This window comes from Rhinolophus sinicus, chromosome 18, assembly GCF_057876585.1.
Source record: "Rhinolophus sinicus isolate RSI-liver-muscle chromosome 18, RSI-T2T, whole genome shotgun sequence".
NCBI lineage: Eukaryota > Metazoa > Chordata > Mammalia > Chiroptera > Rhinolophidae > Rhinolophus > Rhinolophus sinicus.
The window spans coordinates 92,937,585-93,009,673 of record NC_142518.1 but is presented as its reverse complement, the minus strand read 5'-3'; the positions used below and the strand labels follow the sequence as shown (position 1 = coordinate 93,009,673).

The window sequence follows — 72,089 nt, the reverse complement described above, 5'->3', positions numbered from 1 at the left end:
ATATTTACTTTGCAGATGATGAATCTAAGGAAAAAATGTTAAATAACTTGTCCATGGTTACTAGCAGGGTGATTCAAAATAAATTAAGCTGACCTGTGGCCACAGACCAGATTTTATTTTGGCATGAAGCTTTCTGCTCCAACCACAAGTATAACCAATTATTTGACCCTCTCCAAATCATATTCTGAGACACAAATTAGTAGAGATCAGATGTTAAGTTGGGAAACCAGGTAAGAGACCAGATTAAAGTCAGAGGAACACAACCCCAACCAATCTCCAGTTCTATAAACATATATCAAAATGTTTCTCCTCATGATGACTAAAAAAAAGCATTTTTAGATGCTAAGAAAAGCATGACATTAATATGTAAAACTATAATTTATATGAAAATGTTCTCCTAATGATTGCTACATTTTGAAATATCAATCCATTTATAACTCACTATATTATAGTCCAGGTGTCTAGAGTGCCTTCTAAATTGATAACAATATAAGATTAGCACCTTATTCTTTAAAATATCCACATACTTCATGCAAAAGCATGAACATTACCATGATAATAATTGGCTTAATTAAGGAAAAGGAGGGAAAGGAAACATATTTATTGACCACCTGTATTATATTGTACTAGGTGCCTCCACATACATGATCTCATTATGATAATACATATCTTACATGTTTGTTCTGAGTATTAAATGAACCCATATATGTGAAGTTGTCCTGGAGAGGTAGAGAAATGGACCTAGTGCTATAATTCACAAAGCATGTTCCAGGTCTTGTGCTGTGTATTATTTCTTTTAATCTTCACAACAGCCCTACACACTTGGCCTTGCTATCCAGATGTTATCCATAAAGATACTATTCTCCCAGCACCATTTATTGACAAGGCTGTCTTTTCTCCATTGTATGTTTTCTGCTTCTTTGTCAAAAATTATCTGTCCATATTTATGTGGTTTTATTTCTGGGTTCTCAATTCTATTCCATTGGTCTATGTGTCTGTTTTTCTTCCAGTACCATACTGTTTTGATTATTGTTGTCCTGTAGTACAAGCTGAAGTCAGGGTGTGTGATACCTCCACAAATGTTCTTTTTTCATAGGATTGCTTTGGCTATTCAAGATCTTCTGTTGTTCCATACAAATCTGATGATTTTTTTTGTTTTATTTATTTAAAAAAATGCCATTGGGATTTTGATGGGGATTGCATTAAATCTGTATATTGCTTTGGGTAATACGGCCATTTTAACTATGTTGATTCTTCCAATCCATGAACACAGAATGTCTTTCCACATGCAAAAGAATGAAATTAGATTGCTGTCTGTCACCATGTACCAAAAGTAAATAAAAAATGGACCAAGGACCTAAACATAAGAACTGAAACAATAAACTGCATAGAAGAAAACATAGGTACTAAACTTATGGACCTTGGGTTCAAAGAGCATTTTATGAATTTAACTTCAAAGGCAAGGGAAGTAAAAGCTGAGATAAACGAATGGGACTATATGAAACTTAAAAGCTTCTGCACAGCAAAAGAAACCATTGACAAAATAAAGAGGCCACCAACCGAATGGGAGAAGATTTTTGCAAACAATGCCTCTGATAAGTGGATAAGATCCAAAATATATATGGAACTCATACAACTCAACAACAAAAAAAACAAGCAATCTAATTTAAAAATGGGCAGAGTACCTGAATAGACATTTCTCTAAAGAAGACATAGATTCGATAAAATTAAATTTAAAAAAAAAAGAAGACATAGAAATGGCCAATAGACATATGAAAATATGCTCAACATCACTAATCATGAGAGAAATGCAAATAAAAACCACAATGAGATATCGCCTCACACCAGTTAGAATGGCTATCATCAACAAGACAAGTAATAACAAGTGTTGGAGAGGCTGTGGAGAAAAAGGAACCCTCATACACTGTTGGTGGGAATGCATATTGGTGCAGCTGCTAGGGAAGGCAGTGTGGAGATTCCTCAAAAAATTTAAAATAGAATTACCATTTGACTCAGCAATCCCTCTCTTGGATATCTACCCAAAAAATCTGAAAACGTTTATCCATAAAGATATATGTGCTCCAGTGTTTATTGCAGCTTTGTTTATGGTGGCCAAGACATGGAAACAACCAAAGTGTCCTTCCATAGGTGATTGGATGAAGAAGTTGTGGTATATATACACAATGGAAGAGTATTCTGCCATAAGAACAGATGAAATAGTACCTTTTGCGACAATATGCATGGATTTTGAGACTATAATGCTAAGCGAAATAAGCCAGACAGAAAAAGTTGAGAACCATATGATTTCACTGATATGTGGTATATAAAACTGAAAACAACAAAAGGACAAGAAAAACAAATGAAGAAACAGAACTTATAAACACAGACAATGGTTTAGTGGTTACTAGAGTGTAAACGGAGGGGGGGTGGTAGATGAGGATAAAGGGGATCCAATATATGTTGATGGAAAGAGAACTGACTCCGGGAAGTGAACACACAATGTGATATATAGATGATGTATTACAGAATTGTACTTCTGAAATCTATGTAACCATGCTAACTATTGTCATCTCAATAAACTTTAGTAAAAAAAAGATACTAAGTCTCACACAAATTTTTCACTATTAGGGTCACACAGCTAATAGTGTGTGGTTAAGAATGCAGATCTGAGTTGACTGAATCTGACTTCCATGATATTGGCAATTAATGAATAGGAAAAACCTTTTTAACAGCATTTCATCATAGGGAAGGCAGAAAAGAAAGACACCAATATCCATTCATTTATTTATTCAACAATTACGTCTTCTTTTTTTTAATTTTTATTAAATTTATTGGGGTGACAATTGTTAGTAATATTACATAGATTTCAGGTGTACAATTCTGTATTACATCATCTATAAAGAACAATTATGTCTTCAACACATACTCTGTGCCAGGCCCAGAGCTAAATTGGTTCCATAAATTATTTCAGTAAATCTTTACAACACACCTACGGAGAAAGGTACCAGGATTATCCTAATTTTACAGATGAGGAAATTGGGATTCAAGGAAGTTAAACTGACTTGCTCACCATCATAGTACATGGCAGAATCCGGATCCAAAATTAACTTGCTGTCTTCAAAGCTGGTACTCTTTCCAGAATATTGTGCTGCTTCTAGAAGGTGAATTATGCCCTCCCTCCCCGACCATAAGCAAAGCAAAGTAGTAGTCTTGGAGGCCATTAGGAAGCACATATTGCTAGTCCCTAGTATTAGGGCTCTATTATATGGATTGATCTCTGCAGCCTAGGAGAGACAGAGATAGACAAAGAGAAAAAGACAGAAAGAGAAGTGCTCAATCATTCTGGTCACTGGAGGTGGAACAGACCACAGGAAATCGTTGAGCCCAGTTGTCTTCTTTGTGCAACAGCATTTCTGAACTGCCTGCTTATTCTCATGCTACAGATATATTGATGATGTCCTAAACCCAGGATTGTTCTGTCCATTGCACACCATGGGTACCAGACCAAAGTGTGATGTGCTCTATGCAAAACTATCTCCACCACTAGAGGTAGAATTTAACGGCACCTTCTGCTAAATAAAGAGCAACCCAGGAAAAGCTGCTATAGAATGAATGAACTTGATGGATCTCATAAGACTATTTTCAAGTCATGAAGTTACCTCCATGATAAGTCTTCTGTCATCCACCTCAGCAACATCCCATTCAACCCTACTAATATGTGAGCAAATGCCCATACTGCTGGGTAGACAGGCCCCAGCCTACCTTCTTTCTTCCCTAGGGTCAGTGGTCATTCTCATGTCTGGTTGCAACTACTTCCACATCCTCCACTCTTGAAACAGTTTTCAATAATCTACCAGCCAATGATATGATTTTTAAATTAAATCCAGAGCAAACAAACACAACTTTTATTTTAAAATGGAGCACTTGGCTCTTCCCCAAAAGGCCATCTTCCTATACATGCATCAGTGGAACAAAACTGGAAGTCGGAGATTCCAGGGAATCCTTGCCTAGGGAATGGCCCAGGATGAAAGTCTGATATCAATGAGGCTTAGATGGAGGGTTCAAGCTCTGCAGAATAAGTTACAATCCTACATAGGGAAATCTGTACTGCACCTGAAACCTCTGGGCAGCCACCTCCCAAATACAGACCCTGCATCACAATAAGGAACTGGGTCAGAGAGTAGAAGACCTCTAATCAAACTCTTCAAACTGTACATGTTAATGAGCAGGTCCACAGAAAAAATACTGCAGACTTCACACTCAAGAAACTATGTAATATAACAGGATACATATGGCCTTTAGAGCTGGAAACCTGGGTTATTTCGGGAAGTTCCTTAATCCCTCTGAGTTTCTAGTTGTTTATCTTCTTAAACAGTGGTGAGCTGGGTGGAGAGGGGCTGAAGCATGAGCCAGGGCATCACATTTATTGAATGCATACTTTATGCCAGACATTGTACTCAGTACTCCATATATACAATCACTTCATCTGCCTAAAATTTCTTATTATTGAGGTAATAATGTAGAACAGAAGAGGGTGCCTGGCTTATAGTATACTTAATAAATGTCAGGTTCCTTCCTTTTCACATCTATAGGGAAATGACAAGGATTCCAGTTCTCAAAGAAGACATCTAATCAGCGTTCAGACTAGTGCTTTCAAAGTTTGCAATTTACAGTTTGAAGAGGCTTTGAAGTAATCAGTTTTAGAAGTAATCATAAAATGTCAGAGTAAAATAGAACTTAGAGATTATTGACTCCTCAATGGATAAGAACATTGGGATACTTACTTATAATTGGTTCTGCAGCAAGGACTACACCAGACCAACGTGTCCTCCCTCCCAAATGTGTGTACTCCTATGATATTTAAGGGGCTGGCTTAGAAAAAGCTACTCCTAAACCTGCATTAGAAGATGTGAAGAAGGACAGCATTCAGACTCAGGGTGGCTGCAGATCACAAAAGCTCTTTGAGGTTTTAGGAAATGGCTTTGGGGCATGGAAAGAAGGGAGAGAGATATGAGAAGTGAAGCTAGAGTCCACAGGTTTCACCATAGACAATTTGGAATCAAAGGCAGAAACAAAAGCAAAACCATGACCTCTGGAGAGTCCCATTGTGGTGATTAGGAAACTAAATGCACAGATTTCCGCTTTCCTTGTGGCGTCTTAAAGTCCACTGCCCTCTCTCATGGGCTGCTTTGCAATTCCCACCAAAAAGTACTCTGAGCCATTGTATCCCAAAGACCCCTGCCAAAATGAATGAGTTGGCAAGGAATAATTGTGTTCCTAGAGTTGGCACTATGTATAGCAAGTATTCCAGAAATATATGGTGAATGAATGAATCAAAGCCTGCTTGGGGAGATCCGTCTACCCTCACACTGGAACACAGCAGTAGAGCTGGGCTTATTAAGCAGCCCATAGGCATTTTTTTAGTTCTGTTTCTCACCTTCTGGTCTTGAGCTAGAGAATGGGTCTTCTCTGGAGACTTTAAAGGCTTTCTGCAAACGTAAAAGAGTCTAGTCCTTGTGCCTCAACTTAAAATTTTCCAAAAAGAATGGTAAGCAGAACTCCAGGAAGGCAAAGATGAAAGAACTGAGATCAAAACTACAATTCCTCAATAATCTAAGGAAATGAGAGATGGGGAACAAAGTCCCCTGCTCTATTGATACCTCTCACCTGCCGCTCACTCGAGGGATGTGGAATGGTCCCAATCATCCTTCATCAGAACCCTATTCCTTACAGAGAAATGGTCTAAGTAGGAGTGGGAACATTCAAAAGGCCACATGGGTTGTGGGGGTGGAAATGGGGAGGAGGCATTGATCAAGGGAATAGTGTTAAAGTATTAAAGCAAATGTCAGTCTAGTTCGTAGCATTCTCAAAATTAACAAGCAACCCTTTTTGCTCATGAGCTTACCATGTAAAAAAAGAGTTCATAGATTCCCAAAGCTTTAAAAGAATTCCAGAACCCTTATATGTACATATACACATACATAAACTCAAATGTTCACAGGACACATACACAGATTCAAGCATACAAAATGTAAGAAAAACAACCCAGGCCAACACATACGATTACACAGCTACAAATCCATAAACATGCACATACAAAAACATGCACATCACACACACACACACACACACACACACACACACACACACACACACACATTCAGGCACAGACTAGTCTCGCAGTTCCTGGGCTAATTGAACAAACTGAATGACTCCAAAATGCTAGCTTGCTACTACTCCCAACCTTTTCTCTACCTGCCCCAGCACTTAAGGTTTTCCCTAACTTGCTCAATTTTTTTAAAGTTGTAACAACTCCCAATGCAATTTGTTACCTATCCTTTGCAGCTAGTGTTTGAAGACTTCTAGAGTGCTTACTTAAAGGACACCCTTCTCTGGAATAGGGTAAAACTCAAAGCTGGAAATAGGAAAATATCTCCACACATCAGATCTTTCTCCTTCATTATATTATTAAACAGCAAATTATCCTGCCTACACCACACTTCATTGTCCACAGGATATCTTCACCAAATTCAAGTTTTTATGAATCATGTTTTACTTTTAAATAGATATTTTCCAAATATTTGCCCAATTCCTGCCCTTAGTTTTTGTGTGTTTTTTTTTAATTGTCAATTACAGTTGACATTCAATATTGTATTAGTTTCCGGTATACAGCATAGTGGTTAGGCATTTATATAACTTATGCAGTGACCCACCCCCCCTTCCCCAGTTAGTCTAGTACCCACCTGGTTATACATAGTTATTGCAATAATATTGACTATATTCCCTATGCTGTACTTTACATTCCCATGACTATCATGTAACTGCCATATTGTACTTTTTAATCCCTTCACCTTTTTCACCCAGCCCCTAACCCTTCTCCCATCTGGCAAACATCAGTTTGTTCTCTGTATCTATGAATCTGTTTTTGTTTTGTTTGTTCATTTATTTTGTTCTTTAGATTCTACATATAAGTGAGATCATATGGTTTTTGTCTTTCTTTGTCTGACTTATCTCACTTAACATAATACCCTCTAGGTCCTCCATGTTGTCCCAAATGGTAAGATTTCATTCTTTTTTATGGTTGCATAATATTCCATTGGGTCAATACTGCCTCAATAGGGGCAGGACTCCAGTCACCTATTGATGGACACTTAGGTTGCTTCCATTACATTCCAACTGTCTGTTGATGGACATTTAGGGTTGCCTCAATAGTGAGGATATGGAAGCAACCTAAGTGTCCATCAATAGATGATTGCAGGCCTGCTCCTGTTTAGGCAACTTCACATCCACCTTCTCTGAAATAGCACTAGATTTGAGACAGATATTAAGGGAAGAACAGAAATCTGAGATCCTAAATCATATGTCTGTGATTACTGTCTTAAGTCCTGTTGTGGACAGGAATTGAGTTGGTACTAACTTAACTTATTATGACTTCATCAAGAGTAGAGGGCAAACAACTTGTTTGCTTCACTCTCTTGATCACTATAATTACAAACCCCATGTCTCTTTTAGGAACTCTTTACAGCTTACAACATGATGTCGTTCCTTTGTTCCATTGTTCCAGTTATTATTTTGTTGATCCTTGAAACAGCTCTCTGAAGTTCTTCAAGCAAATTTAATGACTGTCTCCATTTTACTGATGAAGAAACTGAAGCCCACAAAGCTAAGTATTGTCAGAGCTAGGTCTTGAACATATGCTTTTTATGACTCTGTTTCCAATGCTTTTAAAATGATAGCACTGCATTCCTTGCTGCCTACCCCATGCCATTCCCACCAATGCACACACAGAGTAAGGCCCGATTCCTGTTTCACCCTTTCTAGGCAACAACACAGGCTTTTGCCTTCCCTTGCTCCCAGTAAACTTAACCTATTTTATAAATCTTAACCCTGGACCATCTTCTCTAATTTTGCCCAGGTGGACAATATTACCTCATTTACTCTTTAGGAGGAGTTAAGTAACTTGTCAAAGGTTACACAGCCAATAAATCATGGAACTAAGATTGCAATCCAGAGCCATTGGGCTTCAATTCCTATGCCCTTTCTACTACATTACACTTCCTTTCAGAGCTAATTTGTTAACTAAATCTGTTAATGGGCTAATACCATACAAACACTAACCAAAAGAGAGTTATAATAGATGTGTTTGTTTTATTATTTCAGTCAGTGTGATACAAGAATAGTTTAATACATTTTTTAAACTAAATTATATTGTCAGGACATTGGACACCTACTGTATACCTGGATAGGCCCTGTGATACACTTAGGGAATAATATAACAGATTAACAAAGTACTAAATGATACATGTTTGAATGTCCTCTTCGAAATTGGAGGCAATAATAGATTAAAAATAAGTTATAAGTGAGATCAATGAGGAAGAAATTAAAGTTGGCTGGAATTATCAAAAGAAAATAAAAGTTGAGCTTGGCTAGGAAGAATTTGGAAATTTAAAGAGAAGAAAAGAGGGCTTTCCATACAAGAGGGACAGCATAAGCAAAGACATAAGGCAGATTTGAATATTCCATGTATGGGAACAATGAAAAGACCAGTTTGACTTCGACTCTGGGTGATGAACACACAATGGGATTTATAGATGATGTAATACAGAATTGTGCACCTGAAATCTATGTAATTTTACTAACAATTGTCACCCCAATAAATTTAATAAAATAAAATAAATAAATAAAAAGAAAAATGCAAAAAAAATAAAAAATAAAAAATAAAAGGTACAGGTTGGGGAGGAGTTTAAAATAGTGTGTTGGTCTGGAATAGCTGGTTGTCCTCAACACAAGGGAAGTTTGCATTCACACACATGCTCCTGCATTCAGTGTTTATGAAAAAGATGGGGAGAAGGTCTTCCTTGCAAGCTTCCTCAGGCTCTTCTCTATCCTATGAAGCAAAAGCCGTAAGATGCTAGGTGTAGGGCAGAAAATCCTCTCACTTCCATAGCACAAAGATCTATCCCTTTTGGTGGAGAGGAGTATCATTACCTCTGAGGAAATGATAGGGAAACTTTTACCTACAACTCAGCAAAAAATGTTTTTATCCTGGGGGAATAATATAAATAAAATATCCTCTAGCTCTGGAGCAGAGTCAGGGAACTTTCTGGAGCTCAGGGTCCTACAAACGTATCAAGCATAGGTCTGCTACTACAGAAGGAAGGGTAGGGAACTGCCCAAGACCAAAGACAGATACAAGGTAGAGTTTCATTGCCACTGTGAGGATGACCAGGAATACTAAGAAGTTGCATTCCTGAAGCCCAGGTGCCCAAGGCCTGCCTGAGACTACACTGGACCAAGGAAGCAGAGAACATGCTATGCCCCCATGAGGACCTAAGCACAAAATAACAAGCAACAGCATTTTTCTGTTGGAAGAGGGGCAGAAACATAGAAAGAACTCCCCTCTGTAGCCCAAGCATGCAAAGGCACCTGAAAGCTGAGGGGGAAGCAGGAACACAGAGACAAATTCTCTGGCACTGCAACTCACATTCTAAAAATATGATGATAGCAGCTTACCACTATAGGAATTCAGACAGTGGTGCACTGATGGTAATGATAGTACAAATCAGAAATCCTGCTCAACTACTGAGTGGATTGATTCATTTTCACAATTAAATAGCCTTACAGAAGAAGAAGCATGGTCATTTCCAAGTGTAAGTATTTACCTTAGCACCTACCATTCTTCTAAACACAATATCTGGCATTAAATTTAAAAATGAAGGGACAAACACGAAAAGCAAGAAAAATAATCTAGTTAAGAAATAACAATTAACCAAATCTGATTTGGAGACGTAGCATATATTGAAATGATTAGACAGATACTTTTTAATAAATATGATTAATATGATAAATGACCTAGTGGAAAATATGGACATGCATGCATGAACAGTTGGAGAATTTTAGCACAACAATGTAAACTACATGAAAGAGTAAAATGGACATACTATATTTAAAAAAATACACAATAACAAAGTAATGTAGTAATGAGTTTACACAGATGAAAAATGTATTTGATGGTCTAATTAATAGATGGATACAGCCAAAGAAAGAATTAGTAAACTTAAGGGTATGTAATTATAAGTTCTCTAAACTATAATGCAAAGAGAGAAAAAGGGTGAAAAGAAAGAAAAAGACATCCAAAAGTTGTGGGACAATATATAATTGACTAACATGCAAGTAATTTAAGTCTCAGAAAAGAAGACAGAAATAAAATGAGGCAGAAGAATCATTTAAAAACACAACAACTGAGAATTCTCCAAAAATAACGAAAGACTATAAACTGCATATCCAAGAAATTCAAAGAAACCGAATGTGGATAAATATAAATATACACACTTCAATAAAGATCGAAGTCAGGTGGCTGGTTGGCTCAGTGGTTAGAGTGCAGTGCTCATAATACCAACATCGTGGGTTTGATTCTCACACTGGCCAGTGAGCTGCACCCTCCACAATGAGATTGAAAACAAAAACTTGATTTGGAGCTACGCTGCGCCCCCCACAGCTAGATTGAAAACAATGACTTAACAAGGAGCTGTTGGGTCCTGGAAAAATACATTGTTCCCCAATATTCCCCAATAAAACTTAAAAACAAAGAAAGAAAGATCATAGTTGAACTTCTGAAAACAAACTAGAAAACAAAAATATTAATAGGAAAAGACAATATGTAAAGAGGGACAAAAATTAGAGTTACAGTGGACTTCTCATCAGAAACTATGCAAGCCAGAACATAATTGGGTGACATGTTTAAGGTACTAAAAGACAAATCTGTCAACCCAGAAACCTACACTTATTCAAAATGTTTTGGTTTTTTGTTGTTGTTTTTGTGTAATAATGAAGAGAAAATATTTTCTCAGACATGAAAATACTGAGAGAATTTACATCTAGTAAACATGTGCAACAAGAAATGTTAAGGGAAGTTATTTGGGCATAAAGAATATGACACCAGATTGAAACTTAGATCTATAGAAATAAATGACAAGTGCCAGGAATGGTAAAGATAAAACTAAATGTAAAAGTCAGCCTTTGACTATTTTTGTCTGTTTAAAAGAAAATAGGTTGTTTTGGAAAGAAAAAGGAACAATGTATTTTGGAGTTTATTAAACATATATGCAAGTAAAATATATAGCAACAATAGCACAACAGACATGAGAGCAGAATTGCAAACATATTGGTGTACGGTTCTTATACTACATGTGCGTTGTATAATATTACTTGAAGCTGGACTTTGATTAAAAATGCACATGTAAACCATAATGAAACCAATAAGTAAAATTTGGAAAAGAGGCATAAATAAGTCAATGGAGGAGAGAAAATGGCATCACAAAAATTACTCAACTTATTCAAAGCAATGAAAGAGGAAAAATGAACAAAGAACGGATGAGATGAACAGAAAACAATTAGCAAGATATAGATGTAAATATAAGTATATCAATAATTCCATTAAATGTAAATGGTTTGAACACCCACAGAATAGGTAGTTATTGTCAGGTTGGCTATAAAAGCAAGGCCCAATTATATGCTTTCTACAAGAAGCTCACTATGCATATTAAAACACTGGTAGATGAAAAGTAAAATGAAGGAAAATAAAATATATAGGGTGTGACCAAACAATATGGTGAATGTTTAACTAAAAGAATTATTACAGTAAAATGCACATTGCCATTAATCCTCCTCAAAATGCTCCCTCTCACTTTGAACACACTTATCACATCATTCTTGCCACTTTGGGAAGCAGTTCTGGAAGTCCTCTTCCGTGAGTGTCTTTAGCAACTGTCGTGGCTGCCTCCATGTCCCAAATCATTTTGACTTTGGGATAGACCCAGAAGTCACACGATGCCAGATCTGTTGAATAAGATGAGTGAGGATATACTCACTCATGTTTTGTGTGGTTTTTTTTTTTGACAGAAATTGCTGTATACCAGAAGCAATGTGTGACTCAAGGGAGAGTTGTCATGATGGAGGATGATTTATGGCACACTTTGAAAAATGCCTTCTCTCAACCGTAACTCCCACCTGACTGACTGTACCGAACAAGTTGAAACTTGTCGCACACTGTTACTAAGGTGTGATGCGCTGCTTCCCATATTGAAGATCCCTGACTTTCCATTGGATGGCACTCAGCAGCAGCATTCACTGCATTTTGTATTCAGAAGGGAAAAGGTCTGTGTTACACATCGCTTCTGATACACAATTTCTGTCAAATAAAAACATTACAGTGTGTCCTCATCCATCTTATTCACTGGATCTGGCACTGTGTGACTTCTGGCTCTTCCCCAAAGTCAAAATGACCATGAAAGGTAAATGTTTGAATCTATTCAGGACATCGAGGCAGCCATGACAGCACAACTAATGACACTCACGAAAGAGGACTTCCAGAGTTGCTTCAGAAAGTGGTAAGAATGATGGGATAAGTGTGTGTGAAGTGAGGGGCAGTATTTTGAGGGGGATTAATGGCAACATAACTTTTACTGTAATAAATTTCTTTTATTTGACATTTACCATAAATTTTTTTATCACATCATACCATGAAAACCTTAACCAAAAGAAAGATGGAATGGCTGTATGAATTAATACCAGACTAAGACTACTTCAAAATAAGTAATATTACTACCAAAGATAAAGAAGGATATCACATAAAAATAAGGACTTTAATTCATTAAGAACACATCATAATTCTAAATGTGTGTGTACCTATCAGCAGAATTTCAAAATACACAAAACAAAATCTTTCAGAATTGAAAGGAGAAAAATTATACTATTACAGTTCGATACTTCAACATGTCTCCCTCATTTAACAATAGAATAGGCAGAAGATAAATAAGGATATAGAAGGTCTGTATAACATTATCAATGAAGTTGATCTAACCGACATTTAGAACACTTCATCCAACAAGAAAATGCATTGGTTTCAGTTCACATGCTGCATTCACAAAAATAGCTTACTTTCTGGTTCATAAAAGAAACACAATACCTTAAAATAATTAAAGTTATGGAAACTTTTCTTATCACAACAGAATTAAACTAGGAATCAATATTCTGGAAAATATACAACCATTTGGAAATTAAACAATACCATTCTTAAAAGTCCATGGGTAAAAGAAAAAGTCATAAAACTTATAAAACATTTTATTGGACATTTTGATATTTTTTTTTTAGTTATAGTTGACATTCAATATTATTTTATATTAGTTTCAGTTGTACAGCACAGTGGTTAGACATTTATATAATTTAGGCAGCAATCCCCGCGATTAGTATAGTACCCATCTGGCACTATATATAGTGGTTGCAACATTATTGACTATATTCTCTATGCTGTACTCTACATTCCCATGACTATGTTGTAACTACCAGTTTGTATTTCTTTTTTTTTTTTTTAACAAAATTTAAAGTTTTATTTTTAATTTTTTTAATTTTTAAAATTACTTTCAGGTTTACAAAACAGTGTAATAGTTAGACATCTTTTTTCTTTAATTTATTTTTTAAATTTATTGGGGTGACAATTGTTAGTAAAATTACATAGATTTCAGGTGTACAATTCTGTATTACATCATCTATAAATCCCATTGTGTGTTCACCACCCAGAGTCAGTTCTCCTTCCATCACCATATATTTGATCCCCCTTACCCTCATAGTTAGACATTTACACCCCTCACAAAGTGATAACCACCCCTCCAATCTACTACCTCTCTGACATCGTATATAGCTGTTACAATTCCATTGACTCTATTTCCTACGCTGTACTCCACATCCTATGACCACATATATATTAAATTATAGTTGACATTCATTATTATTCAGCTTCAGCTTCATGTGTACAGCACAGTGGTCAGGCATCTACACCGTCCCTGAAGTGGTCTCCCTAATAAGTCAAGTGTCCATGGGATACCCTACAAAATCTTTACAACTTTTGTATTTCTTAGTCCCTTCACCTTTTTCACCCAGGTCCCCAGCCCTTCTCCCCTCTGGCAAACCTTCAGTTTGTTCTTTGTATCTATGAGTCTTTTTTCTGTTTTGTTTGTTCATTTATTTTGTTCTTTATGTTCCATATATGAGATCATATGTATTTTTCTTTATCAGTTTGACTTATTTCACTTAGCATAATACCCTCTAGGTCCATTCATGTTGTCACAAATGGTAAGATTTCATTATTTTTTATGGCCAAGTAATATTCCATTGTACATATGTACCACCTCTTTATTCAGACATCTATCGATGGGCACTTGGTTTGCTTCCATGTCTTGGCTATTGTAAATAGTGTTGTATTGAACATAGAGATGCACATCTTTTCGAATGGGTATTTTGGATTTCTTCAGGTAAATGACCTAAGTGGAATTGTTAGGTCATAAGTGGAATTGTTAGGTCATAAGGTAGTTGTCCTTTTAATTTTTTTGAGGCCCCTCCAAAGTGTTTTCCATACTGGCTATACCAATTTTCAATCCCACCAAAAGTGCACAAGGGTTCCCTTTTCTCCACGTCCTCGCCAACACTTGTTGTTTGTTGATTTATTGATGATAGCCATTCTAACTGGTGTGAGGGGATATCTCATTGTGTTTTTTTGTTAATTTTAGTTGCTTCATTTAACAAAACTTACTCCAACTTCTATATCTGTACACAAATATGTTTCAAAAACAAAGCAGCAGATACACAAACTGTTAACACAGGACTTATAATAATGCTTAAAACATGTTATACAGTGTTTTACCTTTTTGCTCATGTTGACCCCAACAGGTTCAAAACTTAATCCAAAGGCCTAATTTGCATTTATCTGATGATTAGTAATGTTGAGCCTCTTTTCCTATGTTGATTGGCTGTGTGTATGTCCTCTTTGGAGAAATGTCTATTTAGGTCCTCTACCCATTTTTAAAGTGGATAATTTGTTTTTTTGGTGTTGGATTGTATGCTTTTAAAATAAATTTTGGATACTTAAACCCTTACTAGATGTATCATTGACAAATATCTTCTCCCATTCAGTAGACTGTCATTTCCTTTTCTTGGTGGTTTCCTTTGCTGTGCAAAAAAATTTAGTTTGATATAGTTTCACTTGTTTATTTTTTGTTTTGTTTCTCTTGCCCGAGGAGATATATTGGAAAAAAAATATTACAAGGAGCAATGTCAGAGAGTTTACTGCCTACGTTTTCTTCTAGAAGTTTTATGATTTTTGGTCTTCCATTTAAGTCTAATCCATTTTGAGTTTATTCTTGTATGTCATGTAAGAAGGTGGATTACTTTCATTTTTTTGCATGTATTCGTCCAGGTTTTCCAACACCATGTATTGAATAGACTGTCTTTACCCCCTTATATATTTTTGTCTCCTTTTCATAAATTAAATGACCTTTAGTTGTGCATTTATTTCTGGGCTCTCTAGTCTCTTCCAATGATCTATGTGTCCATTTATATGCCAGTACCATGCTGTATTGATTACTATAAGCTTGTAGTATAGTTTGATATCAGATTGTGTGATACCTCCAATTTTGTTCTTCTTTCTCAAGATTTCTGTGGCTATTCAGGGTCTTTTATGGTTCCATATAAAGTTTAAGATTATTTGTTCTAGTTCTGTGAAAAATGCCATTGGTATTTTGATAGGAAATGCATTGAATCTATAGATTGCTTTGTGTAGTATGGACATTTTAACAATGTTAATTCTTCCTATCCATGAGCATGGCATATGCTACCATTTATTTGGATCTTCTTTGATTTCTTTCTTCAGTGTCCTATAGGTTTCCAAGTACAGGTTTTTAAAAATTAATTTATCAATTTTTATTAGTTTCAGGTTTACAAAGCAACATAATAGTTAGACATTTACACCCCTCAGAAAGTGATAATACCCCCAATATGCTACCCCCTGACATCATATATAGCTGTTGCAATACCACTGACTATAATCCCTATGTTGTACTTTACATCATATATATATATATATACATACACACACCAGGAGTGCCAAAAATGTGTATACACATGACTTGTGGTCTTCTGTTGTTATCGGTATATATTGAGTATTACAATTTTAATACTGTTTTTATTTTCCTTTCTTAAAATGTATATACATTTTTTGGCATTCAATATTACTCAATATTATTCTATTATTCTATTTCAGCTTCAGGTGTATAGCACAATGGTCAGACATATACACAGCCTATGAAATGATCCCCCTGATAAGTCCAGTACAGGTCTTTTACCTCCTTAGTTAAGTTTATTCCTAGGTATTATTTTTTATGCACCTTTAAATGAGATTGTTTTCTTGATTTCTCTTTCTGATATTTCATTCTTGGTGTATAAAAATGCAACCAATTTCTGAATATTAATTTTGCATCCTGCTACTTTGCTGAATTTATTTATCAAAAAAAAGTTCTAATATTTTTTTTTGTAGAATCTTTTGGGTTCTTTCTACATTGTATCATGTCATCTGTCAAAAATGACAGTTTTACTTCTTCTTTTCTAGTTTGGTTAACTTTTATTACTTTTTCTTGTCTGATTGCTGTGGCTAACACTTCCAAAACCATGTTGAATAAAAGTGATGAACGTGGGCATCATTGTCTTACTCCTGATCTTCAGGAGAATGCTTTTAGCTTTTCCCTGTTGTGTATCATGTTACCTTTGGGTTTGTCATATATGTCTTTTATTATGTTGAGGTATGTTCTCTCTATTCCCACTCTGTTTAGAGTTTTTATCATAAATGGATGCTGGATTTCGTCAAATGCTTTTTCTGCATTTATTGATATGATCGTATGATTTTTATCTTTCATTTTATTTATGTGGTGTATCAGGTCAGTTCATTTGCAGATATGGAACTAATCTTGCATCCCAGGAATAAATCCCACTTGATCATCATGTATGACCTTTTTAATATATTGGTGAATTTGATTTGTTAATATTTTATTGAGAATTTTTGCATCTTTGTTCATCAGGGATATCGGTCTATAATTTTCTTTTTTTTTTCTTTAAATTAAAGTTTATTGGGCTGACAATTGTCAGTAATGTTTACATAGGTTTCAGGTGTACAATTCTGTAATGCATTATCTATATCTCACTTTGTGTGTTCACCACCCAGAGTCAGTTCGCTTTCCATCACCATGTATTAGACCCCGTTTACCCTCTTCTAGAGCCCTGCTACCCTCGCCCCCTTTTCCTCTGATAACCACTAAGCTATTGTCTATGTCTATGAGTTTTTGTTCTTTCAGTTGTTTGTCTTGTTCTTTTCTTGTTTTGGGTTTATATACCACGTATCAGTGAAATCATATGGTTCTCTGCTTTTTCTGTCTGTCTTATTTCACTTATTATAATCTCAAGATCTATCCATATTGTCACAATGGTCCTATTTCATCTTTTCTTACTGTTGAATAGTATTCTACTGTATATATATATATACATAATCACAACTTCTTTATCCATTCAACTATCGACGGACATTTTGGTTGTTTCCATGTCTTGGCCACCGCAAATAAAGCTGCAATGAACATTGGAACACACTTGTCTTTACGGATAAATGTTTTCAGATTTTTTTGGTAGATACCCAGAAGAAGGATTACTGGGTCATATGGTAATTCCATGTGTAATTGTTTGAGGAGCCTCCACACTGCCTTCCATAGTGGCTGCACTTCTTTTTTGTAATTACGTCTGTCTAGTTTTGGAATCAGGGTAATGGTGGCCTCATAAAACGAGCTTTGGAACCTTCCCTTCTCATGAATTTTTTGGAGTAGTTTGAGAAGGATCAATGTTAATTCTTCATTAAATATTTGGTAAAATTCACCTGTGAAATCATCTGGTCCAGGACTTTTGATTGTTGAGCGCTTTTTGATTATTGTTTTGACTTCATTAGTAATAATTGATCGGTTCAGACTTTCTGTTTCTTCTTGATTCAGTCTTGGAAGATTGTATGTTTCTGGGAATTTACCCATTTCTTCTAGATTGTCCAATTTGTTGGCATGTAATTGTTCATAATATTTTCTTATAATACTTTGTATTTTCTGGTGTCAGTTGTCACTTCTCCTGTTTCTTTTCTGATTTTATTTATTTGGGTCCTCCCTCTTTTTGTTCTTGATAAGTCTGGTTAAGGGTTTAGCAATTTTGTTTATCTTTTTCAAATAATCAGCTCTTGGTTTCATTGATCTTTTTTTTTTTTTTTTTTTTTTTAATTAAATTTATTGGGGTGACAATTGTTAGTAAAATTACATAGATTTCAGGTGTACAATTCTGTATTACATCATCTATAAATCCCATTGATCTTTTTTAAAATTGATTTTCAAACTCTATTTCATTTATTTTGACGATGGTCTTTATTATTTCCTTCCCTCTACATACTTTGGACATTGTTTGCTGTTCTTTTCCTGGTTCATTTAAGTGTAAGGTCAGATTGTTTATTTGAGATTTTTCTTGTTTCTTGAGATAGACCTGTATTACTGTGAATTTCCCTTTTAGGACTGCTTTTGCAGTATCCCATAGATTTTGGATTGTGTTTTTATTTTCATTTGTCTCAAGGTATCTTTTGATTTCATCATTGGCCCATTCATTATTTAGTAGCATATTATTTAGCTTGCATATGTTTGTGTGTTTTTCCATTTTCTTTTATTATAATCAATTTCTAGTTTTGTACCATTGTGGTCAGAGTAGACACTTGATGAGATTTCAATATTCTATAAATTTATCAAGACCTAATATGTGGTCTATCTTGGAAAATGTTCCCTCTGTACTTGTAATGAATGTATATTCTCTTGCTTTGCGGTGAAGTGCTGTAAAAACATCAATTAAATCAATCCGTTCTAGTGTGTCATTTAAGGCCTCTGTTTCCTTTTTGATTTTCTGTCTGGTAGATCTGTTCATTGGTGTCAGTGGTGTGTCAAAGTCCCCTAATATGATTGTATTAGTGTAGATCTCTCCTTTTATGTCATTCAATATTTTTTTTACATATTTAGGTGCTCCTGTGTTGGATGCATAAATGTTTACAAGGGTTATATCCTCTTGTTGGAGTGATCCCTTTTCATTATATAATGTCCCACTTAGTCTCTTATATAGCCTTTGTTTTAAAGTCTATTTTGTCTGATGTAAGTATGGCTACCTCAGCTTTTTTTGTTTGTTTGTTTGTTTCCATTTGCTTGAAATATCTTTTTCTATCCCTTTACTTTCAGTCTGTGTGTTTCTTTTGATCTGAAGTGAGTTTCTCTGAGACAACATATGTATTGGTCTTGTTTTGTTATCTATTCAGCCACCCTACTTTTTGCTTGGAGCATTTAGTCCACTTACATTTAAAATGATTGTTTATAAATACATAGTTGTTGTCATTTCTTTATTCATATTTATGTTCTTTTTCCCTTACTTTTTCTTCTTAAAGTAGTCCCTTTAACATTTCTTGTAATACTGGTTTGGTGGTGATGAACTCCTTTAGCTTTTTCTTGTCTAGAAAGCTCTTTATCTCTCTTTAAATTGTAAGTGATAGCCTTGCTGGGTAGAGTAGTCTTGATTGTAGGTCCTTACTTTTCATCACTTTGAATATTTCCTGCCAATCCTTTCTAGCCTGCAAAGTTCCTGTTGAGAAATCAGCTGACAAACTTATGGGATTTCCGTTGTAAGTAATTAGTTGTCTTTGTTTTGCTGCATCTAGGATTCTCTCTTTCTCTTCAATTCTTGCCATTTTAATTATAATGTGTCTTGGGATGGGCCTGTTTGGGTTCATCTTGTTTGGGACTCTGCACTTCCCAGACTTGTATGTCTATTTCCTTTGCCAGGTTAGGAAAGTTTCAGAATCATTTCTTCAAATAGGTTCTCAATCTCTTGCTTTCTCTCTTCTCCTTCTGGTACACCTATGATGCAAATGTTGTTATGCTTGATGTTGTCACAGAGGTCTCTTAAACTGTCCTCATTTTGGGGAGGATTCTTTTTCCTTTTGCTCTTCTCATTGGGAGTTTTCTTCTACCTTATCTTCCAAATCACTGATTCGATCCTCTGCTTCATCTAGTCTCCTGGTGATTTCTTCATAGCGTTCTTCATTTCAGTTATTGTATTCTTCACTTCTGACAGGTTCTTTTTTATGGTTTTTATGTCTTTTTTTAATGCTTGCAATCTCTTTGTTGAAGTTCTCACTAAGTCTCTTGAGCATCCTTATAATTATTTTATTGAACTCTATCTCAGGTAGGTTGCCTGCCTCCATTTCATTTAGTTACTTTTCTGGATTTTTCTCCAGTCCTTTCATTTTGGACACATTTATTTGTTTCCTCATTTTGACTGCCTCTCTCTGTTTGTTTCTATGTGTTAAGTAGATCTGCTACATCCCATGATCTTGGTTGAGTGGCCTTATTTTGTAGGTGCTCTGTGTGGCCCAATGGTGACGTCTCCCTGTTCACCTGCACTATGCACTCCATAAGTGTCTCTTGTGTGGTTGTATGTGCCCTCCTATTATGGGCCTTGACTGCTGTTGGCATGCCAGCGGGTGAGATTGACCCTCAGGCTGACTGGCTCTGGGGTTTGGCCACTCTCATAACTTATGGACTGCTGAGCAGGGGACCTACCCTTATGGAGTGGGGTTTGCCCCAGCGGGCTCTCTTCCCTGCTGAGACTGCCCTTTTGGTGTGCTGCTTGTTGGACTAATTGGGTGGTATGAAGCAAACCTCCAAGTTGATTGGTTCTGGGGCCCCTTGGGAGAAGCTCCTGTGCAGGCCCAGGTCAACCACTTCCTGTGACTATCCAGGGACTACGTGGTAAGAGATACAAAGTGGTCTGTGATTGGTTTCTTCCTGTGCTGGACCTGGAGGGGTATGATAGAGACCATGCTGCAATGTGAGGATAGCTGCCACCAGTTCCAGGCTTGGAGTCACACTGAAAAATGCCCAGAGTACCCCAAAGCATATTGCCACCTGCCTATTCCTGTGAGGCTTAGCCACTGATAGAACCTAATGTGGTATGCAAGTTCAGTGAAGCGTGGTCTCAGGGAGTCATCAGGTTGGGCTGAGTGGTGTTCACCAGGTTAATGTAGAGTCTGGTTTGGTGTCAGTGCTAAGCCTGGAGCTACTCAGCAAAAGTCTCAGAGCACACCGAGGCCAGCCACTTCCAGCCTGGGTACCATGGACCCCCCAAGAGTTTCCAAGAATGCAACATGGGCAGTGATGGCTGCTGGCTGAGAAAGTGCCTTTAGCATTGTGTGATTTGTGTGGGGCAGGGTTCAGGAAGTCACTAGGGTGGGATGAGCAGTGTTCACCAGGCTAATGAAGATCCAGATTTGGCTGTGTGTGTGGGAGAGCTCAACACAGGAAAGACAGTGCCCGCCTGCTGACTGCATTGGAGGATTCTATACAGGGAGAATGGAGACTCTCACTCCAGTCCTTGCCCTGAATCCACACAAGTCAGTCTCTCCCTGTATGTCTCTGTTGCCTCCTGAGTAACCATTACTCTGTTGGAACCTAGGGTGAGTGCCTAGGAGTGAGTGAGTCTATATGGAGGCCCTTTAAGAGGACATCCGGGTTTCTTGAAGCCTTCTGTCTCACCCAGATGGTCAGAATCCCCACTGTTTTACACAGCGAGATATTTTAGAGGTTCATCTTCCCAGCACCAGTACTCCAGGCTGGGAAACCCAGTGTGGGGCTGGGGTCCCTCACTTCTCCAGTGGGGACCTCCATGGTGGAGATATCCCTCCCAGTTCTCAACCACCACAAGCAGGTGTGGGGCTGGCCTATTTTGCATCTCTGTCCCTCCTACCAGACTCAATGTGGCTTCTTCTTTATATTCTTAATCATAGGAGTTCTGTTCAGCTAGACTTTAGATGGTTCTCCAGGTTGATTTTCTATAATTTAGTTGTAATTTCAATGTGGTCACAGGAAGAGGCAAGTACAGTGTTTATCTACTCTATCATCTTGGATCTCCCTTCTAAAATATTTTAAATTCAATGAAAATTAAAATACATCATATCAAAATATGTGGGAGAGACATAACACATGCTTCAAGGGAAATTTATAGCAGTAAATTCTTTTATTGAATTAAAGTTTATCTTTATATCAAAAAGACAAAAGCTTACAAATCAATAATCTAAACTTCCAGCTTAGGACACTAGAAAAAGAGAGCAAACTAAATCCTAAAGTTAAAAGAAGGTAAGAAAATATAAAGAGCACAAATCAATGGCAGAGAAAACAGGAAAAGAAAATCAATGAAACCAACAACTAGCTCTGAGACAAGAACAATAACATTTTTAAACCTCAAGACAGATGGATCAAGTAGAAAGAAAAAAGACATAAATTACCAATGTGACAAAGGAAGGAGATACATTGCTACAGAGCTTACAGCAACAGAAAAAAGTAATGAAGGACTATTTTGAACAAATTTTGCTAATCAATTTGATCGATTAGATGAAATGGACAAATTACTTGAATGATACTACTATTGCTCACTCAACCTAAGTAGTCCTATATCTACTACAGAAGTTAAATTCATAGTTAAAATCCTCCAAACAAACAAAAACAACAATAAAATAAATTATAAACAACCTCAGAAAATATAAGAAACACTGTCCACCACATATTATTATACCACCATTACTCTGATATGAAAACCAGACAAGGTCATCACAAATAAAGAATAATATCGACAGATATCCCTCAGGAACATAGATGCAGAAAACCTTAACAAAATATCAATAAACTAAATCCATCAATATATACAAAGGAAAATACATCATTGTGGTGGACTAAATAATCACCCTGAAGAGGTGTCCATGTTCCAAGCCCCAGAACGTGTGAATATATTAATATTATGTTATATAGCAAAAAAGAATTAAGGTTTCAGATAGAATCTAGGTGACCTTAAGATAGGGAGACTATTCCAGATTATCCAGCGAGCTTGAATGGAATCACAAGTATCCTTAGAAGTACTAGAGGGAGGCACAAGTCAATGTGTGAGTGATATGACATGAGAAAGACTCAACTGCCTATTGCTAGCTTTGAAGATGGAAAGAGCTCACCATCCAAGTAATGTGGGCAAACTCTAGAAGCTTGAAAGTGCAGGAGAACAAATTCCACCCCCTTCAGCCTCCAGAAAGAACACAGACCCACTAACAGCTTCATTTTAGCCCAGAGAGACCTGAGTCAAACTTCTGATCAATGGGGCTACAGCATAATAAAGTTGGGTTGTTTTAAGCCATGAAGTTTGTGGTAATTTGTTATAGCAGCAATATGAAATTAACACAGGGCCCTTAATGAGTGGGACCGTGTATTAAGGTTTAGGTAAATCATCATGAGGTGCCATGCATTCTTTCCAAATTAAGAACAAGACTAATTGGTTTTCTGAGTGAACTTTAATTCATATTAAGCACCATATTTTTTAAAAAAGTCATATGTATCACAGTTCTAAATGTAAAACCAGAATCTATAACACTTCTAGAGAAATTCAATGTGAACTTGGTTAGGCAAAGATTTCTTAGAAAGAATGCAAAAAGCACAGACAAAAACGTTTGACAAATTTGACTTTATCATAATTAAAAACTTCTGCTATTCTAATGACACTGTTAAGGAAACACACAGGCAAACAAGAGGCAAAAAGAAAATATTTCAGAACACATGTCTGATAAAAGACTTATACTCATATAAATTCACAACTCAATAATAAGTAAAACAAACTACCCAATGAAAATATGATCAGCTTTAAACAGACACTCCAAGAAAGATGTTCAATGTAATTTTTCTTTAGGGAAATCCAAATTAAAACCACAATAAAAACACAATATACATAGTCTAAATGGCAAGACAAAAACAAAACAAAAATACCCTAACAATACCTGGTGAGGATTCAGAGCAACTGGAACTTATATATATTGCTTTTGGGAAAGCAAAATAATATACTCTCTTTGGAAAATAGTTCAGGAGTTGCCCATAAATTTAAATATATAACTTAACTTATGACCCAGCTAACTCACTCCTATGTATTTATTCAAAAGTAATGAAAATATATGTCCACAAAGACCTACAAGAAAATGTTTATAGCAGTTTTACTCAAAAGAGCTAACAAAACAAAATAAACTGAAATTTCCATTAGTTAATGAATGATCAAATTTTGGTTCATTTATCCAAAAGAACACTGTTCAGCAGTGAAAGAAACTTATCCATGTCACAACATGGATAAATCTCAAAAGCATCATGCTATGTGAATGAGGACAGACACAAAAGGCTATATATTCTATGATTCCAGGAAGAGAGATTAGTGGTCACCAGGATGGGTAGAGAGCATTGACTCCAAAGGAACATATGGAGACTTTTGGGAGTGATGAAAATATTCTATATATTGATGTGGTGGTAGTCAAATGGCTATATATTTGTTAAAACTCAGAAATGTATACCTAAAAGGGTAAATTTTATTGAATATAATACCTCAATAGACTGGTTTGTTTGTTTGTTTTTTAAAGGGTAACAAAAAATATTAGGGATAAATTCTAGGTTTGTGAGTAAGAAAGTGGTGGAATGAAAGAGGTCTTTTTTTTTTTTTTTTTTTTTAAGATTTTATTGGGGAAGGGGAACAGGACTTTATTGGGGAACAGTGTGTACTTCCAGGCCTTTTTTCCAAGTCAAGTTGTTGTCCTTTCAGTCTTAGTTGTGGAGGGCACAGCTCAGCTCCAGGTCCAGTTGCCGTTTCTAGTTGCAGGGGGCACAGCTCACCATCCCTTGCGGGAGTCGAGGAATCGAACTGGCAACCTTGTGGTTGAGAGGATGCGCTCCAACCAACTGAGCTGTCCGGGAGCTCAGCGGCAGCTCAGCTCAAGGTGCCCTGTTCAATCTTAGTTGCAGGGGGCGGAGCCCACCATCCCTTGCAGGACTCAAGGAGTTGAACAGGCAACCTTGCGGTTGAGAGCATACTGGCCCATGTGGGAATCGAATGGGTAGCCTTTGGAGTTAGGAGCATGGAGCTCTAATCACCTGAGCCACCGGGCCGGCCCTGAAAGGGGTCTTTTTAAGATTTCATTTTTGCAAGATAAATTAGAATGAAACGTAGAGATTTGGTAGACCAGTTGGGGGATACAGAATAATCCAGGTTCTGTATTAGGTAACGAGGGACAATAAGAGCCATCCTGAAACATCTGAAAATTTGTCTTTCAAAGGAAATTTCAACTAATTCTACGGCACTCCAGAGAGTAACTAGAAACAACTAAAACTTTCCTGAAATGTAACATTTCTGTATGTTAATGAGCTCTCTGTTATGAAAAATAAGCAAACTGAGTATCCGCAAGTTTGAGAGGCTACAGGCTGCAGGGGTTTGAATGGCAGAGGGAGAGAAACAAAGAAAAATATTTTTTGCCTTTACTTTGGCTGTTCCTAGATATTCCCCACTGAGATCCTTATTATGTTCCAATTTCTCCTTTGGAAGCCAAGCCCCCAGACAGCCCAGCCTCATATAGTCTAGTTAATCTAGAGTTTAGTCTCTCTTCAATAATCATTGCTGTTTAGAGCTTGAGATTAACTCAAAAAACAGTATTTCCCTCCATTAAAGATGTGGGAACCTTGGTACACTGAACAAACAGCTCAAGGCGGGTTCTAGGCAGTTGATTTAATCTGTTCCAAAATAGTCACGGGAATGTAAAGTACAGGATAGGGAATGTAGTCAACAATGTTTCAACGACTACGTATATAGTGCCAGGTGGGTACTAATTTGGGGGTCACTGCATAAATTACATAAATGCCTAACCACTATGCTGTACACCTGAAACCGATATAAAATAATATTGAATGCCAACTATGATTGAACAATAAAAAAATAATAGTAAGGGTAGAGACTATAGCAGGCATGATTTAGACTCCTGGAGTGTAACCAACATGTGGTTTTATATTGGTTCAATACAGAGGGAGCTTTTCCTCTACATTCCTCATCTTGCATTCAGATAGAACTGTGATTCCTCAAGTCTAGCTTAGGTACTTCCTTTCTTCAAATAGTGCCCAGTTTCTAAAGTTATAATTATCTTCTTCCCTGAAAGCATGGGAGGAAATTTCTCAACTCCCACACTTCCACTTTTAAAACTAACTATTCAAAAGTGAGGGTGCCCTATCTTCTACCTACCAAAATTTTCCAGAGTCCAGGATATGTGTCCTACCTCATCCCAGCCCTGTTGGAAAATATTAGATGACATTTTTTAACTTAACATCAAGACAGTAATGAAATGATGAAAGCATTAAATCTCGCCCACCATAAATATCCTTTCTCCCTCAGGAAGTATTATGGGTTCTTTCAAAAATACTGACACCATGGGCTTTCTCAGGTAACTGCTTTTGAGTTGTATTTGCTTTTCTTCTCCAGATCTTTTCACAATCATTTAAGTAAGGTTGGGGCTGCCCTGCGGTTGTACTTTATGTTTGAGTTCTTCAGGAAATGGTTACTGGACCCTGGAATAATAAAAGAATGTGGGTCATTAGCAATATTCCCTAGGTGATAATACCCCATAATTTCATGCAAGAGGCATGCCTCCCAACTTCCCTGAAAAGTGGTATATATGTTGTTTTATTTCTACAAACTAAATCCTTTGAAAACGCACCAGAGAATGAATCTTAATAATAGAAAGACTTGGTGTGTATTTGTTTTATAAATCTAGTTTTTCTCCCTATCATGCCAGCCTCAAGCAGACTACAATTCAATCATAATTATGCCAGCTACACCACTCAGGGACAAGTTAAAAGCCAAGATCCTCAGGTCTGTCCTGGTACCCTGCCACTACAACTGGCTCAAAGGCATTTTTATTGTTGGACCAACTAGATACTTAGGTGACTACAAACCTAGCCTTAAGTATGACATAGTTATAAGCCTTTGATTTTTTATTACTTGGCTATGTCTTACACATCAACAATACATAGATGGAGAAGAAAATGTTCTGTCTTCATGATGCTACAAACCCAAAATTGACAAACATAACTTTTTTTTCTTTTCTTTTTTTTCTTCTTAAATTTATTGGGGTGACAATCGTTAGTAAAATTACATAGATTTCAGGTCTACAATTCTGTATTACATCATCTATAAATCCCATTGTGTGTTCACCACCCAGAGTCAGTTCTCCTTCCATCACCATATATTTGATCCCCCTTACACTCTTCTCCCACCCCCACCCCCCTTACCCTCTGGTAACCATTAAACTATTGTCTGTGTCTATGAGTTATTGTTTCTCATTTGTTTGTCTTGTTCTTTTGTTGTTTTTGGTTTATATACCACATGTCAGTGAAATCACATGATTCTCTGCTTTTTCTGTCTGACTTATTTCGCTCAGCATTACACTCCCAAGATCCATCCATGTTGTAACAAATGTTCCTTTATCATCTTTTCTTAACGCCAAAAAGTATTCCATTGTGTATATATACCACAACTTCTTTATCCATTCATCTATCGAAGGACATTTTGGTTGTTTCCATGTCTTGGCCACCGTAAACAAAGCTGCAATGAACATTGGAGCACACGTGTCTTTATGTATAAATGTTTTCAGAATTTTGGGTAGAAACCCAGGAGAGGGATTTCTGGGTCATATGGTAATTCTATTTTTAATTCCTTGAGGAACATCCACACTGCCTTCCATAATGGCTGCACCAGTCTGCATTCCCACCAACAGTGAATGAGGGTTCCTTTTTCTCCACAGCCTCTCCAACACTTGTTACTATTTGTCTTGTTGATGATAGCCACTCTGACTGGGGTGAGGTGATATCTCATTGTGGTTTTGATTTGCATTTCTCTGATGATTAGTGATGTTGAGCATTTTTTCATATGTCTATTTGCCATTTGTATGTCCTCTTTGGAGAAACGTCCCTTCAAGTCCTCTACCCATTTTTCAATTGGGTTGTTTGTTTTTTTGTTGTTGAGTTGCATGAGTTCCTTGTATATTCTCAATAATTGCCCCTTATAAGAGGCACTGTTTGCAAAAATCTTCTCCCATTCAGTTGGTGGTCTCTTTATTTTGTCGATGGTTTCTTTTGCTGTGCAGAAGATTTTAAGTTTCATATAGTCCTATTCGTTCATTTTCGCTTTTACTTCCATTGCCTTTGGAGTCAAACTCATAAAATGCTCTTTGAATCCAAGGTCCATAAGTTTAGTACCTAAGTTTTATTCTATGCAGTTTGTTGTGTCAGGTCTTATGCTTAAGTCTTTGGTCCATTTTGAATTAACTTTGGTACATGGTGACTAATAGCAGTCCAGTTTCATTCTTTTGCACGTGGCTATCCAATTCTCCCAGCACCATTTATTGAAGAGGCTGTCTTTCCTTCATTGTATGTTTTTAGCTTGTCAAAATTATCTGTCCATATTTATGTGATTATATTCCTGGGATCTCAATTCTATTCCATTGGTCTATGTGTCTGTTTTTCTGCCAATACCATGCTGTTTTGATTATTGTAGCCCTGTAGTACAAGCCAAAGTCAGGAAGTGTGATACTTCCATTATTGTTCTTTTTTATTAAGATGGTTTGGCTAGTCAGGGTCTTTTGTGGCTCCAAACAAATCTGATGATTTTTTTGTTCTATTTCTTTAAAATATGCCATTGGGATTTTGATGGGGATTGCATTGAATCTGTATATTGCTTTGGGTAACATGGCCATTTTAACTATGTTGATTCTTCCAATCCATGAGCATGGAATGTCTTTCCATTTCGTTGTGTCTTCAATTTCTTTCAAAAAAGTCTTATAGTTTTCAGCATATAGGTCTTTCACATCCTTGGTTAAGTTTATTGCTAGGTATTTTATTCTTTTTGCTGCAATTGGAAAAGGAATTGTTTTTTTATTTGTTTTCTGAGATTTCATTCTTAGTACATAGGAAAGCACTGGATTTTGTATATTGATATTGCAGCCAGCAAATTTACTGTATTCGTTGAAAGTTTCTAATAGCTTTTTGGTGGAGTCTTTAGGGTTTTCTATATATAGCATCATGTCATGTGCAAAGAGTGATAATTTAACGTCTTCATTCCCAATTTGGATGCCTTTTATTTCTTTCTCTTGCCTGATTGCTCTGGCAAGGACTTCCAACACGATATTGAAAAGCAGAGGTGATAGGAGACATCCCTGTCGTGTTCCTGAACATAGAGCAAAGGGCTTCAGTTTTTCTCCATTAATTATGAGATTAGCAGAGAGCTTGTCATATATGGCCTTTATTATGTTAAGGTATTTTCCTTCTATACCTATTTTATTAAGTGTTTTAATCATAAATGGATGTTGTAGCTTGTCAAATGCTTTTTCTGCATCAATTGATATAATCATATGAGTTTTGTCCTTTATTTTGTTTATGTGATGTATCACATTGATGGATTTTAGTATGTTGAACCATCCTTGTGCCACGGGGATGAACCCACTTGGTCGTGATGAATAATCTTTTTAATACATTGTTGTATTCGATTTGCTAGAATTTTATTTAGGACTTTTACATCGGTATTCATCTGAGATATTGGTCTGTAGTTTTCTTTTTCTGTGCTGGCCTTACCAGGTTTTGGTATCAGGGTAATGTTGGCCTCATAAAATGCGTTAGGCAGTACTGTCTCTTCTTCAATTTTTTGGAAGAGTTTGAGCAGGATTGGTATTAGATCCTCTTTGAAGGTTTGGTAGAATTCACTAGTGAAGCCATCTGGTCCCAGACTTTTGCTTTTGGGAAGGTTTTGGATGACTGATTCAATTTCGTTACTGGTGATCGGTCTGTTTAGATTTTCCAGTTCCTCATGGTTCAGCCTTGGAAGGCTATATGTTTCTAAGAACTTGTCCATTTCTTCTAGGTTATTGAATTTGGTGGTATATAGTCCTTCATAGTATTCTTTGATGATCCTTTGTATTTCTGTGGTGTCCGTGATAACTTCCCCTTTTTCGTTTCTGACTTTGTTAATCAGTCTCTTCTCTCTTTTTATCTTAGTCTAGACAAGGGTTTGTAAATTTTGTTAATCTTTTCAAAGAACCAGCGCTTTGTCACATTAATTTTTTCTATTGTCATTTTGTTCTCTATTTCATTTAGTTCTGCTCTAATTTTTGTTATTTCCTTTCTTCTGCTGACCTTGGGTTTTACTTGTTCTTCTTTTTCTAGTTCTTTAAGGTGTTACATGAGGTTATTTATTAGGGACTTTTCTTGTTACTTGAGATAGGCCTGTAATGAGAACAATTTCCCTCTTAAAACTGCTTTCGCTGCATCCCAAAAATTTTGATAGGATATATTTTCATTGTCATTTGTTTCTATGAATCTTTTGATCTCTCCTCTAACTTCTTCTTTGACCCAGTAGTTCTTTAAAAGTATGTTGTTTAATCTCCATGTATTAGTAATTTTTCCTGCTTTCCTTTTGCAGTTGATATCCAATTTCAAAGCCTTCTGATCAGAGAATATGCTTGGTATGATTTCAATCTTCTTAAATTTGCTGATATTATTTTCCAGAAAAATGGCGGCATGAGGTGAGCCTCTGTAAAGCTCCCCTGGAATTTACAAAGAATCGAACAACAAAAACTCCACAAAGGACTCCCTGCACAGCAGACAGGCAAGACGAAGAGGCCCACTACCGACTGAAATCACCTACAGGTGGGAGATTCGCGCTAGTGGAGGGAGGCGGAAAGGGAGAAGTGGCGGAGACGGAGCGGCGCGGGCGCAGGACGCAGACCTAGCTCAGTGCGCTGCTCTCGCTTCTTCCCGGAACTAACTAAGCTGCGGGAGACGGAAGAACTCGGACTGCTAGGGCTCCGCTTGTGGCCCACAGGGCTGAGGGGACAGCATATAACATGGCTGAACCCAACACTCATGGCTGAGACGTCGGAGAAAAGACTGAGGGAAAAAGGCTGAAAACAGTGGTTTAAGCCCGCACTGCCGAGCAAAGAACGAAGCCTTAGGCACTGACTAGCTGCCCCATCCCTACCCTCCCAGAGCTCGCCCCGCCCCCACCTGCCCGGTGCCAGAAGCGAAACAGTAACAGTGTCAGGTCAAAAAAACAGAAAATTTGTTGTTTTGAGAACTGTGGACCACAGACACAAATTCACAGCCCAACTAGTTCCGGCAAAGGGGAGGGAACTGTGGAAGCAGGACCGTCTGTGGTGGTGGTTGCTGCCATTGCTCTGGGCCACCTCTCACAACTCACCCCGCCCCTGACCCCACCTACCTGGGCGGATCCTTGCAGGAGTAAACAGAAATGCTAAAACATACAGGATCTGAATCAGGAGCTGGAAGAGCCTTGGAACATCAAAAGCTCTCCGCATACACACCGGGACACTTCGCCCTGTGACCTAGACGAACTACTAACAGAGGAGAAGCCCGTCTCCCAGGGAATCCCGCCATTGTGTGAGAAGCAGGAATAGTGCAGAGAAAACATAGCACTACCGTGTAGGAGAAGAAAAATAAATTGCAGTTGGAGAAATAATAAACCATTCTACCAAAAAATACAGCAAAACAAAAGAAAGACGTCTTCCTATCAACCTGTTGCAGAAGTCACTCCTGTAGATGTCTAGGAAGAGAAATAGTAAACCTGTAATCACCACGAATAACCAAGGCAACAAGATAGCTCAGAAAGAAAGTGAAAAATATCCACAGGAGGCACTTAAAGATACAGAAATATGTGACTTAAATGACAGAGAATTCAAGATTGCAGTTCTGAAAAAACTCAACGAGATACAAGAAAACACAGATAGGCAGTTAAATGAACTCAGAAACTCAATCAAAGAACAGCATGATCATTTTACGAAAGAGACTGAAATTTTAAAAAAGAACCAAATAGAATTTCTAGAGATTAAGAACTCAATAGAAGAAATTAAGAATGAAATAACCAGCTTAGGTAGTAGAGTTGACCAGATGGAGGAAAGAATCAGTGACATCGAAGATAGAAACCTCAAAATTACACAGATGGAAGAGGAAAGAGACTTGAGACTTAAAAAAATGAAAGAACTCTACAAGAACTTTCTGACTCCATCAGAAAGAGCAATATAAGAATAATGGGCATACCAGAAGGAGAAGAAAGAGAGAAGGGAACAGAGAATATATTCAAACATATTGTCGATGAGAACTTCCCAAATTTGTGGACAGAACTGGACCCTCGAATCCAAGAAGCAAATAGAACACCTATTTACCTCAATCCAAACAGGCCTTCTCCAAGGCACACTGTATTGAAGCTGTCTAAAATCAACGACAAATAAAGAATCCTCAAGGCAGCCAGGGAAAAGAAGACGGTAACTTACAAAGGAAATCCCATTAGATTATCATCAGATTTTTCAGCAGAAACTCTACAAGCCAGGAGGGAGTGGAACCAAATATTCAAACTATTGAAAGAGAGAAATCATGAGCCAAGAATAATATATCCAGCAAAGATATCCTTTAGATATGAAGGAGGAATAAAGACCTTTGCAGACTTAGAGAAGCTGAGGGAATTTTCTAATACACGACCTGCACTACAAGAAATACTGAAGGAGGCTTTTCGACCACCATCAACAGGGACAATTTGTGGCAACCAAAACTCAAAAAGGGGGAGATTAAAGCCTGAACCGGAATATGGGAATGGAGAAAGTAAGCGTGCTGAAGAAAACGGAACACTGTAAATATCAAACATTCTTTTACATAAACCTAAGGGTAACCACTCAAAAAAAATCCAGAACTGAAATATATACTGAAATAAAAGAAGAAACAGAGGGAAACAACATAGAATACCACCACACAGAAATAATAGACAACAACAAAAAGGCAAAGAAACAATGGAGACACAGCCTTATCAGAAAACTAAAGATAGAATGACAGGAAATCCTCACATATCAATAATCACCCTAAATGTAAATTGACTGAACTCACCAATAAAAAGGCACAGAGTAGCAGATTGGATCAAAAAACTAAACCCAACCATATGCTGTCTCCAGGAGACACATCTCAGTTACAAGGACAAGCATAGACTCAAAGTGAAAGGGTGGAAATTGACACTCCAAGCAAATGGTACCCAGAGAAAATCAGGTGTAGCCATAATGATATCAGATGAAACAGACTTCAAGGTGAAAAAGATAACAAGAGACAAAGATGGACATTTCATAATGGTGAAGGGGACTGTACAACAAGAAGACATAACAGTCATCAATATTTATGCCCCCAATCAGGGAGCACCGAAATACACCAAGCAACTACTAACAGAACTAAAGGGAGAAATTGACCAAAACACAATTATACTAGGGGACTTAAATACATCATTGACAGCTATGGATAGATCATCCAAACAGAAAATAAATAACGAAATAGTAGCCCTAAATGACACATTAGACGAAATGGACATAATTGACATTTATAGAGCACTTCATCCTAAAACATCAGACTACACATTCTTTTCTAGTGTACATGGAACATTCTCAAGGATAGACTGTATTTTGGGACATAAAATCAGTCTCAACAAATTTAAGAAGATTGAAATCATACCACGCATATTCTCTGATCACAAGGCTTTGAAATTGTATATCAACTGTAAAAAGAAACCGGGAAAAAACACAAATACATGGAGATTAAACAACATACTTTTAAAGAAGGACTGGGTCAAAGAAGAAATTAGAGGAGAGATCAAAAGATACATAGAAACAAATGACAGTGAAAATACATCCTACCAAAATTTTTGGGATGCAGCGAAAGCAGTTTTAAGAGGGAAATTTATCTCATTACAGGCCTATCTCAAGAAACAAGAAAACTCCCAAATAAATAACCTCATGGTACACCTTAAAGAACTAGAAAAAGAAGAACAAGTAAAACCCAAGGTCAGCAGAAGAAAGGAAATAACAAAAATTAGAGCAGAACTAAATGAAATAGAGAACAAAAAGACAATAGAAAAAATTAATGTGACAAAGAGCTGGTTCTTTGAAAAGATTAACAAAATTGACAAACCCTCAGCTAGACTTACTAAGATAAAAAGAGAGAAGACACTGATTAACAAAATCAGAAACGTAAAAGGGGATGTTATCACGGACACCACAGAAATACAAAGGATCATCCAAGAATACTATGAAGGACTATATGCCACCAAATTCAACAACCTAGAAGAAATGGACAAGTTCTTAGAAACATATAGCCTTCCAAGGCTGAACCATGAAGAACTGGAAAATCTAAACAGACTGATCACCAGTAACGAAATTGAATCAGTCATCCAAAATCTTCCCAAAAGCAAAAGTCCGGGACCAGATGGCTTCACTAGTGAATTCTACCAAACCTTCAAAGAAGATCTAATACCAATCCTGCACAAACTCTTCCAAAAAATTGAAGAAGAGACAGTACTGCCTAACTCATTCTATGAGGCCAACATTACCCTGATACCAAACCTGGTAAGGACAGCACAAAAAAAGAAAACTAGAGACCAATATCTCTGATGAATACCGATGCAAAAATCCTAAATAAAATTCTAGCAAATCGAATACAACAATGTATTAAAAAGATTATTCATCACAACCAAGTGTGGTTCATCCCCGCGGCACAAGGATGGTTCAACATCCGCAAATCCATCAATGTGATACATCACATAAACAAAATAAAGGACAAAACTCATATGATTATATCAATTGATGCAGAAAAAGCATTTGACAAGCTACAACATCCATTTATGATTAAAACACTTAATAAAATAGGTATAGAAGGAAAATACCTTAACATAAGAAAGGCCATATATGAGAAGCCCTCTGCTAATCTCATAATTAATGGAGAAAAACTGAAGCCCTTTGCTCTACGTTCAGGAACACGACACTGATGTCCCCTATCACCTCTGCTTTTCAACATCGTGTTGGAAGTGCTTGCCAGAGCAATCAGGCAAGAGAAAGAAATAAAAGGCATCCAAATTGGGAATGAAGAAGTTAAATTATCACTCTTTGCAGATGACATGATGCTATATATAGAAAACCCTAAAGACTCCACCAAAAAGCTATTAGAAACAATCAACAAATACAGTAAAGTTGCTGGCTACAAAATCAACGCACAAAAGTCCATTGCCTTCCTATATACTAACAATGAGACCTCAGAAAAAGAAATACAAAAAACAATTCCTTTTGCAATTGCAGCAAAAAGAATAAAATACCTAGGAATAAACTTACCCAAGAATGTGAAAGACCTATATGCTGAAAACTATAAGACTTTTTTGAAAGAATTTGAAGAAGACACAAAGAAATGGAAAAACATCCCGTGCTCATGGATTGGAAGAATCAACATAGTTAAAATGGCCATATTACCCAAAGCAATATACAGATTCAATGCAATCCCCATCAAAATCCCAATGGCATATTTTAAAGAAATAGAACAAAAAATCATCAGATTTGTTTGGAGCCACAAAAGACCCTGACTAGCCAAACCATCTTAATAAAAAAGAACAATAATGGAAGTATCACACTTCCTGACTTTGGCTTGTACTACAGGGCTACAATAATCAAAACAGCATAGCATTGGCAGAAAAACAGACACATAGACCAATGGAATAGAATTGAGAACCCAGAAATAAAACCACATAAATATGGACAGACAATTTTTGACAAAGAAGCTAAAAAATACAATGGAGCAAAGACAGCCTCTTCAATAAATGGTGCTGGGAAAATTGGATAGCCATGTGCAAAAGAATGAAACTGGACTGCTATTTGTCACCATTTACCAAAGTTTATTCAAAATGGATTACACAAGACCTGAAACAATAAACTGCGTAGAAGAAAACATGGATACTAAACTTGTGGACCTTGGGTTCAAAGAGCATTTTATGAACTTGACTCCAAAGGCAAGGGAAATAAAAGCTAAAATAAACGAATGGGACTATATGAAACTTCAGAGCTTCTGCACAGCAAAAGAAACCATTGAGAAAATAAAGAGGCCACCAACTGAATGGGAGAAGATTTTTGCAAACAGTGCCTCCGATAAGGGGCTAGTATCCAGAATATACAAGGAACTCCTGCAACTCAACAACAAAAAAGAAACAACCCAATTGAAAAATGGGCAGAGGACTTGAAGAGACATTTCTCCAAAGAGGACATACAAATGGCAAATAGACATATGAAAAAATGCTCAACATCACTAATCATCAGAGAAATGTAAATCAAAACCACAATGAGATATCACCTCACCCCAGTCAGAATGGCTATCATCAACAAGACAAATAGTAACAAATGTTGGAGAGGCTGTGGAGAAAAAGGAACCCTCATACACTGTTGGTGGGAATGCAGACTGGTGCAGCCATTATGGAAGGCAGTGTGGAGGTTCCTCAAAAAATTACGAATAGAATTGCCATATGACCCAGCAATCCCTCTCCTGGGTATCTACCCAAAAAATCTGAAAACATTTAGAGATAAAGACACGTGTGCTCCAATGTTCATTGTAGCTTTGTTTACAGTGGCCAAGACATGGAAACAACCAAAATGTCCTTCGATAGATGAATGGATGAATAAGTTGGTATATATACACAATGGAATACTATTCGGCAGTAAGAAAAGATGATATAGGAACATTTGTGACAACATGGATGGATCTTGAGAGAGTAATGCTGAGCGAAACAAGTCAGACAGAAAAAGCAGAGAACCATGTGATTTCACTGATATGTGGTATATAAACCAAAAACAACAAAAGAACAAGACAAGCAAATGAGAAACAGAAACTCATAGACACAGCCAATAAATTTAATAAAATAAAATTAAAAAAAAATAAGATATGGTCTATCCTTGAGAATGTTCCATGTACACTAGAAAAGAATGTGTAGTCTGATGTTTTAGGATGAAGTGCTCTATAAATGTCAAGTATGTGCATTTCATCTAATGTGTCATTTAGGGCTGCTAATTCGTTATTTATTTTCTGTTTGGATGATCTATCCATACCTGTCAATGATGTATTTAAGTCCCCTAGTATAATTGTGTTTTGGTCAATTTCTCCCTTTAGTTCTGTTAGTAGTTGCTTGGTATATTTCGGTGCTCCCTGATTGGGGGCATAAATATTGATGACTGTTATGTCTTCTTGTTGTACAGTCCCCTTCACCATTATGAAATGTCCATCTTTGTCTCTCGTTACCTTTATCACCCTGAAGTCTGTTTCATCTGATATCATTATGGCTACACCTGATTTTCTCTGGGTACCATTTGCTTGGAGTGACAATTTCCACCCTTTCACTTTGAGTCTATGCTTGTCCTTGTAGCTGAGATGTGTCTCTTGGAGACAGCATATGGTTGGGTTTAGTTTTTTGATCCAATCTGCTACTCTGTGCCTTTTTATTGGTGAGTTCAGTCCATTTACGTTTAGGGTGATTATTGATATGTGAGGATTTCCTGTCATTCTATCTTTAGTTTTCTGATAAGGCTGTGTCTCCATTGTTTCTTTGCCTTTTTGTTGTTGTCTATTATTTCTGTTTGGTGGTATTCTATGATGTTTCCCTCTGTTCCTTTTTTTATTACAGTACATATTTCAGTTCTGGATTTTTTTTTTGAGTGGTTAGCCTTAAGTTTATGTAAAAGAAAGTTTGATATTTCGAGTATTCCATTTTTTCAGTTCGCTTACTTTCTCCATTCCCGTATTCCGGTTCAGGCTTTTACTCTCCCCCTTTTTGAGTTTTGGTTGCCACAAATTGTCACCGTTGATGGTGGTCGAATAGCCTCCTTTAGTATTTCTTGTAGTGCAGGTCGTGTGTTAGAAAATTCCTTCCTCTTCTGTATGTCTGGAAAGTTCTTTATTCTTCCTTCATATCTAAAGGCTATCTTTTCTGGATATATTATTCTAGGCTCATGATTTCTCTCTTTCAATAGTTTGAATATTTGGTTCCACTCCCTCCTGGCTTGTAGGGATTCTGCTGAAAAATCTGATGATTATCTAATGGGCTTTCCTTTGTAAGTTACCGTCTTCTTTTCCCTGGCTGCCTTGAGGATTCTTTCTTTGTCGTTGATTTTAGACAGCTTCAATACAATGTGCCTTGGAGAAGGCCTGTTGGGATTGAGGTAACTAGGTGTTCTATTTGCTTCTTGGATTCGCGGGTCCATTTCTGTCCACAAGTTTGGGAGGTTCTCATTGACAATTTGTTTTAATATATTCTCTGTTCCCTTCTCTCTTTCTTCTCCTTCTGGTATGCCCATCATTCTTATTTTGCTCTTTCTGATGGAGTCAGAAAGTTCTTGTAGAGTTCTTTCATTTCTTTTAAGCCTTGATTGTCTTTCTTCTTCCATCTGTGTCATTTCCAGGTTTCTATCTTCGATGTCACTGATTCTTTCCTCCATCTGGTCAACTCTATTACCTAAGCTGGTTATTTCATCCTTAATTTCTTCTACTGAGTTCTTAATCTCCAGAAATTGTATTTGGTTCTTTTTTAATTTTTCAATCTTTTTGTTAATATGCTCATGCTGTTCTTTGATTGTGTTTCTGAGTTCATTTAACTGCCTTCTGTGTTTTCTTGCATCTCGTTGAGTTTTTTCAGAACTGCAATCTTGAATTCTCTGTCATTTAAGTCACATATTTCTGTATCTTTAAGTGCCTTCTCTGGAGAGTTTTCACTTTCTTTCTGAGCTATCTTGTTGCCTTGGTTATTCATGGCAACTACTGATTTACTAGTTCATTTCCTAGGCATCTGTAGGAGTGGCTTCTGTAACAGGTTGATAGGAAGCGGTCTTTCTTTTGTTTTCCAGTACTTGTTGGTAGAATGTTTTATTTTTTCTCCAACTGCAGCTTATTTTTCGTCTCCGACATGTTAGTGCTATGTTTTCTCTGCACTATTCCAGCTTCTCACACAATGGGTGGGGGTTCCCTGGGAGATGGGCTTCTCCTCTGTTAATAGTTCGTCTAGGTCACAGGGTGCAGTGTCCCGGTGTGTATGTGGAGAGCTTTTGATGTTCCAAAGCTCTTCCAGCTCCAGATTCAGAGCCTCTATGTTTCAGCAGTTCTGTTTACTCCTGCAGGGATCCGCCCAGATAGGTGGGGTCAGGGGCGGGGTGAGTTGTGAGAGGTGGCCCAGAGCAATGGAGGCAACCACCACCAAAGTTGGTCCTGCTTCCACAGCTCCCTCCCCTTTGCTGAAACTAGTTGTGTTGCGAATTTGTGTCTGTGGTCCACAGTTCACAGAACAGCAAATATTCTGTTCTTTTGATCTGACACTGCTACTGTTCTGCTTCTAGCACTGGGCAGGTGGGGCAGGACGAGCTCTGGGAGGGGAGGTAGGGGGCGGCCAATCTCAGTGCCTAAGGCTTCCATTCTCTGCTTGGCAGTGAGGGCTTAAACCACTGTTTTCAGCCTTCTTCCCTCAGTCTTTTCTCCGAGGTCTCTGCCGTGAGCATTGGGTTCAGCCGTGGTATATGCTGCCCCTTCAGCCCTGTGGGCCATAAGCGGAGCCCTAGCAGTCCAAGTTCTTCCCTCTCCCGCAGCTGCAGTAGTTCCGGGAAGCAGCGAGCTCGGAGCACTGAGCTAGGTCTGCGTCTTGTGTCCATGTGGCTCCGTCTCTGCACTTCTCCCTTTCCTTCTCCCCCCACTCGCACGAATCTCCCACCTGTAGGTGATTTCGGTAGTGGGCTTGTTCGTCTTGCCTTTCTGCTGTGCAGGGAGTCCTTTGTGGAGGTTTTGTTGTTCGATTCGTTGTAAATTCCAGGGGAGGTTTACAGAGGCTCACCTCACGCCGCCATTTTTCCTCTGTCTATCAACTCACCGATTTTTAATGGGTGTCTCCTCTTTACTACAGATTCATATATCCAACTGCCCATTGGACACCTACATTTGGATGGCTAATAAACATCTTAAATTTTACATGCCTTAAACCAAACTTCAGATCTTCCATTAATCTCAAGCCTGTTCCTATCTTAGGCTTCTTCATCTTGGTAAATTTTGTCTCTGTTCTTCCTATTGCTCAGAACTTGCTGGTCCTAGCAGATAGCAAGCATACTCTTACCACAGTGTCTTACTGTTTTCTCCATCTGAAATGTTCTTCCACTGGATATATATTTGACTCACCCCATTATTTCATCCTGGTCTCTATTCAACTGATATCTTAGCAGAGATGACTTTCCTGACCACCCTGTATAAAACAGCAGAACCTCTCCCCCATTACTCTCTATCCCTTCTTTGTGCTTTAAAAAGAAAAATACTTATTACTACCTAACAAATTGTACATTTATTTGCTTATCTGTTTATGATCTATCACAGCCTTCTAGAATGCAATCTCCATGAGGGCAAGGAATTTGATTTGTTCATTGTTCTATCCAAAACTCTAAGAAGGTGCCTGGAATATAATAGGTGCTCAGTTAATATTTGCTAAATTAATGGATAAATGAAATAAATAAAAATAATAGTTATATTAGTCAATATATATACTCTGCACTTTTCAACCTCGAATCACGTGCTTATGCTTTTCCATTTGGCTGGAATGCCTGTGAAAATTTTACTCATGAGTTCCAGCTCAAATGTTGCTCCTTCTACAAAACTAAATCCAACTTGCCCCCTCCCCAGGCAGAATTAATCTCCCCCTTAAGTACCCTTGCACTACTCTAGCATATATCTAGCATATATCTAGCATATGACTCTCTACAGAACTCATCACATTCTGTTTTAAGTTGGAGTTATCAATGTGCCAGGCTGATCCCATGACAAAACATTAAGCTCCTTAAAGTATGGTATTCCCTGAAGATTCAAGGATAGTGTGGAACATTGTTAAATTGAATGGAAGGGAACTGAATGCTTATCAAAGAAGACAAGTCCAATTAAAGATAATTAGCTTTGAAACGGCAGTGTTAGCAGCAACTTAATTAATGGACTCTAATTGCTCTTCCCAGACATGGATATTAACTGATATTCATTCAGCTTTCCGTTGTAGCATGTATGGATCTCTTCATTGTTAATTTTAGGTCTGTTAGTTGATGTTACTGCCTGTGCAATGGTAGTGCTTTCTGTGCCCCTTTCTCAGGGCTACAGGCATGAAGACTAGGGAGCCGAGTGAGGGCCATGCTTTCCCCACTAGACAGGAGGAGGCTCCCAGTGCAGAGTAATGTCTTTATGTTCAATTGAGAGTTACTTAGAGTGGATGGGCAATGTATCCCTAGTCAGATTAGGAGATCTTTAGAGTGAGGAGACTACTAATTTTCCATTGCACTGGGGATACATCAGGGTAACAATAGGTTCTCACAATAAACACAGCTCCCTAGAGTGAAGATGATTTCCTCTCAAAAGAAGGCAGATTACATCATAAAAATGGTTGCCTGAGGTGAGCCTCTTGAAATCTCCCCTGCAGTTTACCACAAATTAAACAGCTATAATTCCACAAAGGGCTCCCTGTGCAGCAGACAGGCAAGACTAAGATGCAACTGAAATCATCTAAAGGTGGGTAAATTGGGTGAGATGGATAAAAGGGGAGGGGAAAGTGCGGAGACAGGCCACAACGTGGGCCGCAGGACACAGACCAGAGCTCTGAGCTCTGTGACCCAGGCAACATGTTCATGGAGGAGAAGCCAGCTTTCCAGGGAATCCCCCCATTGCATGAGAAATTTGAGCAGTGCAGAGAAAATATAACACTACAGCATGAGAGAGAATAAAAGGCTGCAGTAGGAGAGAAATTAAACATTCTACCAAAACCTACTGGAGAGCAAAAGAAAGACCTCTTTCTATCACCCTGTTGCAGAGCCCAGACCTGTAGGTGCCTACAAAGAGAAATAATAATTCATTAATTGCTATGAATAACCATGGTAGCAAGGCAGCTCAGAAAGAATATGAAAAGTCTCCTGAAAATGAACTTAAAAACATGGAAGTATGTGACTTAAATGACAGAGAATTCAAGATTGCAGCTCTTAAAAAACTCAACGATATGCAAAAAAACCACAGACAGGCAGTTCAATGAACTCAGAAAAACAATCAAAGAATAAAATGAACATTTTACCAAAGAGACCGAAAATTTAAAAAAGAACCTAATGGAATTTCTGGAGATTAAGAACTCAGTAAAAGAAATGAAGAGTGCAATAGCCAGCTTAGGTAATACAGTTGACCAGATGGAGGAAAGACTCAGTGACATTGAAGATGAAAATCTGGAAATGACACAGATGGAAGAAGAGAGAGACTTGAGAGTTAAAAGAAATGAAAGAAATCTACAAGAACTTTCTGACTCCATCAGAAATGGCAACATAAGAATAATGGGTATACCAGAAGGAGAAGAAAAGGAGACGGGAACAGACAGTATATTCAAACAAATAGTCAGCGAGTGCTTCCCAAACATGAGGAAAAAACTGGATGCTCGAATGCAAGAAGCAAATAGGAACACCTAATTACGTGTATCCCACCAGGTCTTCTGCAAGGCCCATTGTATTGAAGCTGTCAAAAATTAACGACAAAGAAAAAATCCTCAAAGCAGCCAAGGAAAAGAAGACGGTAACATATAAAGGAAAGCCCATTAGATTATCATCAGAGTTTTCACCAGAACTCTACAAGCCAGGAGGGAGTGGAATCAAATATTCAAACTATTGAAAGAGATAAATTATGAGCGAAGAATAACATATCCTGCAAACATATCCTTTAGATATGAAGGAGGAATAAGAGCTTTCCAGACATAAAGAAGCTGAGGGAATTTTCTAACACACGGCATGCACTACAAGAAATACTGAAGGAGGCTATTCGACCGGAAACAAAAAAGCAAAAGATTGCAAAATCATGAGTAGTATTATGAACAGACAGAAGCAGAAAATAGCAACTCCTATACCAAATAGAACACTACACACTTAAACATAATATACAGGTAAATAATGAAAAATAAAACACTTATAAAAAAGGAAAAAGACAACTTGCTACTGCAGTGCAGAAATCAACTCACAGAATAAATAGGGATAATTTGTGACAACAAAAGAATGAAAGAGGAGAGAATAAAGGTCTGAACTGGCACAAGGGAATAGAGAAAGGAGGCATACTGAACAAAATGGAATACTCTGAGTAGAAAACTTTCTTTGACATAAACTTAAGAGTAAACACTCAAAAAAAATCTAGAACAGAAATATATAACATAAAAAACGAAGAAACGGGGGGGGGGGGGGAAATCGCAGAATACCACCACACTGAAATAATAGAGAGCAACAAAAAGGCAAAGAAACAATGGAGACACCATCCTACCAGAAAAAAGAGATAGAATGATAGGAAATTCTCATAAATCAATAATCACTCTAAATGTAAATGGACTGAAATCACCAATAAAAAGGCACAGAGTAGCAGATTGAATCCAAAAACTAAACCCAACCGTATGCTCCCTCCAAAAACACATCTCAGCTACAAGGACAAATACAAACTCAAAGTGAAAGGGTGGAAACGGAGAATCCAAGCAAATGGTATTCAGAGAAAAACAGGTGTAGCTATACTGATATCAGATGAAACAGACTTCAGGATAAAAATGGTAACAAGGTGGACAAAGACAGATATTTAATAATGATAAAGGGGACTTTACAGCAAGAAGACATAACAGTCATCAATACTTATGCTCCCAATCAGGGAGCACTGAAATATACTAAGCAACTACTAACAGAACTAAAGGGAGAAATTAACCAAAACATAATTGTAGTAGGGAACCTAAACACATCATTGACAGCTATGGATAGATCATCCAACAGAAAATAAATAAAGAAATAGCAGCCCTAAATGACACAATTGACACAATTGTGAATGACACAGCTAAGCCCTAGATAAATTGGATATAATTGACATTTATAGAGCACTTCATCCTAGAATATCAGACTATACATTCTTTTCTAGTGTACATGGAACATTATCAAGGAAGACCATATATTGGGACATAAAAGTAGCCTCAGCAAATTTAAGAAGATTGAAATCATACCAAGCATATTCTCTGATCAGAAACCTTTGAAACTGGATATCAACCGTGAAAAGAAAGCAGGAAAAACCACAAATACATGGAGATTAAACAACATGCTTTTAAAGAGTGACTGGGTCAAAGAAGAAAAAAGAAAAAGGAACCCTCATACACTGTTGGTGGGAATGCAGACTGGTGCAGCCATTATGGAAGGCAGTGTGGAGGTTCCTCAAAAAATTACGAACAGAATTGCCATATGACCCAGCAATCCCTCTCCTGGGTATCTACCCAAAAAATCTGAAAACATTTAGAGATAAAGACACGTGTGCTCCAATGTTCATTGCAGCTTTGTTTACAGTGGCCAAGACTTGGAAACAACCAAAATGTCCTTCGATAGATGAATGGATAAAGAAGTTGTGGTATATATACACAATGGAATACTGTTCAGCGGTAAGAAAAGATGAGATAGGAACATTGTGACAACATGGATGGATCTTGAGAGAGTAATGCTGAGCGAAATAAGTCAGACAGAAAAAGCAGAGAACCATGTGATTTCACTGATATGTGGTATATAAACCAAAAACAACAAAAGAACAAGACAAACACATGAGAAACAGAAACTCATAGACACAGACAATGGTTTGGTGGTTGCCAGAGGGTAAGGGGGGTGGGGGGTGGGAGATGAGGGTAAGGGGGATCGAATATATGGTGATGGAAGGAGAACTGACTCTGGGTGATGAACACACAATGGGATTTATAGATGATGTAATACAGAATTGTACACTTGAAATCTATGTAATTTTACTAACAATTGTCACCCCAATAATTTTTTTTTTTAATTAAATGTATTGGGGTGACAATTGTTAGTAAAATTACATAGATTTCAGGTGTACAATTCTGTATTACATCATCTATAAATCCCAATGTGTGTTCATCACCCAGAGTCAGTTCTCCTTCCATCACCATATATTCGATCCCCCTTACCCTCATCTCCCACCCCCCACCCTCTGCCCCCCCTTACCCTCTGGCAACCACTAAACTATTGTCTGTGTCTATGAGTTTCTGTTTCTCATTTGAAAATTTAGAAAAAAAGAAAAGAAAAAGAAAAAAGAGGAGAGATCAAGAGATACATAGAAACAAATGACAATGAAAAAACATCCTTCGAAATTTTTGGAATGCAACAAAAGCAGTTTTAAGAGGGAAATTTATTTCATTATAGGTCTATCTCAAGAAAGAAGAAAAATTCCAGATACGTAACTTCACATCATACCTGATAGAAGTAGAAAAAGGAAAACAAATGAAACCCAAAGTCAGCAGGAGGAAGGAAAGAATAAAAATCAGACAAGAACTAAATGAAACAGAGAACAAAAAGACAATAGAAAAAAATTAATGCAACAAACAGCTGGTTTTTTAAAAGATTAATAAAATTGACAAACCTTTGGCTAGACTCACCAAGGTACAAGGAGAAAAGACACAAATAAAAAAAAATCAGAAATGAAAGAGGGGAGGTTTCTATGGATGCCACAGAAACACAAAGGATTATCCCAGAATACTACCAATGATTATATGCCACCAAATTCATTAACCTGGAAGAAATGGACAAGTTCTTAGAAACATATAGACTTCCTAGGCTGAATCATGAAGAACTGGAAAATCTAAATAGACTGATCACCAGTAAGGAAATTGAATCAGTCATCTGAAACCTTCCCAAACCAAAAGTCCCAGGCCAAATGGCTTCACTAGTGAATTCTACCAAACATTCAAAGAGTATCTAATACCTGTCCTACTCAAACTCTTCCAAAACATTGAAGAAGAGACAATACTCCCTAATCCATTTTATGAGGCTAACATTACCCTGATACCAAAACCTGGTAAGGATGACACACAAAAAAGAAAACTACAGACAAGTATCTCTGATGAATACAGATGCAAATACCCTAAACGAAATTCTAGCCAGTAGAATGCAACAATACATTAAAAAGTTTCTACATCGTAACCAATGCGGTTCATCCTAGGGACACAAGGATGGTTCCACATACCCAAATTGATGAATGCGATACACCACATAAACAAAATAAAGGACAAAAATCATATGATTATATCAAGAGGTGCAGAAAAACCGTTTGACAACATACAACATCCATTTATGATTAAAACACTTAACAAAATGGGTATAGAAGGAAAATACTTTAACATAATAAAGGCCATATCAAACTGGGTATCAACCATATGTGACAAACCCTCAGCTAATATCATAATCAATGGTGAAAAACTGAAGACCTTTGCTCTATGTTTAGGAACATGAAAGGGCTGTCCCCTATCACCTCTGCTCTTCAACATAATATTGGAAGACCTAGCGAGAGCGATCAGGCAAGAGAAAGAAATAAAAGGCTTACAAATTGTGAATGAAGAAGTTAAATTGTCACTTTTTGCAGATGATGTGATGCTATACATAGAAAACCCTAAAGACTCCTTCAAAAATCTATTAGAAACAATCAATGAATACAGTAAAGTTGCCGGCTACAAAATCAATGTACAAAACAAAAGTGCATTGCATTCCTATATACTAACAATGAGATCCCAGAAAGGGAAATAAAAAGAGGGCGCCGGTGAGCACAGTTGGTTAGAGTCCAGTGCTACTAACACCAAGGTTGTCGGGCGGATCCCTGCATGGATCATTTTGAGCTGCGCCCTCCTTTGAGAGAGAGAAAGAGAGAGAGAGAGAGAGAGAAAGAAATTCCTTTTGCAATTGCAATGAAAAGAATAAAATGCCTAGGAATAAACTTAACCAAAGGTGTGAAAAACTTATATACTGAAAACTATAAGACATTTAAAAAAGAAATTGAAGAAGACACAAAGAGATGGAAAGACATTCTATGTTCATGGATTGGAAGAATCAACATAGTTAAAATGGACATATTACTGAAAGCAATATACAAATTTAATGCAATCCCCATCAAAATCCCAATGGCAGCTTTTTACAGAAATAGAACAAAAAATCATCCTATGTGTATGGAACCAAAAAAGACCCCAAATAGTCAAAGCAATCTTAAGAAAAAAGAACAATGCTGGAGGTATCACACTTCTGACTTCAGCTTGTACTACAGGGCAACAGTAATCAAAATAGTATGGTATTGGCAGAAAAACAGACACACGGACCAACGGAATAGAATTGAGAACGCTGAAATGAAGCCCCATAAATATGGACAGATAATTTTCGACAAAGAATCCAAAAACATACAATGGAGAAAAGACAGCCTCTTCAATAAATAGTGCTGAGAGAATTGGAAAGCCACGTGCAAAAGAATGAATCAAGACTGCTATCTATCACCATGTCCCGAAATTAACTTAAAATGGGTCAAAGAACTAAACATAATACCTGAAACAATAAACTGCATACAAGAAAACATAGGTACTCAACTTATGGAGCTTGCGTTCAAAGAGCTTTTCATGAATTTGACCTCAAAGGCAAGGGAAGTAAAATCTAAAATAAATGAATGGTACTCTATCAAACTAAAAAGCTTCTACACAGTAAAAGAAACCATCAACAAAATAAAGATGCAGCCAATCAAATGGGAGATTTTTGCAAACGCCTCTGATAAGGGGCTAATATCCAAAATTAATATGAGTAAGGAGCTCATCCAACTCAACAACAACAACAACAACAAAAACAATCCAATTAAAAAATGAGCAGAGGACCTGAGTAGGCATTTCTCTAAACAAGAGATACAAATGGCCAATAGACATATGGAAAAATGTTCAACATCACTCATCATCAGAGAAACGCAAATAAGAGCCACAATGTGATATCATCTCACTCTAGTTAGAATGGCTATCATCAACAAGACAAATAATAGCAACTGTAAGAATAGAATTACCATATGATCCAGCAATCCCTCTCCTGGGTATCTATCCCAAAAATCTAAAAATATTTATCTATAAAGATATATGTACTCCAATATTCATTGCAGCTTTATTCACTGTGGCCAAGACATGGAAACAACCAAAGTGTCCTTCGATAGATGATTGGATAAAGAAATTGTGGTATATACACACAATGGAATACTGTCTGCCATAAGGAAAAATGAAATAGGACCATTTGTGGGACAACATGGATGGATCTTGAGATTATTATGCTGAGTGAAATAAGTCGGACAGAAAAAGTCGAGAACCATATGATGCCACTGGTATGTGGTATATAAAACTGAAATCAACAAAAGGACAAGACAAACAAATGAGAAACAAAAACTCATAGACACAGACAATGTTTTAGTGGTTACCAGAGGGTAAGGGCACATGGGGGTGGTAGATGACTGTAAAGGGGATCGAGTATATGGTGATGGAATATATGGTGATGGAAATATATGATGACTCTGGGTGGTGAACACACAATGTGATATGTGTAGATGATGTATTACAGAGTTGTACACCTGAAATCTATGTAACTTAACTAACAATTTTCACCCTAATAAGTTTTAAAAATAAAAGAGACAATGAAAGTAAAAATTAATGATGAAAAAATAGAAAGTAAAAAAAAAAAAAATTGAAGTCCTTTTAGAGCAGACAAAACAAAACAAAACACCTGTCTCCTCTATCGGAATTGAAGTTCTACTATGTAAAGGACTAAATAGTGTATATGGGATAGGAGACTTGTTGATCTCAACCAATCTCATGGATTTAAATGCTGAAGACTTCCAAATTAATATCTTCTTCTCAAGACCTCTCCCCTGAGCTCCAGACTCCTTTTTCCACCCATCTGATCTCTCAATTGAATTATTAAAAGAGTCCCTGATTGATCTCCCTGCTACTACTATTCTTGCCACACACCTAACTATTCCTTCTTAACAGAGCAGTCAGAATGATTTTTTAAAAGTACAAAGCAGATCAAGACACTCCTTTGTTCAAAACATTTCTTTCGATCTAAATTTTTTTTTAAAGATTTTATTGGGGAAGGGGAGCAGGACTTTATTGGGGAACAGTGTGTACTTCCAGGACTTTTTTCCAAGTCAAGTTGTTGCCCTTCAATCTTAGTTGTGGAGGGTGCCACTCAGCGTCAAGTTGTTGTCCTTTCAGTCTTAGTTGCGCAGGGTGCAGCTCAGCTCCAGGACCAGTTGCTGTTACTCGTTGCAGGGGTCGCAGCCCACCATCCCTTGCAGGAGTCCAACTGGCAACCTTGCGGTTGAGAGGACGCACTCCAACCAATTGAGCCATCCGGGAGCTCAGCAGCAGCTCAGCTCAATGTGCCATGTTCAATTTTAGTTGCAGGGGGCACTGCCCACCATCTCTTGCAGGAGTCGAGGAATCGAACTGGCAACCTTGTGGTTGAGAGGGTGCGCTCCAACCAACTGAGCCATTCGGGAGCTCAGTGGCAGCTCAGCTCAAGGTGACGTGTTCAATCTTAGTTGCAGGGGGCGCTGCCCACCATCCCTTGCAGGACTCGAGGAATTGAACTGACAACCTTGTGGTTGAGAGCCCACTGGCCCATGTGGGAATCGAACCCGCAACCCTCGGAGTCAGGAGCACAGAGCTCCAACTGCCCGAGCCACCGGGCCGGCCCCTAAATATTTTTTTATTATGGTAAAAAACATATAACAGAATTTATCATTAGTGATTTTCAGTGCATTTACAATGTTGTGAAATCATCACCATTATCTAGTTCTAGAATGTTTTCATCACTCCAAAAGCAAAGTCAATATCAATTAAACAGTTACTTCCCATTCCATCATGTAACCAGTCCCTGGCAACCACTAATCTGCTTTCCGTCTCTACGGACTTGTCTAATTCTAAACATTTTATATAAGTGGTACTATATAATATGTGACTTTTTATGTCTAGCTTTTTTCACTTAACATGATATTTTCAAGGTTCTCCCACTACTTCATACCTTTTTTATGACTGGATAATATTCCATCATATGGGTATACCATATTTTGTTTATGTGGCCATTTGAGTTGTTCCTACTTTATGGCTATTTTGAACAATACTGTTATAAATATTCATGTACATGCATCTCTTTGAGTTTCTCTATTTTTCAGTCATTTGGGTATGTACTTAGGAGTAGAATTGCTGGGTCATGTGGTAATTCTATCTTTAACTTGTTAAGGAACTGACAGTTTTCCGCAGTGGCTGGATCTAAATTTCACTCAGAGTATAATTACATACAGTAAAGTGAAAGTCTTTACATGATCTGGCCCACCATATACTAACTCTCTGACGTTACTCACTCTGCTTTATCCATCCTGACTTTCTTTGCTGCTCCTCAAACTCATCAGGCACAAACTCCACCTCAGGGCCTTTGCATTTGCTGTCTCCTCTGCCTAGAAAATTCTTCCCCAAATAGCTCTGTCTAGTGCTCATTCACATCCTCTAAATGTTTTGCTCAAATGCCACCTTACTTTTCTAGGTAAAATTGCACCCCAGTCCCACCTCAACACTTCTTATCCCATTTCCTTGCTGTATGTATCCCTGAAGTCAGCTAGGGCTACCATAACAAAATACCACCGACTGGGTGGCTTCAACAGTGAAACTATTTTCTCACACTTCTGGATGTTGGAAGTTTGAGATCAAGAAGGGTTTATTTCTTCTGAAGCCTCTCTCCTTGGCTTGTAGATGGCCATCTTCTCCCTGTGTTTTTACATGGCCTTCCCTTTGTATATGTCTGCATCTTAATTTCCTATTCTTATCAGGACAGCAGTCACATTGGATTAGGGCCTACCCTAATGACCTCAGTTTAATGTACTTAGCACTTTGAAGCCCTTGTCTACAAATTCAGTCACATTCTGATTGGGAATTCAACATGTGAAAATTGGGGAACACGATTCTGTTCATAATACCTACTTTTTATTTTTCCTTAGCACTTATTTCTATCAAACATGATACATTTTGCTTACATATTAAATGTATTGTTTACTTTCTTTCTCCCCCTCTAAAATGTAAGCTCAATTAAGATAGTCACATATATTTTTCTCACCAACAAATCCCCAGTACCAATAACAGTGATTGGAATACAGTAGGTCCCCAACAGATATATTTTCGATGAATTAATATTTCCTTCACCAGACTGGAGGTTCCTGAACACTAGGACTCCTTAGAAAATGAAAACTACCTCTCCCTCATCAGGCAGGTATTTCTTCATGGTTGGGAACTACATATCCTGACTATGCTGTGATTCTTCTCTCATTAAATACCAAAGGTAGTGTGTTTTGCTTTATACGAAATCATTCGTTGCAAGTCCAATGCTAAAAGAAAAAAAATCAATGCCTACTGAATAAATTCTCTTTAAAGTGAGTCATGTTAACAAAACTGTAGATTTATGACCCAACCATCTATCCTTCTTGCTTTGATATTTGGCTTTTGATGTTAATTTGATTCATCTATCTCTTACCAATGTACAAAGACTGCTGAGCAGAGAAACTTTTTGGTGCAGTGGAAAAGTATTGAAGAAAAACTAAATAAAAAATGAGTTCTGGTCCCCTATTTGTCTCTAAGTTTTATGCAACCTTGGGCACACCACCTCCCCTCTGAGAGATTGTTTTCTCACATGCAAAATGAGAAGATAAGAAAAACTTTATTCTCTCAGATAGATATTATTATTACATTATTCCAGTTTTAGAGATGAGGAAACAGACTTCATGTTACAAGTGAACTGATAAAAGTTACAGAAGTTGGGATATGGAGTACTGTGGACTCTCTGAAAAGAAGTAAGGAGATATAAAGTCACTTTGCTTCCAAGTTGAAGGCATTGGTAGTGAAAGACCAATAACAAGTTGTGATCTCTGGCACAAAGGTGGGCAGTGGACATAATAGGCTGGCAGCCAGCCCCAATACTGCTAGGGCAAACTTGGTAACAACCCAAGGAAAGTGAGGGAAAGTAAGAAAGTGGTTTTACCTTCCCAATGGAGCTTATTTTCTGACTGACATCTGTAGATGTTTGCCTCCTTTTCATTTTTTCCGTGAAAAAAAAGTGTGTGTGTGTGTGTGTGTGTGTGTGTGTGTGTGTGTGTGTGTGTCTACTTGGGGGTGGGAGGGAATGGATGTTGCCGCTTGAGTGTAATTGAGTATGAAATGCATTTATAGGCCATGAGTGGCATTATTTTCTTTGTATTAGCTACTGAATGCCTCTTCTCCCAACCCCTTCCTCAGTTACCTTGAGTCACTCTGCACTTCTTGGGTACCCTGCTCTCCAAAGCCCTCAGGGACCTCCCAAAGAGGACATCTCCAGTTTGTACTTCTTCAAATGTCTCAGGTTTTCTAGAAAAAAGCAAGGGCCATCAACCCTAGGTCTTGGCAGAGATTCACAGGAAAATTCTGCAACTGGCATCTGATTTGGGTCTGAGAATATCTTGGGGTGGGGGCATCATTCCTTATACTACTCTGAGATGAAGATCTAAGACAGAAGAAAAATAATGGTGGTACTATGTCCTCTGATAATAAGGACTTATTGAATAAAACTCCTTCTTTAGGAGGACAGAAATCCTTACCAGAATGTCTGAGTTAACAAGGAGAAGTAAGCTGGGGATCAGCATCTACGTGACCTCTTGACCAGTACACTTATAGAAAGAACAGCCTGCAAAAATCTGTGTAATGGATCAGCTTCCCACAAATACTCACTTACCATTCCATAAAAACACAGCCATGTTTCTTATTTTTGTGCCTTTGTAACTCTGTTCTTTCTATCCTGAATGACCTTCCCTCTCTTCTCAACCTAGCAAGCACCTACTGATTAATCAAGCCTCTGCTCAAGTGTTCTGTCCTTTGTGAAGCCCTCTATGACCTCCAGAGAGCTGAATATATTCTTCTTTTGGAGTCCCATGGCGGTGTGTTTACATTTCTGTTCTACCACATTTATGCTGTTTTTGATCAAAGTTCTATCTGCCCTGCTGGATATCAAGCTCCTCAAAGGAAGGTACCCAGGCTAACTCATCCTTGTATCTCACCACAGCCCCCAATCTCACTGTCCCAATCCCACCACTACGTGAACCTGACACAAGGCCTGGAACATTGTTGGCACTCAGAAAATAAGGAAATTTGAATATATATGGAAAAATGTGAGGAATATTAGGTGTCAAGTGATAGAACACAGAAATAGGAGAATACCAAAAGAAAAATCCAGTTTTCCAAAGGAGCCTTGAAAAGGTCTTATGATATAGAAAGTTGGTCCTTCTTCTGACTGATGAAGTCAAATTCTCACAAACCCCAGAAGTGGCCATTTCAGCCAACAATGAAAATGTCCTTCAGTTTAACTTTGGGATAAGCTCTCTGCTTTCACCAACAGCACTATTTTCTGACATTCAAAGCCCAATTGCCATATTCCCTCCTGGCCCATAGTTAATCAACATATTATCTTCCCTGAGAGTTGAGCCAACCTGCAAGTTTTGTCATGGTTGGGAATGCTTCACATTGGTGCCTTCTGGAAATGGTATTATGTTGGTGCAAAATTAATTGCAGTTTTTGCAATTATTTTTAACTTTTTAAACCGCAATTACTTTTGCACCAATACAATATATGAGCGGGGTCACCTTGAGGATGTCTGCCCTTCCTGCCACTTTCTAATTTCATTGCTGTGATGGTAGAATGAGTCCTGAGGAGCTCAAGATCTCTGGGAAGCTAGACATCTCAGAGAAATGACTGGCCTCCCTGTTCTCCAGCCCCATCCTTCCAGGTCCATTGCCCATTCACAGTTAAAAATGGGTATAGGAGCAACAACTCTACCTACTCATGATGATCAAGGTCAATTAGTCTTGCCAGTATGTTAATTTCTTTCTTTACCTGCTGCTCTAGTGGCATAAGAAACCCCAAATTACCAGGTAGCAGCCATAGCTTTAAGTTCAGTAAGAATCTTACAGTGTTATCTGGTGGAGGCATCCGCCCTCTGGAAATTAGATCTAGAACCAAAGAAGCAGTACCATTTTTCATTCTTCAATGAATGATAATATTTTTTTAAATCTGTGGAATCTAAAAAGGACAAACTCAGAGAAACAGAGAGTAGAAAGGTGCTTACCAGGTCTTGGGAGTGGGGGAAACAGGGAGATATTGCTCAAAGGGTACAAACTCCTAGTTATAAGATTAACAAGTTTAGGAGTTTAATGTACAACATAGTGATTATAGCTAATAATACTGTATCATATACTTGAATGTTTGTAAGTCAGTAGACCTTAAATGTTCTCATCACAAAACTATGTGACAGGATGGAGGTGGTAACTAGTACTATGGTGGTAATCATTTTGCAATTTATAAATGTATCAAATCAATACTTTATAGATCTTAAACTTATGCAATGTTAATGTGTCTCAATAAAGCTGGAAAATAAATTTTAAAATTGAGCAGAGGAAATGAATAGGCATTTTCCCAAAGAAGACATACAAGTACCCAACAGGCACATGAAAAGTTGCTCAATGTCACTTATTAATCATCAGGAAAATGTAAATCAAAATCACAATGAGGTATCATTTCACACCTATTAGAATGGCTAGTATAAAAAAACACACGAAATAACAAATGTTGGCAAGGATGTACAACAATTGGAACCGTGGTACACCGTTGGTAGGAAGGCCAAATGGTACAGACACTATGAAAAACAATATGTTGTCCTCAAAAAGTTCTTCAAAAATTAAAAAGTGAATTACCAGATGATCCACACATTCCACTTTGGGTATTTACTTGAAGAAAATGAAAATACTAACTCAAAAAGATAAGTCAGACAGAGGAAGACAAGTATTATATGGTATCACTCATGTGGAATATAAAGAAGCCAAACTCATGGAAACAGAGAGTAGAATGGTGGTTACCAGGAGCTAGGAGGTGAGGATATTGAGGAGATGTTGGTCAAAGGGTATAAGCCTGCAGATAAACGATGAATAAGTTCTGGGGATCTAATGCACAGCGTTGTGATTACAGTTAATAATACTATATTATATACTTGAAAGTTGCTAAGAGACTAGAACTTAAATATCATCACTACCAAAAAAAATTAATAATTATGTGATGGGATAGACATGTTAGCTAATGCTATCAGTGGTAATCATATTGCAATATAGAAGTGTATCAAATCAACATGATGTACAACTTAAACTTGCATAATGTCATGTTAATTATATCTCAAAAATATTTACAAATATATATATATATAAATTAAAATATACACACTTATATTTCCTTGCTTTGTCAGTTGAGAACCCCTAGAAGCAATGACACAATCAACCAGCACACTTTGAACCCAGATGCTAGTTTCTAACACCATTCCACAATGAAATAAACCAGGGTTCCTTGAAGAAATGGCTAATTCTAGCACTTGATCAGCAATCATAAAAAAAATTACCTTCAAATCTCTTGTAATGCAACTAATAAAAAAGTGCTGAAAAGTAAAGTTGGACTATGTGAAAGGAATACAGGAGCCAACTGAGATACCTCTCAATGGCCAAAGCTGGAACAATTTGAGCAACAAAATAAATAAAATAGCATAAGCTTGTAACCCAAAAGCATAAAATAAATATCCGTGAGTGTATAATGATATAAATAAATTTCTGAACAAATAAATAAATGAGAAGAATGGGCAAATCTCAGGTGCAGAAAGATTCCAAATAATGTATACAGATACTCCACCCTTAAGAAGATCAATGAAGTGTGACACTCACTGCTTAAGTATGGGCGCACGTAATGACTTTCATTCAAAAAGGACAGTATGGAAGAGAGAAAAAAAGAGTAGTTTTACAGCGGAGAATCTGACAAACATTACTTCAAACCAAGTGATCAAGTTTAACATATAGTTTAACACATATTGATAGTACACCTTTGATATGATATGATAAGAATGGTACTTTGCCTCTCAGGTCTTCCTCCGCAAAACACATTACTCTAGTCTAATTATGAGGGAACATATCAGAAAAAATGAAATTAACTGTACAAAATAGCTAAGCAAAAATATTTAAAACTGTCAAGGGAAGTCTGAAAAACAGTCTGAAAGTCTGAAAAACAAGGAAGTTTGTAAAACTGTCAATCCAGAGGAGTCTAAAGAGATGTGGCACCTGAATGTAATATGGTATCCTGGATGTAATACCATTGAACAAAAAAAGACATTAGGGAAAAACTGAAGAAATCTGAACAAAGTCAGGAGTTGAATAATGTATCTATATTGGTCCATTAGTTGTGAAAAGTGCACCATACTAATGTAAGATGTTAACAATAAAGGAAACTAGATGTGCCATAAGTGAGAACTCTCTGTACTATCTTAAAAATAATTCTGTAAATTTAAAACTGTTATAACACAAAAACATTTTATTAAAAACGTATATATAGGTTTTCTGATTTTAAAAAATGGCAAGGTAAGGTGAGTCTCTTGAAATCTTCCCTGGAATTCACAACAAATTGAACAACTATAACTCCACAAAGGACTCCCTGCACAGCAGACAGGCAAGAATAGAGCCACACTATAGAAATAACCTAAAGGTGGGTAAATTGAGCTAGCGGGGGAGGAGGAAAGAGAGAAGGGCGGAGACGGAGCCACATGGGCGCAGGACGCAGAACTAGCTCAGTGCTTCGAACTCACTGGATCTGGAAAATACCGCAGCCGTGGGAGAGGGAAAAGCTCAGACTGCTAGGGCTCTGCTTATGGCCCACAGGGCTAAGGGGGCAGCATATAACATGGCTGAACCCAACGCTCACGGCAGAGACCTCGGAGAAAAGACTGAGGGAAGAAGGCTGAAAACAGTGGTTTAAGGCCTCACTGACGAGCAGAGAATGCAAGCCTTAGACACTGAGACTAGCCCTCCCGCCCTACCCTACCAGAGCTCACCCCGCCCCCACCTGCCTGGTGCTACAAGCGGAACAGAGGCAGTTTCAGATCAAAAGGATAGAATATTTGCTATTCTGAGAACTGTGGACTGCAGACACAGATTCACATCCCAACTAGTTCTGGCAGAGGGGAGGGAGCAGTAGAAGCAGGACCTGCTGTGATGGTGGTCACCGCCATTATTTGGGGCACTTCTCACAACTCACCCCGCCCCTGGCCACACCTATCTGGGTGGATCTCTGCAGGAGTAAACAGAACTGCTGAAACATACGGGCTCTGAATTTGGTGCAGGAAGAGCTTTGGAAGTTCAAAAGCTCTCCGCATACCCACACGGACACGGCGCCCTGTGACCCAGGTGAACTATTAACAGAGAGGAGCCCATCTCCCAGGGAATCCCCCCATTGTGTGAGGAGCTCTAAAAGTGCAGAGAAACACAGCACTACCAAGAGAGAGGAAAAAAAAGGGCTGCAGTTGGAGAGAAAATAAAACATTCTACCAACAAATACTGGAAAATAAAAGAAAGACCGCTTCCTATAAACCTGTTGCAGAAGCCACTCCTGTAGATGTCTAGAAAGAGGAATAGTAAACCAATAATTCCCATGAATATCCAAGGCAACAAAACAGCTCAGAAAGAAACTGAGAAGTCTCCAGAAAAGGAACTTAAAGATATGGAAATGTGGGACTTAAACGACAGAGAAGTCAAGATTGCAGTTCTGAAAAAAACTCAACGAGATGCAAGAAAACACAGAAAGGCAGTTTAATGAACTCAGAAACACAATCAAACAACAGCATGAGCATTTTACAGATTGAAATTTTAAAAAAGAACCAAATATAATTTCTGGAGATTAAGAACTCAATAAAAGAAATTAAGAAATAAATAGACAGCTTAGGTAGTACGGTTGACCAGATGGAGGAAAGAATCAGTGACATCAAGATGGCAACCTGGAAATTACAAAGATGGAAGAAGAAAGAGACTAGAGACATAAAATAAATGAAAGAACTCTTCAAGGACTTTCTGACTCCATCAGAAAGAGCAATATAAGAATAATGGGCATACCAGGAGAAGAAAGAGAGAAGGGAACAGAGAATATATTCAAACAAATTGTTGATGACAACTTACCAAACTTGTGGACAGAACTGGATCCTCGAATCCAAGAGCAAATAGAACACCTAATTACCTCAATCCCAACAGGCCTTTTCCAAGGCACATTGTATTGAAGCTGGCTAAAATCAATGACAAAGAAAGAATCCTCAAGTAGCCAGGGAAAAGAAGACGGTAACCTACAAAGCAAAGCCCATTAGATTATCATCAGATTTTTCAGCAGAAACTCTACAAGCCACGAGGGAGTGGAACCAAATATTCAAACTATTGAAAGAGAAAAATTATGAGCTAACAATAATATACCCAGCAAAGACTTCCTTTAGATATGAAGGAGGAATAAAGACATTGCCAGACATACAGAAGCTGAGGGAATTTTCTAATCCACAACCTGCACTATAAGAAATGCTAAAGGAGGTTATGTGACCACCACCAACAGGGACAATTTGTGTCAACCAAAACATAAAAAGGGGGAATGTAAAGGCCTGAACCAGATTATGGGAATGGAGAAAGTAAGCGTGCTGAAAAAAATGGAATACTCTAAATATCAAACTTTCTTTTACATAAACTTAAGGGTAACCACTCAAAAAAAAAACAAAAAAAAAAACAACCGAGAACTGAAATATATACTGAAATAAAAGAAGAAACAGAGGGAAACATCATAGAATACCACCACACAGAAATAATAGACAACAACAAAAAGGCAAAGAAACAATGGAGACACAGCCTTACCAGAAAACTAAAGATAGAATGACAGGAAACAAATCAATAATCACCCTAAACGTAAATGGACTGAACTCACCAATAAAAAGGCACAGAGTAGCAGATTGGATCAAAAAACTAAACCCCACCATATGCTGTCTCCAAGAGACACATCTCAGCTACAAGGACAAGCATAGACTCAAAGTGAAAGGGTGGAAATTGACACTCCAAGCAAATGGTACCTGGAGAAAATCAGGTGTAGCCATAATGATATCAGATGAAACAGACTTCAGGGTGAAAAAGATAACAAGAGACAAAGATGGCCATTTCATAATGGTAAAGGGGACTATGAAACAAGAAGACATAACAGTCATCAATATTTACGCCCCCAATCAGGGAGCACCGAAATATACCAAGCAACTACTAACAGAACTAAAGGGAGAAATTCACCAAAACACAATTATACTAGAGGACTTAAATACATCATTGACAGCTATGGATAGATCATCCAAACAGAAAATGAATAACAAAACAGCAGCCTTAAATGACACATTAGATGAAATGGACATATTTGACATACATAGAGCACTTCATCCTAAAACATCAGACTATACATTCTTTTCTAGTGTCCATAGAACATTCTCAAGGGTAGACCATATATTGGGACATAATATCAGCCTCAGCAAATTTAAGAAGATTGAAATCATACGAAGCACATTCTCTGATCACAAGGCTTTGAAATTGGTATCAACTGCAAAAAGAAAGCAGGAAAAAACACAAATAAATGGAGATTAAACAACATCCTTTAAAAGAATGACTGGGTCAAAGAAGAAATTAGAAGAGAGATCAAAAGATACATAGAAACAATGACAATGAAAATACATCCTACCAAAATTTTTGGGATGCAGCGAAAGCAATTTAAGAGGGAAATTTACATCATTACAGGCCTATCTCAAGAAACAAGAAAAATCCCAAATAAATAACCTCATGTTACACCTTAAAGAACTAGAAAAAGAAGAAAAAAGGAAACCAAGGTCAACAGAAGAAAGCAAATAACAAAAATCAGAGCAGAACTCAATGAAATAGAGAAAAAAGACAATAGAGCTGGTTCTTTGAAAAGGTTAACAAAATTGACAAACCCTTGTCTAGACTCACTAAGATAAAAAGAGAGAAGAGACTAATTAACAAACTCAGACATGAAAAAGGGGAAGTTATCACGGACACCACAGAAATACAAAGGATCATCCAAGAATACTATGAAGGACTATATGCCACCAAATTCAATAACCTAGAAGAAATGGACAAGTTCTTAGAAACACGTAGCCCTCCGAGGCTGAACCATGAAGAACTGGAAAATCTAAACTGACCAATCACCAGTAACACAATTTATTCAGTCATCCAAAACCTTCCCAAAAGAAAACTCCGGAACCAGATGGCTTCACTAGTGTATTCTACCAAACCTTCAAAGAGGAGCTAATACCAATCCTTCTCAAACTCTTCCAAAAAATTGAAGAAGAGACAGTACTCCCTAACTCATTTTATGAGGCCAAAATTATCCTGATACCAAAACCTGGTAAGGAAAACCCAAAAAGAAAACTACAGACCAATATCTCTGATGAATACAGACGCAAATATCCTAAACAAAATTCTAGCAAATCGAATACCACAATGCATTAAAAAGATTATTCATCACGACCAAGTGGGGTTCATCCCCGGGGCACAAGGATGGTTCAACATCCGCAAATCCATCCATGTGCTACATCACATAAATAAAATAAAGGACAAAAATAACATGATTATATCAACTGATGCAGAAAAAGCATTTGACAAGATACACCATCCATTTATGATTAAAACACTTAATAAAATAGGTATTGGAGGAAAATAACTTAACATAATAAAGGCCATATATGACAAGCCCTCAGCTAATCTCATTATTAATGGTGCAAAACTGAAGCCCTTTGCTCTATGTTCAGGAACACGACAGGGATGTCCCCTATCACCTCTGTTTTTCAACATAGTGTTGGAAGTCCTTGCCAGAGCAATCAGGCAAGAGAAAGAATAAAAGGCATCCAAACTGGGAATGAAGAATTTAAATTATCACTCTTTGCAGATGACATGATGCTATATATAGAAAATCCTAAAGACTCCACCAAAAAGCTATTAGAAACAATCAACGAATACATTAAAGTTGCTGGCTACAAAATCAACGCACAAAAGTCCATTGCCTTCCTATATACTAACAATGAAATCTCAGAAAAAGAAATACAAAAAACAATTCCTTTTGCAATTGCAGCAAAAAGAATGAAATACCTAGGAATAAACTTAACCAAGGATGTGAAAGACCTATATGCTGAAAACTATAAGACATTTTTGAAAGAAATTGAAGAAGACACAAAGAAATGCAAAGACATTCCGTGCTCATGGATTGGAAGAATCAACATAGTTAAAATGGCCATATTACCCAAAGCAATATACAGATTCAATGCAATCCCCATCAAAATCCCAGTGGCATATTTTAAAGAAATAGAACAAAAAATCATCAGATTTGTTTGGAACCACAAAAGACCCCGAATAGCCAAAGCAATCTTAAGAAAAAAGAACAATACTGGAGGTATCACACTTCCTGACTTGGGCTTGTACTACAGGGCTACAATAATCAAAACAGCATGGTATTGGCAGAAAAACAGACACATAGACCAATGGAATAGAATTGAGAACCCAGAAATAAAACCACATAAATATGGACAGATAATTTTTGACAAAGAAGCTAAAAACATACAATGGAGCAAAGACAGCCTCTTCAATAAATGGTGCTGGGAGAATTGGATAGCCACGTGCAAAAGAATGAAACTGGACTGCTATTTGTCACCATGTACCAAAGTTAATTCAAAATGGATCAAAGACTTAAGCATAAGACCTGACACAATAAACTGCATAGAAGAAAACATAGGTACTAAACTTATGGACCTTGGGTTCAAAGAGCATTTTATGAACTTGACTCCAAAGGCAATGGAAGTAAAAGCTAAAATAAACGAATGGGAGTATATGAAACTTAAAAGCTTCTGCACAGCAAAAGAAACCTTGACTAAATAAAGAGGCCACCAACTGAATGGGAGAAGATTTTTGCAAACAGTGCCTCCGATAAGGGGCTAGTATCCAGAATATACAAGGAACTCATGCAACTCAACAAAAAACAAACAAACAACCCAATTGAAAAATGGGCAGAGGACTTGAAGAGACATTTCTCCAAAGAGGACATACAAATGGCAAATAGACATATGAAAAAATGCTCAACATCACTAATCATCAGAGAAATGCAAATCAAAACCACAATGAGATATCACCTCACCCCAGTCAGAATGGCTATCATCAACAAGACAAATAGTAACAAATGTTGGAGAGGCTGTGGAGAAAAAGGAACCCTCATACACTGTTGGTGGGAATGCAGACTGGTGCAGACTTTATGGAAGGCAGTGTGGAGGTTCCTCAAAAAATTACGAATAGAATTGCCATATGACCCAGCAATCCCTCTCCTGGGTATCTACCCAAAATTCTGAAAACATTTATACATAAAGACACGTGTGCTCCAATGTTCATTGCAGCTTTGTTTACAGTGGCCAAGACATGGAAACAACCAAAATATCCTTCGATAGATGAATGGATAAAGAAGTTATGGTATATATACACAATGGAATACTATTCGGCGGTAAGAAAAGATGATGTAGGAACATTTGTGACAACATGGATGGATCTTGAGAGAGTAATGCTGAGCACAAGTCAGACAGAAAAAGCAGAGAACCATGTGATTTCACTGATATGTGGTATATAAACCAAAAACAACAAAAGAACAAGACAAGCAAATGAGAAACAGAAACTCATAGACACAGACAATAGTTAGTGGTTGCCAGAGGGTAAGGGGGGCGGGGTGTGGGGGGTGGGAGATGAGGGTAAGGGGGATCGAATATATGGTGATGGAAGGAGAACTGACTCTGTGTGATGAACACACAATGGGATTTATAGATGATGTAATACAGAATTGTACGCCTGAAATCTATATAATTTTACTAACAATTGTCACCCCAATAAATTTAATTAAAAAAAAAAAAAAGAAGGATCCTTGGTAGATTTCTATGACTTTTCAGTTAGTAATCCACGTGTCAGAAAGCATTTTCCAGAAACTTGGATTTGGCTAGACACCAACATGGGTTCTAGGATTTACCAAGAATTTGAAGTTACTGTTCCTGATTCTATCACTTCTTGGATAGCTACTGCTTTTGTGATCTCTGAGGACTTAGGTCTTGGACTAACAACTGTTCCAGTGGAGCTGCAAGCCTTCCAACTATTTTTTATTTTTTTGAATCTTCCCTACTCTGTAATTAGAGGTGAAGAATTTGCTTTGGAAGTAACCATATTCAATTATTTGAAAGATGCCACTGAGGTTAATGTAATCATTGAGAAAAGTGACCAATTTGAAATTCTAATGGCTTCAAATGAAATAAATGCCACAGGACACCAACAGACCATTCTGGTTCCCAGTGAAGATGGAGCAACTGTTCTCTTCCCAGTCAGGCCAACACATCTGGGAGAAATTCCTATCACAGTCACAGCTATTTCACCTGGTGCTTCTGATGCTATCCCCCAGAGCATTTTAGTCAAGGATGAAGGAATAGAAAAATCATATTCACAATCCATTTTATTGGACTTGACTGACAGCAAGCTACAAACTACCCTGAAAACTTTGAGTTTCTCCTTTCCTCCTAATGTACTGAGTGGTAGTGAAAGAGTGCAAATCACTGCAATTGGAGATATTCTTGGTTCTTCCATCAATGGCTTAGACTCATTGATTCGGATGCCTTATGGCTGTGGTGAACAGAACATGATAAATTTTGCTCCAACTATTTATGTTTTGGACTACCTGACTAAAAAGAAACAAGTGACAGAGAATTTAAGAGAAAAAGCCCTTTCCTTTATGAGAGAAGGTTATCAGAGAGAACTTCTCTATCAGAGGGAAGATGGCTCTTTCAGTGCTTTTGGGAATGATGACCCTTCTGGGAGCACTTGGTTGTCAGCTTTTGTTTTAAGATGTTTCCTTGAGGCTGATCCTTCCATAGTTATTGATCAGAATGTGTTACACAGAACATATACTTGGCTCAAAGGACATCAAAAATCAAATGGTGAATTTTGGGAACCCGGAAGAGTGATCCATAGTGAGCTTCAAGGTGGCACTAAAAGTCCAGTAACGCTTACAGCTTATATTGTGACTTCTCTTCTGAGATATAAAAACTATCAGCCTAATATTGATGTGCAAGAGTCTGTCAACTTCTTGGAGTCTGAATTCAACAGAGGAATTTCAGACAATTATACTCTAGCTCTTATAACTTATGCGCTGTCATCCGTGGGGAGCCCTAAAGCCAAGGAAGCTTTGAATACGCTGACTGGGAGAGCAGAACAAGAAGGAGGCATGCAATTCTGGGTGTCATCAGTGTCCAAACTTTCTGAATCCTGGCAGCCAAGCTCCCTGGATATTGAAGTTGCCGCCTATGCACTGCTCTCACACTTCCTGCTTTATCAGGTTTCTGAGGGAATCCCCATTATGAGGTGGCTAAGCAGACAAAGAAATAGCTTGGGAGGTTTTGCATCTACCCAGGACACCATTGTGGCTCTGAAGGCCCTCTCTGAATTTGCAGCCCTAATGAACACAGAAAGGACAAATGTCCAAGTGACCGTGACAGGGCCCAGCTCACCGAGACTTGTAAAGTTTCGGATTAACACACAGAACCGCTTTCTCCTCCAAACGGCAGAGCTTGCTGTGGTAGAGCCAACTGAAGTTAATATTTCTGCAAGTGGTTTTGGATTTGCTATTTGTCAGCTTAATGTTATTTATAATGTGAAAGATTCAGAGTTTTCTAGAAGACGAAGATCTATCCAAAATCAAGAAGCCTTTGATTTAGATGTTGATGTGAAGGATAACAAAGATGATGTCAATCGCTTGAATTTGAATGTGTGCACAAGGTTTTTGGGCCCAGCTAGAAGTGGCATGGCCCTTATGGAAGTTAACCTACTCAGTGGTTTTACGGTGCCTTCAGACGCAATTCCTCTGAGTGAGACAGTGAAGAAAGTAGAGCATGACCATGGAAAACTCAACCTATATTTAGATTCCGTAAATGAAACCCAGTTTTGTGTTGATATTCCTGCTGTGAGAAACTTTAAAGTTTCAAATACGCAAGATGCTTCAGTGTCCATAGTGGATTACTATGAACCAAGGAGACAAGCGGTGAGAAGTTACAACTCCAAAGCGAAGCTGTCCTCTTGTGACCTCTGTGGTGACGGCCACGGCTGCGGTCATTGCGAGAATGGAGCTTCAGCCTCCCTTCCTCACTCTTCAGTAATTTTCGTTTTCTGTTTCATGCTTCTGTTCTCTTTGCAACATTGGCTGTGATTTACTTTTTGAGGACTCCATGTAACACATTTCCAGAAGTTACAAGTGTTTATCTTGTTTTCATAATCCACTATTGCTTTTGACTATTTTGAAAAACAATTTTTTTTCCTTTTTTGGAGTTTTGGGGGGATGGTGTACAACATGTCCTAGTATGTATAGCTATATAGATTTCTTCACTCAACTTCTGTGTGGAACAAAATTCAGAACGATTGCAGTTGTATGTCTTTATTTTTCCCCCCTTAAAATATTTTAGGATTTTGGTGGGACATTTTTTCTCCAGAATAAATGTGTTATTTAAAAAAATATAATAATAATAAAAATAAAAAAATAAAAAATAAAAAGCTTCTGCACAGCAGAAGAAGCCATCAACAAAACAAAGAGGCAATCAGCCAAATCAAAGAAGATTTTTGCAAATAACGCCTCCGATAAGGGGCTAATATCCAAAATATATAAGGAACTCATACAACTCAACAAAAACAAAACAAACAATCCAGTTAAAAAATGGGCAGAGGACCTGAAGAGACATTTCTCCAAAGAGGACATACAAATGGCCAATAGACATATGAAAAATTGCTCAATATCACTAATCATCAGAAAAATGCAAATAAAAACCACAATGAGATATCACCTCACATCTGTTAGAATCGCTATCATCAACAAGGTAAATAATGACAAGTGTTGGAGAGGCTGTGGAGAAAAAGGAACCCTCATACACTGCTGGTGGGAATGCAGATTAGTGCAGCCACTATGGCGAACAGAATGGAGGTTCCTCAAAACTTAAGAATAGAATTACCACATGACCCAGCAATCCCTCTCCTGGGCATCCACCCAAAAAATCTAACAACATTTATCCGTAAAGATGTATGTGCTCCAATGTTCATTGCAGCATTATTTACAGTGGCCAAGACTTGAAAACAACCAAAGTGTTCTTTGATAGATAATTGGATAAAGAAGATATGTATATATACATAATGGAATGCTATTCTGCAATAAGAAAAGATGAAATACTGCCGTTTGTGATAACATGGATGGACGTTGAAATTAGTGTATTAAGTGAAATAAGGCAGACAAAAAAAGTCGAGAAACCGTATGACTTCACTCATATGTGGGATATAAAAGTGAAGGCAACAAAGGAACAAGACAAACAAATAAAGTAACAAAAACTCATAGACACAGACAACTGTTCAGTGGTTACCAGTGGGTAATGGAGACACGGGTGGTGGTAGAAGTGGGTAAAGGGGGTCAAATATATGGTGATGGAAGGAGAACTGACTCTGCCTGGTGAACAAACAATATGATATATAGATGATGTAGTAGAGAATTGTACACTTGAAACCTATGTAATTTTACTAACTATTGTCCCCCCAATAAATTTTAATAAAAAGTCATCATTTCAATTGATGCAAAAAGCATTTGATAAAATACAGCATCATTTCATCACAAAACACTCTGCAGATCCTACATTATAGATTAGAATGTAGAAAATAACCACCATCACTCCAATTCTACAAATGAGAAAAAGCTGGATAACATACAAAAGTATGGTGTTTTTCCAATACCATCAGGATGTTAAGGCTGCAAGTAACAAAAATGAACTGTTTTCCAGAAAATGATAAGCCATCCCTGGGAGACTCATGGCCATTTCATCCCTAGAAGAGTGTCATGGAGGAGGGTAAGGAGAAACTTGTCAAACTTCCTAAAGAAACATTGAATGTCCCATGTTGACTGGTATGACATTTTAAATTCCCAAACGTTTCATTCAATGAATTTATTTGTACCCACCCACCAACCACTTCCCAAAGACTTCACTAAATGTATGGACGTACTACACTAAAACCTGGTAACAGGGTACAAACTGATAAAGATATCCTTCCCCAACTTGTGTTGTGGAAGAGAATTCATAGAATCCATTATAAATGACTGCTGGTCTTTTATGAGTACAAGTTAGAGGCTGATGAAAGTTAAGCATGGGTCAGAATTGTTGAAACATCTTTCTCCACAACACTCTAAATATTCAACTAGTGGAAGATAGCAGATAAAGTAGTCCATTAAAGACTGGTGGTAGAGCATCTTTGTAAAGTGGTTATCTCCTGAAACACAGAAAAACAAGCAGGACTGGAGAGCTAAGAGAATTAATCAAAGAATTAAATAGCTGACATCCAAGCTCTGAAACAGAGATAAATCTTACATAGTTTTTGAAGTGGAAAGCAAGCTGTAGAGCACAAAGAAATCTTCACAGTCCCATCTGCATTCAGATTCTAATCTCTGGTATAGGGAAAACCTGCATACAAATGTTTATAGCAGCTTTTTTATAAATGCCAAACCTTGGAAGCTACCAAGATACACTTAAATAGGCAAGTGAGGAAACAAACTGTTACATTCATACAATAGAATGTTAAACAGTGATAAAAAGAAATGAACTATCAAGTCATGAATAGACATGGAGGAAACTTAAATGCACATTGTTAAGTAAAAGAAGCCAATCTGAAAAGGCTACATACTGTGCGATTTTAACTATCTGATGTTTTGGAAGGCAAAACGGTGAAGACAAGAAAAAGATCAGTGGTTGACAAGAAGTCCAGGGGAAGGAGGAAGTGATGAATAAGTAGAACATTATAACAGGGGATTATTCAGTATGATACTGTAATGATGGATACATGACTTATACATTTGTCAAAGTGCATATAACGTACAACACAAAGTGGGAACCCTCTTGTAAATTATGGAATGTATTTAATAATACTGTATCAATATTGGCTCTTCAATTGTTACAAGTGTACCATAGTAATGCAAGATATTAAATACAGGGCAAGTTGGAGGAGATTGAGGAGTATATGGAATCTTTGTACTTTTCACTCACTTTTTCCTGTAAACTTAAACTACTAGAAAAATGTAAAGTCTATTAATTAAACAAAAACATATAAAATGAAGAGAAAGCAGTACTTAGAGTGAAATTGAGAGCTGTAAAATGCACAATAAAAAAAGAAGACAATCTCAAACGTACAACCTACCCTTTCACCTTGAGACACTGGAAAAAGAAAGGTTAAATCAAGCAAAAGCAAATAGAAGGAAGGGATGAATAAGGCAAAGAGCAGAAATTGATTATAAATAGTGATAACAATGAAAAATAGTGGTTCTTTGTAAAGATCAACAAAATTGACAAACATTTAGCTAGAATGACCAAGAAAAGCAACTCAAATTACTAAAGTAAATATTCACATGAATAAAAATGAAATTAGACCCTTGCCTGACCTCATAAACAAAAATGAACTCAAAATGGATAATATACATGAATGTAAGAATCCAGACTATCTAACCCTTAGGAGAAAATGTAGGAGTAAATCTTCACAAATTTGATGTTAATAAATGGTTTCTTTAATGTGAAACTAAAGCACAAGTGACAAAAGATAAAACATAAATTAAACTTCATCAAAATTAAAAACTTTTGTATTGTGAATTATGTTATCAAAGAAGTGAAAAGACAACCCCCAGAATGGGAGAAAATACTTGAAAATTATATTTTTTGATATGCGACACATATCCAGTATTTATAAAGAATACTTACATCTCAATAATAAAAAAGGCAAAATAATATAAAAAGACAAACTTTAAATAATTTTTTCTTTAAAGAGAATACATATCCATTAACATGGAATGTCTTTTCATTTCTTTGTTTCTTCCTCAATTTTGTTTAATAATGTCTTATAGTTTCCAGTGTATAGGCCCTTCACATCATTTGTTAAGTTTATTCCTATGTACTTTTTTCTTTCTGTTGCAATTGCAAAACTTATTTTTTTCATTTCTTTTTCTGAAATGTCATTGTTAGTATATAAGAACACAATGTATTTTTGCATATTGATTTTGTATCTTGCAACTGCACCGTACTTGTTCATTGTTTCTAATAGTTTTTTGGTTGAGTCTTTAGGATTTTCTACATAAAGAATCATGGCATCTGCAAAAAGTGACAATTTACCTTCTTCATTCCCAGTTTGGACGCCTTTTTTTCCTTTTCTTGCCTGACTGCTCTGGCTAGGACTTCCAACACTATCACTGTTATCACTGGATAGCATTAATAATAACAGGGCACATCTCTGTCTTCTTCCTTATCGTAGAGAAAAACCTTCCAGTTTTTCACCATTAAGTATATTTGCTGAGGGTTTGTCATAGATGGCCTTTATTATGTTGAAGTACTTTCTTCTATACCCATTTTAGTAATACTGTTTTAATCATCAATCAATGTTGTATCTTGTCAAATGTTTTTTCTGCATCTATTAAGAACTGGAAAATCTAAACAGGCCAATCAACAGTAAGGAAATTGAAACAATCATACACAACCTCACCAAAAGCAAAAGTCCGAGACCAGATGGCTTCACTGGTGAATTCTACCAAACATTCAAAGATGATTTAATACCTGTCCTCCTCAAACACTTCTGAAACATTGAAGAAGAGGCAATATTAACTCATTTTATGAGGCCAACATTACCATGATACCAAAATCTGGTAAGGATAAAAGAAAAAAGAAAACGACAGACTAATATCTCTGATGAATACAGATGCAAAAATCCTAAACAAAATTCTAGCAAATAGAATACAGCAATGCATTAAAAAGATTATACATCATGATCAAGTGGGGTTCATCCCCGGGGCATAAAGATGGTTTTACATACGCAGATACTTGTAGATCAATGTGATACATCACATAAGCAAAATAAAGAATTTTAAAGAAAAGTCTTTTAACTAGGTGTGTATGTGCGTGTGTGTTTGTGTATATATGCATGTGTAAATATGGATATATACAGAAAAATGAAAGCACTGGAAATAGTAACGGCATGGGAAATATATATGATTTGTTTACTATTTCTAAAAGTTTACTCTTTAAACAAAAGTAATAACCATGTATTATGTGGTTTATTTCACATAAAAAGTAAACTAAATGACATTTGCACAAAGTTTCAGCAGGAGTAATGGCAGTATACTATTTTAAAATTGTTATACTATGTTGTAAGCAAATTTTAATATGGTTCCCATGACTTTTACTCTCTGATTTTATGTCTTGCATAAACCCCTCACCTTGAGGGTGGATGGGATGTGTGACTTGCTTCTATCCAATAGAATATAGCAAGGGTTATGGAATAAAACTACTTTGATTAGGTCATCTTATATGAAAAACATGATGAAATGCCATTTCCATCATTACATTGTGTTATAAGAGACTCTGTCTTAGAAAACTGGTCTCTTGCCAGCCTTGAAGAAAAAAAAGACATGTTATGAACTGCCTATAGAGATAACCACACGGTAAGAAACTGAAAGTGGCCTCTAGGACCTGAGGGCCATGTCTAACTGACAGCCAGTAAAAAACAAACAAACAAACAAACCACAAAGGCACTTAGTGATACAGTTGCAAGGAAATAAATTCTTCCAATAAACTCAATGATTTTGAAAGCATATTCTTCCCTAGTTGATCCTTGAGATGAGAATATAGTCCAAACAATACCTTCATCATAGCTTTATGAGACCCAGAGCAGATGATCCAGCTAAGTCATGCCCAGATTCCTGACTCACAAAACTTGTGAGACAATAAATGTGTGTTGTTTTGTGCTACTGCACTGGAGGTTATAGCCAGTGTAATCAGACAAAAGAAATAAGAGGCATCCAGACTTCAAAGGAATAAGGAAGACTTTATTCACAGATACCATAATCATCAATGTAGAAAATCCAATGAATTCTACAAAACGAAACCACCATAATTAATAATATACAATTTTGACATATAAATATTACTTATATTTTTGTATATTAGCAAATTAAATGTTTATATTTATTTTATTTTTTTACTATACAATATTGTTGTTTATTTATTAAAATAACAAGTACATTGCATAGCCTTGAGTTTGTACTATTTATTTGACAGTCACATTTTTGCAGTAACACTTATTAAAACGTTCGGAGTTGCTTTTCTTTTTTTTTTAATAACAGCTTTATTGAGATGTTACTCACATAACATAAAATTCACCCTTTTAAAGGATACAATTCTGTGGGTTTTAGTATATTCTCAGGGTTGTGTTACCATCATCATTAGAAATTTACAACATTTTCTTCACTCTAAAAAGAAACTCAGTGCCCATTGATAGTCACTCTTCATTTCCCCATCCTCCTACCCACTAACAATCACTAATCAACTTTCTGTCTCTGTGGCAAATTAAATGTTTTAAATACCACTTACAATGGCAGAAAAAATGTGAAATACAGATAAATGTGACAAAAGAACTGAAAGACTACTGAAAACTAAAAGGCATTGCTGGTAGAAAATAAAGAAGACCTAAATAAATGGAAATTTACCTTGTCAGTGAGTAAAAAGACTGAAAATTGATCTACAGATTCATTGCAATCCCAGTCAAAATACTATGAGGCTCTTTTGCATAAATTGATAAACTAATTCCAAAATTCATATTGAAACTCAGATGAACTAGAATGCCCCCAGAAAATTTTGGGGAAAAAATAATAAATTCGATGGCTCAACAAGATGGTAGCAAAGCAAATTCAACAGCACAATAAAAGGATCATAATCATGATCAAGTGGGATTTATCCCTGAGATGCAAGAATAATTCAGCATACAAAAATTATAAATATAGTGTACCACATTAATAGAATGAAAGACAGAAGTCATATGATATTGGCTATTGTATATGATGCTGCAATGAACACAGGGATGCATGTATCATTTTGAATTAGTGTTTATGTTTTCTCCAGATAAATAATACCCATAAGTGGTGCTGGGCTGTACAGTTGTTCTATGTTTAATTTTTTGAGGAATCTTCATACCATTTTCCATATTTGCTGAGCCAATTTACAATCCTACTGACAGTGCTTAGGGTTCCCTTTTCTCCATTTTCTTGCCTTTTTGATAATAAACATTCTGACAGGTATAAGGTGGCATCTCATTTTGGTTTTGATTTACATTTCCCTGTTGATTAGTGATGTTAAGCATCTTTTTATATGTCTGTTGGCCATCTGTATGTCTTCTTTTCTTCTTTGGAGAAATGTCTATTCAGGTCTTCTGCTAATTTTTAATCAGATTTTTTTGATGTTGAGTTGTATGAGTTTCCTGCATATGATGGATATTAGCCCCTTATCAGATATATGGTTTGCAAATATTTTCTCCTATTCAGTAGGTTGCCTTTTCATTTTGCTGATGTTCCTATTCTTGTGCCAAAACTTTTTAGTTTTTACTTTTCCTGTCATATCCAAAAAAAAAAATTGTTGCCAAGACAAACGTTGAGGAGTTTTTCTCCTATGCTTTCTTCTGTTAGGTTGGTGCAAATGTTATTACGGTTTTTGCACTTATTTTTAACCTTTTAAACCTTCAATTACCTTTGCACCAACCTAGTAGTAGTTTCACAGTTTCAGG

General features: G+C 37.1%; 1 pseudogene; it reads left to right on the top strand.

The window, feature by feature from the left end:
• The first annotated feature begins 62,350 nt into the window (after positions 1-62,350).
• Positions 62,351-64,815, top strand: LOC109437413 (CD109 antigen pseudogene; annotated as a pseudogene).
• Positions 64,816-72,089: the final 7,274 nt, after the last annotated feature.